Source organism: Salmo salar, chromosome ssa16 (genome assembly GCF_905237065.1).
Source record: "Salmo salar chromosome ssa16, Ssal_v3.1, whole genome shotgun sequence".
Taxonomy (NCBI): Eukaryota; Metazoa; Chordata; class Actinopteri; order Salmoniformes; family Salmonidae; genus Salmo; species Salmo salar.
The window spans coordinates 12,793,439-12,865,527 of record NC_059457.1 but is presented as its reverse complement, the minus strand read 5'-3'; the positions used below and the strand labels follow the sequence as shown (position 1 = coordinate 12,865,527).

At 41.3% G+C, this 72,089-nt stretch overlaps 2 protein-coding genes and 1 pseudogene across 7 annotated transcripts; 2 read left to right on the top strand and 1 right to left on the bottom strand.

Moving 5' to 3' along the window:
- The first annotated feature begins 3,311 nt into the window (after positions 1-3,311).
- LOC106573220 (phosphatidylinositol N-acetylglucosaminyltransferase subunit Y-like) lies at positions 3,312-3,867 on the top strand (annotated as a pseudogene).
- A 15,639-nt stretch (positions 3,868-19,506) lies between these two features.
- On the top strand, positions 19,507-38,563 carry LOC106573214 (BTB/POZ domain-containing protein 10). 5 transcript variants are annotated; one of them, XM_014148050.2, is made up of 9 exons: positions 19,507-19,702; positions 21,117-21,252; positions 30,308-30,516; positions 30,957-31,266; positions 31,365-31,467; positions 34,760-34,880; positions 36,728-36,925; positions 37,308-37,418; positions 37,821-38,563. In XM_014148050.2, exons 2-9 carry the CDS (start codon positions 21,176-21,178, stop codon positions 38,123-38,125), a joined length of 1,434 nt encoding a protein of 477 aa, XP_014003525.1. In that variant the 5' UTR covers positions 19,507-19,702; positions 21,117-21,175; the 3' UTR covers positions 38,126-38,563. The 5 variants fall into 5 exon arrangements, with proteins under 5 accessions (XP_014003525.1, XP_014003527.1, XP_045552931.1 ...); XM_045696975.1 differs by lacking the exon at positions 19,507-19,702 and adding an exon at positions 19,787-19,975; XM_014148051.2 differs by lacking the exon at positions 19,507-19,702 and adding an exon at positions 20,209-20,292.
- A 644-nt stretch (positions 38,564-39,207) lies between these two features.
- LOC106573213 (aryl hydrocarbon receptor nuclear translocator-like protein 1) lies at positions 39,208-67,300 on the bottom strand. 2 transcript variants are annotated; one of them, XM_014148046.2, is made up of 18 exons: positions 67,167-67,300; positions 48,534-48,586; positions 48,273-48,420; positions 47,954-47,974; positions 47,475-47,513; positions 47,033-47,190; positions 46,849-46,928; positions 46,664-46,756; positions 46,425-46,542; positions 46,015-46,164; positions 41,977-42,223; positions 41,436-41,542; positions 41,182-41,332; positions 40,902-40,993; positions 40,501-40,609; positions 40,114-40,201; positions 39,799-39,892; positions 39,208-39,683 (listed from the first exon to the last, which is right to left on the bottom strand). In XM_014148046.2, exons 2-18 carry the CDS (start codon positions 48,544-48,546, stop codon positions 39,526-39,528), a joined length of 1,866 nt encoding a protein of 621 aa, XP_014003521.2. In that variant the 5' UTR covers positions 48,547-48,586; positions 67,167-67,300; the 3' UTR covers positions 39,208-39,525. The 2 variants fall into 2 exon arrangements, with proteins under 2 accessions (XP_014003521.2, XP_014003523.2); XM_014148048.2 differs by lacking the exon at positions 67,167-67,300 and adding an exon at positions 65,507-65,525.
- Positions 67,301-72,089: the final 4,789 nt, after the last annotated feature.

Below are 72,089 nucleotides of genomic sequence, written 5' to 3'. Positions count from 1 at the left end.
GAAATTATCGATTTTCATAGATTTATCGTGGTGACAGTGTTTCCTAGCCTCAGTGCAGTGGGCAGCTGGGAGGAGGTGCTCTTATTCTCCATGGACTTCACAGTGTCCCAAAACATTTTGGAATTAGTGCTACAGGATGCAAATTTCTGTTTGAAAAAGCTAGCCTTAGCTTTCCTAACGGACTGTGTATATTGGTTCCTGACTTCCCTGAAAAGTTGCATATCGCGGGGGCTACTCAATGTTAATTCAGTACGCCACAGGATGTTTTTGTGCTGGTCAAGGGCAGTCAAGTCTGGGGTGACTAGCCAAGGGCTATATCTGTTCTTAGTTCTACATTTTTTGAATGGGGCATGCTTATTTAAGATGCTTTTAAAGAGCAACCAGGCATCCTCTACTGACGGGATGGGGTCAATATCCTTCCAGAATACCCAGGCTAGGTCGATTAGAAAGGCCTGCTCGCTGACGTGTTTTATGGAGCTTTTGACAGTGATGAGTGGTGGTCGTTTGACCATGGACCCATTACGGACGCAGGCAATGAGGCAGTGATCGCTGAGATCCTGTTTGAAGACAGCAGAGGTGTATTTAGAGGGCATTTAGAGGGCAAGTTGGTCTAGCTTAGATTGTAGGGCGGCCGGGGTGTTAAGCATATCCCAGTTTAGGTCACCTAACAGTACAAACTCTGAAGATAGATCCGGGGCAATCAATTCACATATGTTGTCCAGGGCAAAGCTGGGGCTGAAGGGGGTCTATAACAAGCGGCAATGGTGAGAGACTTATTTCTGGAAAGGTGGATTTTTAAAAGTGGAAGCTTGAATTGTTTGGCCACAGACCTGGATAGTATGACAGAACTCTGCAGTAGATTGCAACTCTGCCCCCGTTGGCAGTTCTATCTTGTCAGAAAATGTTGTCGTTGGGGATGGAAATGTCAGAATTTTTGGTGGCCTTCCTAAGCCAGGATTCAGACATGGCTAGGACATCAGGGTTGGCGTGGTGGAATAGATTCAGGGCATAATGTACAGACAAGGGTATGGTAGGATGTGAGTACAGGAGGTAAACCTAGGCATTGAGTTACGATGAGAGCGGTAGTGTCTCTGGAGGCACCAGTTAAGCCAGGTGAGGTCTCTGCATGTGTGGGGGGTGGGACAAAAGAGCTAAGGCATGTGGGGCGGGGCTGGGGGCTCTACAATGAAATAAAACAATAATAACTAACCTAAACAGCAGTAGACAAGGCATATTGACATTATGCAGAGGCATGTGTAGCCGAGTGATCATAGGGTCCAATGAGCAGCAATAGGTGGGTCAGGGAGCCGTTTGGTAGTCGCTACTACGCTAGGCGAGCTGGAGACACGGCGATTCAGAAACCTAGCGGGCCGGGGCTAGCAGATGTGTCTACGGCGACATTGCAACGGAAAAACCTGTTGAAACCCCCTTGGACGATTACGTCGGCAGACCAGTCGTGATGGATAGGCGGGGCTCCGTGTCGGCAAAAAGGGTCCAGGCTAATTGGCAAAAGAGGTATTGTAGCCCAAGTATTAGCTGGTAGACCTCTTCGGCTAGCCGGGAGATGGGCCTAGCTCGAGGCTAGCTCAAGGCTAACTGGCGCTTGCTTCAGGACAGAGGCGTTAGCCAGGAGTAGCCACTCAGGTTGCAGCTAGCTAGCTGCAATGATCCGGTGTACTGGTCCAGAGCTTGCAGTAAGAATCCGTTGATGTGATAGAGAAAAAGCAGTCCAATATGCTGTGGGTTGATATTGCGCTGTAAAGACTGGCAGGTATTGCCCGAGCAGAAGCTGGCTGGTGGCCTTGTTAAGGTGAAGACCGCTAGCAGTGGCTAAATGCCTACAAGCTAGTAGCTAGTTAGCTGACTACCTCTGATGGGGGTTCCGGTTCTGAAGTATAAAAATAGCAGATCCGTGCCACATTGGGTGAGGCGGGTTGCAGGAAAGTATATTCAGGATGTAAAGAGTGATTAAAATATATACTAAATATATACGGAAAAAGCAAGAAACTACTATTTACACGGGACAAGACAAAACAAGTCCGACTGCTACGCCATCTTGGATATCATCTGTGTGACTGTCAAAGCTGCATTTGAACAATAAAGCCTGTGATGATGTATTTATTTATTTATTTGCATGAAACATGGTGTCTTCTTGACTCTTTTCCATATCATGTATAATGAGATATTGTGGGATATTAATCACACAGTATAGTTGGGCAGTGTGATAAGTAAAATCTTTCGTTAGTTCGTGCTGCCATCTCGTGGTTAGTAAACATGGTGTCTACTTGACTCATTTCCATATCATGTATAAGGAAATGTTGTGGGATATTAATCACGCAATATAATTAGGCAGTGTGATAAGTAAAATCTTTCGTTAGTTCGTGCTGCCATCTCGTGGTTAGTAAAATACCTGTCAAACGTCAACGTCGTAATGTTCTATATTATCATGTATCAGTAGTGAATAATAATTCATATTGTTGACAATTTGACACTGTCTCTGAAAATATGCTTTTTAATATTTTCACAATTTGCTGTTGAAAGTCTCAAATGGGCAGTTGTATTTCTAGAGGACGGAACAGATTAATCAAATACCGGGGTTGCTGAGGACTGCATTTGTGGATGCACTACAGTAAACTATTACTTGTGTTCTTCCTACTTCGCTTGAACTGTTGGATATTTCGTTCACAACATCACTAAAGGGCTCATCTACGGGCTACTTCAGTCATGTTTCAGAATGCTTTAAGAAGATTATCTAATGAAACTCTACGTTTTCAAACGTCTGTCAAATATGTGCATTTTTTACGGGGCGTAAGACCTCTGCCTGTGTCTGCAAGGCATTTGGCAGATGTGAAGGACACACTACCCTTTGACACTTCCTTGCTCGAGTTTCTGGTTTGTCCACTATCCAAAAAGCAATTGAGGTGAGTTATTATACAAAGCCAATTCAATACTAATGTACTTTATCCAACGACAGTATTGTTTTGCCATGGCTTAACTGAGACAGAAACAACACACCTTTTTTTTCAGCCAGCGTTAGCTACGCATCAGCTAGATAGCCAGCCAACAAGCTAGCTAATTGTTGTACTCTTCACTCTCAGGTACGAGGAAAAGACCAATGAACTCATCAACGAGGAGCTTGGAATCGCATACCCAATCATTGATGGAATTCCAAACATGATCCCCACAGATGCTAGATTGATTAAAAACGATCCTGAAACACCAGTGGAACCAGCACAAAGGCATGAAACACCAAAGACATAAGATATTGGCCCTGAACAGTGTATAAAATAACTTGTAAGCCAAAAGTCGAGATGTTTTCTCTGTCTACCCTTACAGTACTGGTTCCCATAGTCTCCCTATTTTGACTTTTCTATTCTGTGGCAGTAGATGAGAATTTGACAGGGTTGCACCAACACTAACAGTGTGTTTCTACAGTCTTTTGTAACCAGTAACCATTCCTGTCTATGTATTTTTCAATCTATGGAAATGGATGGGAATCAAGCTGTTCAGGCACAACTAGTGTACATTTTACATGAATACCTTTACAGCAGAATGATGTTAAATAAAGGTTTTAGATTATTGGTACTGAAGTGGATATCATGGATGTTTTGGAATGTTGCGTTGCATATTATCGCTACCAAAACCAACAAATGATTCTGTAAGTAATAAATGGAATGACATTCAATGACAAATTAATCAACTTTATTTGATGAGTGACATGCAATTTCTTCCATAAAATTCAATACATTTGAATGTTTTTAATGGAACTTAACCTTTTGGAGAGGAAACCTATGAGCAAGAGCATCTATCAACAAACAAATGTATTCTTGTGGATTACGAGCACTAATAAAATGTGATTGAATTTTACATCTTAGTTGAACCTTTGGGTCCCCTCTAAAGGAAAGTGTGGGTGTGAAGAACTTCACTTATTACTTTGTTTTCCCACTACTGGACTGTGTTAGCTTCATCAAGGGAGAATATGGTCTCGGAGACTGCCCCTCGTCCTTCATCTTAAAGAAGGATTCATACAGTCTTAACCCGACTCTTGCACCACCAGAATGAGTCATTCTACTTACTGGATGTTGTGTCTGACTTCTGGCCAAGTGGGAGGCTGGTTTCCTTGTCATTAACCTTTCTAGGTGAGGATGGGCAATGTAGGCCAGTCTTTGCTCTCATCCTTTTAGCCAGACAGGTCGGTAGGTTGCTCTGAGCACTCGGCAGCTCCACACAACTGGTGAAAGCTGAGGAATGTGGAGATCTCTGAGATAAAGAAGTACTCTCTTTGAGTGGCTGCCTGATATGTAGACTTCCAGAACAGTGGCTCCTCTTTTGGCTTTAGAGGTGACTTGGTATGTCTGGGCACTGTTGTGGCGATAGCTTTACCAGTGCCTCCAGTGAGTGATCTGAAGATGGTACTATAAATTTCTTCTGAGTTATGAACAGATTCTCACTGTTGGCATCGTCAGCAGTCATTTGAGAGTTTCTTTTGTCCCTCCATACTCTGTCCCATTTTATTGTCCCTCTCCCACTGATAAGTCCCAGGAAAGTGTATCTCATTGTCACCCTAAGTGCTTTCCCAGGGAAATGTTCTTCTTGTGCTTACCTTTGGACTTTTTGGTTGAATTTTTTTCTTCAATCCCAGGCTCTTTCACCTCTGGGTTTAGTCCTTTTTTAGATGTTTGTCTTTTTTAATTATTATTTTTTTGTCTCCTGGGTAAATCCAAAAATGTGTCAGATTCTGTGTGCTCCATCTCCGGTCTTTCAGACATCTCCCTCTGGAAAAAAGAACTATTTCTTGAGAAAATGATCATCGTGCCATTTTTACATCAAAACATAATTATACAATTTAATTTCTATTACATAGACCTAACTCCCATGTATATAGTCTGGGGGTCAGGGTTGGGGTCAATTCCTTTTCAAGTCAATTCAGAAAGTAAACTAAATAACAATTCCACATTTTTCTCATTGAAAAGCGTTGAAGAAATGTGTAATTTCAGTGTACTTCCTGAATTGACTGGAATTTAAATGGAATTGACCCCAGACCTGCTGGAGGTAGCCTCTCACAATAGATTTGTACAGTTGAAATCGGAAGTTTACATACACTTAGGTTGGAGTCATTAAAACTCATTTTTCAAACACTCTTGTTAACAAACTATCTCATTGTAGAGTTAGTTAGGACATCTATTTTGTGCATGACACAAGTAATTTTTCCAACAATTGTTTACTGATTATTTCACTTATAATTCACTGTATCACAATTCCAGTGGGTCAGAAGTTTACATACATTAAGTTGACTGTGCCTTTAAACAGCTTGGAAAATTCCAGAAAATGATGTCATGGCTTTAGAATCTTCTGAAAGGCTAATTGACATCATTTGAGTCAATTGAAGGTGTACCTGTGGATGTATTTCATGGCCTACCTTGAAGACCTCAGAAAAAAATTGTAGACCTCCACAAGTCTGATTCATCCTTGGGAGCAATTTCCAAACGCCTGAAGGTACCACGTTCGTCTGTACAAACAATAGTAAGCAAGTATAAACACCATGGGACCACGCAGCTGTCATACCGCTCAGGAAGGAAACACGTTCTGTCTCCTAGAGATGAATGTACTTTGGTGCGAAAAGTGCAAATCAATCCCAGAACAACAGCAAAGGACCTTGTGAAGATGCTGGAGGAAACAGGTACAAAAGTATCTATATCCACAGTAAAATTAGTCCTATATCAACATAATCTGAAAGGCCGCTCAGCAAGAAGCCACTGCTCCAAAACCACCATAAAAAAGCCAGACCACGGTTTGCAACTGCACATGGGGACAAAGATCGTACTTTTTGGACATAATGACCATAGTTATGTTTGGAGGAAAAAGGGGGAGGCCGGCAAGCCGCAGAACACCATCCCAACTGTGAAGCACGGGGGTGGCAGCATCATGTTATGGGGTGCTTTGCTGCAGGAGGGACTGGTGCACTTCACAAAACAGATGGCATCCTGAGGAAGGAAGATTATGTGGATATATTGAAGCAACATCTCAAGACATTAGTCAGGAAGTTCAAGCTTGGTCGCAAATAGGTCAAATGGACAATGACCCCAAGCATACTTCCAAAGTTGTGGCAAAATGGCTTAAGGACAAGGTTTTGGAGTGGCCATCACAAAGCCCTGACCTCAATCCTATAGACAATTTGTGGGCAGAACTGAAAAAGCATGTGCGAGCAAGGAGGCCTACAAACCTGACTCAGTTACACCCGCTCTGTCAGGAGGAATGGGCCAAAATTCACCCAACTTATTGTGGGAAGCCTGTGGAAGGCTACACAAAATGTTTGACCCAAGTTAAACAATTTAAATGCAATGTTACCAAATACTCATTGAGTGTATGTAAACTTCTGACCCACTGGGAATGTGATGAAAGAAATAAAAGCTGAAATAAATCATTCTCTCTACTATTATTCTGACATTTCACATTCTTAAAATAAAGTGGTGATCCTAACTGACCTAAAACAGGGATTTTTTACTGGGATTAAATGTCAGGAATTGTGAAAAACTGAGTTTAAAAGTATTTGGCTAAGGTGTATGTAAACTTCCGACTTCAACTGTATATGCATTTAAGCTGTTTATCAAATTAGAATTCTCTGACTTTATTATAGCAATAATGTATTTGATTCTTACCAGATATTAAAGACACCTTCTATTCCTCCAATGTTGGCGAGCTGTTACTAGTATTCTTCTTTAAACCATGAAACCCAGCACCTGTATTAAACATTGAAGATTTTTTGTAATCATGATGGAACTTGTTACAGTTGCCTAGTACTTAGAAAATAGTAGCCTTAACTTCGAAAATATTGCCGGCTTTGATCTTCACAAAGTAAGGAGACAGACTACAACGACACAATGAGCTGTTTAGGCAATACAAATATACTGTTTAGGCTATAAAAATATAGGCTACCAAATATTCCGGAATATGGAAAACTGAGATTATGATTTTTGAAATCTATACCAATTAACATTTTCAGAAATTATATTAATCATGGCAATGAATTACCTCCATAAGTGATCCTCCGGCCCCAACACTTCAATTGTCAGACTCCCACCATCCTACCTGAAACTTCAACGAGAGCGCCTCTTTCTAGTGCTCAGGCTGTTTCATTTGACAAGGATACTTACTGGCTGATCTCGACACACCTACTGTATGCGAATCTTGCCCAATGCTCACCTGCACATTTGGCTATAGGGTAATTCACCGAGAATATTAGGTTTCAAGAATAATATTGGCCAATCTAAAGTGTCAAACTGATTCTATTTAAGGTGGTTTGTCTCAGGAGCAGTGCGTGGGTAAAATCACTGGGGAAGCCAAGCACCCTCCCCCAACCAACCACACCGTTGTTTTAACACAAAACCTGACAGCAACCTCTGTCCTTTGAAGACCGCAAAGCATATAGCATGTAACAGACAGTTACATGACCTACAGCATGGTCAAGGAAGTTAATGTTACTGACACTAAACACTTTCTGGACCACTAAACAACTATTGATTTAGAACCACAGAGAGTTGCTGCAAGTCACAAAGAAAACAGGAGCTTAGTCTAATACAGTGACAACTAAAATATACCAAAAACGATTTGGTCCAATCAACATAAGCTAAATATGATGAGGCTGTCCGTGGTTCTGATTTCTGTATGTGCGTGCGCGTTCATGCAAGTAGAAAAACATGTTGACACACCCTACTTGTAGAGAAACTCCAATGCCATCCTCATCTCTTTCATGTTGACGAAACGGTCTATCACTCTGTCATAAAGTACACGCTTTTATTTTTTGTTGTCCTAGGCAACCGGGCTAAAATTCTTTCTCGCTAGCCTAATTTCAATTCATGGGCAACGTTAGCTAGTTAACATTAGCTTTCTACATCTAGCTACATATTGAACTTCCATTCTCTCAGGCCAGGGGCACAACAATGTATGAATTAATGGTTGGATCAGGATCGCCTTTAAAATCATTGGCCAGTACGGAGAATTAAGTAAATCCACAAGTCCAAATCCCTATCTCCATCCATGGCTAATTTAGGAAAGGGACAATTTTAGATAGCTAGCTAGCCACCGGAGGGCAACAACACAACGATATGCAACAATTCAAGTTGTTCTGTCAATGACATACGCTCTCAATGTGATTTGATAGAAGAGATGCCAAATCCAAGCTGGCTTCCCTTGACACTTTATTTTGGTGTGCCAGGACCATTCACCGTTGAGCTCGCTCAGTTTAGCTCAATGTCAATCAGATAGATGGCCTACACGAAGAAAGGCAGAGGGGCGCTGTTTCGCTCGCTCTGACGCTTACTCCTGTGATATACATTCAGCCTCTTGTGAATTGAATGAAAATTATGAAACACAGACACGAAAGATCAATTATTGAATGTTTTTTTGTTTTTTCTTGGTAATTGTTTTGGGCCTTGGCATCCATGACTACACACCACTGGTCTGTATATAAATGTGTTTGGAACTAGTAGGCCTACCATAAGAAATCTCAGCTTGGCATTACGATGACATGGTATGAAGTTACAGCTAAAATTCTTAATCCATGTCTAAACCCTGTAATAACGAAGATGTCAATATACAGTGCATTCTGTAACATTTTGTTATGTTACAGCCTTATTCTAAAATGGATTACATTTTTTAAAATCCTCATCAATCTACACACAATAGCCCATAATGCCAAAGCTTAAACAGGTTTTTAGAAATTGGCAAATGTATAATAAAAAATATAAATAAATACCTTATTTATATAAGTATTCAGACCCTTTGCTATGAGACTTGAAATTGAGCTCAGGTGCATCCTGTTTCCATTGATCATCCTTGAGATGTTTTTACAACTTGATTGGAGTCCACCTGTGGTAAATTCAATTGATTGGACATGATTTTGAAAGGCACACACCTGTCTATATAAGGTCCCACAGTTGACAGTGCATGTCAGAGCAAAAATCAAGCCATGAGGTCGAAGGAATTGTCCATAGAGCTCAGAGACAGGATTGTGTCGAGGCACAGATCTGGGGAAGGGTACCAACACATTTCTGCAGCATTTAAGGTCCCCAAGAACACAGTGGCCTCAGTCAGCAGTTTGGAACCACCAAGACTCTTCCTAGAGCTGGCCACCCAGCCAAACTGAACAATCAGGAGGAGAAGGGCCTTGGCCAGGGAGGTGACCAAGAACCCGATGGTCACACTGACAGAGCTCCAGAGTTCCTCTGTGGAGATGGGAGAACCTTTTAGATGGACAACCAGATAGCTAGCTGTAGCACTCCACGAACCAGGCCGTTATGGTAGAGTGGCCAGATGGAAACCACTCCTCAGTAAAAAGCACATGACAGCCTGCTTGGAGTTTGGCAAAACGCAGGACTCTCAGACCTTGAGAAACAAGATTCTCTGGTCTGAATGCCAAGTGTCATGTCTGGAGGAAACCAGGCACCGCTCATCACCTGGCCAATACCATCCCTACGGTGAGGCATGGTGGTGGCAGCATCATGCTGTTGGGATGTTTTCAGAGGCAGGGACTGGGAGACAAGTCAGGATCGAGAGATTGATGAACGGAGCAAAGTACACAGAGATCCTTGATGAAAACCTGCTCCAGAGCGCTCAGGACTTTAGACTGGGGCAAAGGTTCACCTTCCAACAGGACAACGACCCTAAGCACACAGCCAAGACAACGCAGGAGTGGCTTCGTGACAAGTCTCTGAATGTCCTTGAGTGGCCCAGCCAGAATCTCTGGAGAGACCTGAAAATAGCTGTGCAGCGACACTCCCCATCCAACCTGACAGAGCTTGAGAGGATCTGCAGAGAAGAATGGGAGAAACTCCCCAAGTACAGGTGTGCCAAGCTTGTAGCGTCACCCCCAAGAAGACTTGATGCTGTAATTGCTGCCAAAGGTGCTTCAAAAAGTACTGATTAAAGGGTCTGATTACTTATGTAAATGTGACATTTCAGTTTTTATTTTTTTTATACATTTGAAAACATTTCTACAAACCAGTTTTTGCTTTGTCATTAAGTAGTATTGTGTGTAGATTGATGAGGGGGAAAAATGATGTAATCCATTTTAGAATAAGGCTGTAACGTAACAAAATGTGGAAAAAGTCAAGGGGTCTGAATACTTGCCGAATGCACTGCAGATCTCAATGAAGATTTCATAATAAGTTAATACAATTTCCAAATACTAAATCACCCTACAAATTGATATGGTCAGTGTACTGTATAGGCAACCTTTCCAGTTTCCCTTCAGTGTTCTGCAGGGTGTTAAATACAGATGTAACCTTTTTGCACCAATTCAGTCCTTTATGAGTCACCAGTCTAGCTTCCATCAAGTCTCATAGCATAGTGTCAGTCACCTTCAAATCCTACTGTGCTTACTGTTTTCACAAGCTGAGAGGGTAATGTCTTGCTCACAATAATGGGAGGACTCCTTTCTCTTTTTATTGTGGGAAAAAAGTTTCCCTTTACTATTGTCTGTGGCCTTGATGATGTCAGTCAACAAAAGCCATGATCAAGGGTGATTGAGAATATTGTCTGTGAAAATAGAACGCGCTCTTTGTATGATCAGATTGATACACTAATAGTCCAGTGTTGTTCGGTGCAAAGCTTAGTCATTGAGAACTGCTTTTGGTTGTTATTCAGGAAATTCCTCTTTCCGGTGACAACTTGGTGCCTGTGACGTAGTTATTAGAGAGCCATGGGGAAAAAAGCAGGTGCAATAACATTACATCCACTATGCTATTTTGTTTAGCATCATTTGTCTAATGATGCTGTATTAAACCATACATTTACCATACATGTTTTATTACAATGGAAGTACGGTAAATAATGAAGGTTCTTGAGTTTGCTCCACATTTGTGTTTTGAAAAGGATCCAAGTTCAGTGGAGCAAATATTCTGAAACTGTTGCCTCGTATCCTGCTTTCCCAAATTAGAACACAGACAATAGCGTAGCTTACACTGTGACTTTCTACCACCTGGTCACACATGGGAACATCTCTGCAATATAACATGGAAGGAAAGTATTTATATCTGAAACTAACATAGTTGTTGAAGTGTTAATTGGTGCGTAGATTAGATAATAGGCAGCGATGGCTCCAGTTTTACACTAGTGTGGGCGGATGACACCGACGTCCGGTTGGCTGACCCGCTAGCGAGAATTTGTTGGTGGTGTTTGGGTGATTTAAAGGCCCTGTTTCTGTCATCACAACACGTAGGCTACGGTGTCTGACCATTGACTGCCATTAACAAGTAGTAGACATGAAGAGTGCCACCATTGTATGAATGGCAATACATGTAATTGTGTTTTTAAGTTATCCATAACCTCCTGTTTGATCTAGGTATTGCAATGGCAAAATGAACCTGACTGTTTTTATTAGTTAGGACTGCCATAGCATTGTCCGAAAATAACATTCCATATCTTCTTGAATGTTAAGACATATTCTTATCGATAGGATTGCTGTTGATTTTATGCTACTGTTTAGAAATGTTTGTGTATTTTTCATATTATATCTAGATCAACAACATGGGATTTCATTTTCTGACATTGACGTTGTTATTCACATTTACAGTGGCTGCGGCTGTTTTGAATCGGATGTATTTGACATATTTAGACACTGCACATATGATTGGTTGACTAATGTGTGGATGACTTCCAGATAGAGACTCTCATCTGTTTTCCACTCTTGATGCTCCATTCGTCTGACCGCTACATTACTTCTGCCTGTAAATGTTCAACACACCCAAGGGATTCTCTTTATCTGTGGAGGTACAATGAAGAATGTGTCAAAACCATGGGCTTTGCTTATTTTTGGAAGCAAACTTTACCCCTTAAGTGTTAAAACACAGCATATAGCTACAGCCTTTTTCACCAGTCCAGCAATGGTTCCGGATATGGAATAATATAATTCATAGTATCAGATCCTCCAAACAAGTGGGCCCCTGCTATAAATAAAATAATGTGCTAATATGCTAGCTTGTTAATGCTATAGCACATAATGTGACCAGACTGTTTGTCTTACTGTCTTAGTAGTAGTAGTAGTAACCAGGCTATTTATTGTGGTGCTCATGAGCCATTACCAAGGTAGTGGTGAAATATGCAGCGGATGCTACAGCTCTACCTAGATCCCTGAATTACAGGGAAGGTCAGGGCTGCATTATTGTCAGATGCCTTCCATCATTTCATTTGTTCCACGTGCCCACGCTGTCTCGGTCTATGGGTCAGTCGATGACCTTCCATGACTAACTTAGGACAGGGACAATTACAAAAAACGAGATGAAACAGTGAGAAATGTTTGACATCATTCAATGAGTCTTCAGAATCAAAATCATGCATTGGCTTGCCCTGCGAACACATCTGGTGAGACTGTTGTGTTGCCGTGGGAATCCCGTGGGTACAAAGGTAGGCCAGCGGGATCTTTCTGCAACTTATATCAGGTGTGAAGGTGCTGACTGCTGAGGAAGTGCTTGTAATGGTGCGGCCACTACCTGTTCTCTGCGTAACACTTGGCATGAAAGCCCTCAACCCGTGACCGGCTGCAAACGGAACCGTGAGACGCACGTGCTTCCCTGGGATAGCCTTTGAAAATGCACACGCTTCTGTTGTCGTACACGCATAGATCATTCAGACATGTGAGAGTGAAGTGTGTGGCGAACAGCTTCACAGTTGTGATGAATTGGGATGAGGCCTTTAATAGACGGCACCACAGAGACCCAGAGTTCCAGTGCACAGTACTGTACTATATCTCATACAATAATGCCATGCCTTTCCTCCAAGATGTGCGGACCGGCCCAGTCGATTTCTTCAGGGTCATGTACTGACGTTCTAAATGAACAAATGCCGGCTTCCCCTCAGCTGTTGGACCCAAACCCCAGTCTGAGTCAAAGGAAGTGGAAATGTTCAATGTCTAATGTTGTGCTTAGAATAACGTTTTTCCTTCTCAGTCACGCGTGAATCCTGCTGAAACACAGAAAGTCTCTGCCGTCATTCAGATATCTACACAGCATGCTGTTGTTTTCATTTCAGATGGCTTCCACAGATAAGGTCTTGAATATTTCGGCTTTTTTACTGCTAGTATGATTGGCTTATTGGTCAATTCCAACCGACACAGTGTCAATGAGTCAGGCATACAAGATTTGTTTTGGTGGCTCTGAAGTAACTTGAAAACGTGTTATTTTATCTTGCTTTATTAATGTAATCAAGTTGCATGCGTCTTCAAAGCTGGTGGGAAAGGTCTGGTCAAAAGAGAATTGATATGAAAACACGTGTATGAAAATACCCCTAACAGAAGAAATCCAGATATATATGACCGTCATAAGCCATCAATTATATTTCTATGTGTGATATGAAACCTTTCTCCCCCACCATGAAGGTGAGAAACCGCAAGCATCCTCTAATGTGTAAAGTTATCCACATGCTACTGCACACAACAAAATACTTTTGGGGGCTGCTTTACATGCTTCAAAGCGTGTGCAGAATAGAGTTAGTACTAGAGAGCACCGGATCCGAGAAGGTGATGGATTGCAGACCATCAACCAAAGTCGATGCTGGCTTGCCATGAGTTACAGTGATGCCCATCATAGTGCACTGCCACTTGGACACATCTGGGGTGGAAAAAAGGTCAGCCTTAACTAGAGCAAGACGAATGTGGTGTCTGTAGTGTCAGAGATAGCTGACAGTATTTTCACGTTGAAAGATTCTCCTGGTTACACTTTTGCCTTGCACCGCAAATCCTAAAGGTAGGCTATACTAATCAACATACAGTTAAAAAATGACCATTTCGCGTTTTGTCATACCGGTGCATTCCATGTATACATTCTCATATAGATCACTCCCTGTGGTATCAAGATCATCTCATGTCAATACATACGGTTAAGTACGGTATGATTTCGGTTGGAGCTATGATGCAAATCTTTCAAAACATGCATCTACAGATCTATAGACCATCTATAGATCCTTTAAAATTAAAACAATATAAATCATGAAGTGTAATTTTAACTAACCCATAATGCACTATTTTGATGACTTATGAGGAGTATCTCTGTGGTGTTATGCATTAAGTCTGGCTCCTCCAGCTTTTCTTATAGTCTATGAAACCAAAAGGAAACCTATGAATAGTACTGCTACACTAATTACTGATTTTATTTACTGTATTGATTGAATTATTAATAAGTAAGCACCTGCTAGTCATGATTGTCATTGTCATTATTGTATGGGTAGATGTCGTTAGCAATACCTTCTATTTAATCCCGGTATAATTTCCATGCACCCCAATGCTGTCACATACCACCGGTGACATTGCTTGCATTGAACCAACATGAGGTAATGAGAACTACATGGTTTAGGATCTCATGCTAAGTTCAAAGGTCATTTTGTTTGGTGGGTGTCATCTAAACATGCCTGCTGCGGTCCATAATAGTATCAAGAGAAACCAGTAAGAGGGCAACATCTTTAACGTGCATGTCAGCTTGGCCATCAATCTCGTTGAACTGGTATGTAAACAACTTTAATTGCCCACCACCTGGGAAGTTTGTTTTATAGAATGATTAGATAGTAAATCCAAAACGTGCATTGTGCAAATTGAGTTTCAGTCTCGGAGCATCATTATCAATAATAGCAGTTCAGGACACTGATTTGGTCAACAGTAAAGTCACTTACTAAAATGGATATGCCAATCTAATAAAGGGATTAGAATTTTCTTAAAGGGATGAGTGCATTGAACTTGCTTGAGACATGTGCAACTATGCATGAACCAACGTGCACCAGAGTGCATCAAAGTGCACCTTCAAACATATTCCAGAACTTTCCAACGCCCAAGCTGCATTGTTTCTCCCCCATAGTGAATATCAAATATTATGTTCTTTGCCCAGAAGCACCTGAAAGTTGCTTATGTCCTCACATAACGCCAAGGACTGCCTGCTCTCTGTCAGCAAGTTATTTTGGGGGGCATGCATGCCTGCAGCCTTGACAGAAACCCTAACCAGTCCACGAGGGAAGATCTATAGGTCGGACCTGTTTGGTTCCTCTCTGGGATGTATTCTCTGTGTCATGACATAGCCATTCCTCTTCCACATTTAGAAAGATTCCCTCATGGTTACCTAATGTGCAATTGCCCGCCCAGCGCCCATAAAAGTAGGACAGGGTCGCTCGTGTCCCAAGGATCATCCTAAACACCTGTAGCTACAGCAGGATATCTCGACTCCGGGGCATCAGAAAGGGAGAGATTTGACGTATGGCTATAATGACTTATGGCTATTATATTATTATATTATTGGCGTAACATGTGTCAATAGAGCTGATGTGTGACTCATCAGTTGGATAGATGAAGACCAATGGGGTTTCTTCTGTCCACACATCTGGAAGATGGAGGGGGTCTAGAGTTGATATTAGTTAGGGAGTTGACACTGCACATAAATTACTGGACAGACAGAGTGGGTGTGGGGGGTCTTCTTAAAATGTTTCTGCAGGTTTGGAATGCATTTGATCGACTGACCATTGAAGATTATTTTTCAACCACTCATGAATTATTGGTATTATTTTATCATGACTTACAAAAAATGTGACATATAAGGCAATGATGTTGAATCAATGAGGTGTGTAGGCTTACATTTGAGGGAACTTGCATTACAAAAATGTTAAAAATCTATATAGCATGAATCATTTTATTAGGCTTTATGGTTTATGTTTCCGTCTGAGCCGTATTTGAATCTTAAACACTGCAACGATGTGTCTGAGTTAAGACAGGAATTAGGGGAGACTGGGGTTGGTTGTTTCAAGGGTTGGTTGTCACAGTACTAATTACTTCCAATCTAATTGGCGCTGTGTACTAATTTTACGGTTAATATGTGTGAATTCTTTGAAAGAGCTCATCCACCTGGTCAATTCATGTCAGCATGATAAAACATTGAGGTGAGGGGAATGTATGTTTTTCATAGGTGAAAGTAAAAAATATATTGGTCTTTTCTTTGTAAATGTTTGAATTATGGGAGTATCCATGAAAAATTATCCCACTGGGCACACACTGGTCGAATCATCGTTGTTTCCACATCATTTCAATGAATTAACATGGAATAGATATTGAATTGATGTCTGTGCCAAGTGGGATGTTTGTTGAAAAGAGGAAAGGGAGAGGTATAGTGTGGTCACATGAAATGTCAGGTGGGTTGTCACTACCAAACATTGCCACTGCCGGTATACAATAAATCCCAAGTCATTTTGTGCTTGTGCTATAAAGAGCACCCTTTGTTGCCTCTCTCTCACAAACATATTTTTTTCTGTCACACACCAACACATGCGTACACACAAATTTACTCAAAATGTAATTCTCAAGGCATAAAATGCTGAATTTTGTTAGGAATATTGTTCGATCAAAGAAAGGATTGACTTTTTTAAAGATTGTTTGCTATATTGCTTTATTTCCTGTTACAAAAGGAATAAGTTACCAGAAAACATTGTGACAAACAATCCCATACTGTGTGACATCCAACCCTGTGATGAGGCTGGTTGGCACAGTGTGTTTGATGGCTTATAACTCCATGTTGGAATAAGATATGAGGATAAAAGGTTCCCCATTTCAACCCAAGACCTTGCTCTTTCTCAAAAAAACTATTGTAAGATTGTGCTGAGAAATACATGTGGGTAAAAAGTGTTGCAACCAACCCTGGTCTCCCGTACTAGATGTCCCACTGTGAAAATATGTTGCACACAGAGCCGCCAACTACACATTTCAAACTTTCTAAAACATAGCACTTTGGATGATCAACCAAGTAGGTTGGTATTTTCCCGTCACATTTCACTCATTACCATTGGGCCCACTGAAAGATTCTCTGACGTCATTGTCGGAGTGAGAAGGAAAAAAAGCGATTCAAAGTGAGTGATAGTTGTTGGTATCCCAGGGAAACTTGATAATTCCCTATAGTCATAAATGTGTCTACTGTTAATTTCTCATTTGAGTCTTGGCAGAAAAAAATCAAGAGATGCCGACATCCATCTATTTAAACTCATGAGGACTGAAATACAAGTATTACATAATATTGATAATCTATACAATAAATATATAAATATATAAAATATATACACAATTTGACAAGTCATATAGGCCTACAATAAATATAAAATATATACTTAATACAATATATGTATAGTCTACTTTATAAGCTATACAATATAAATATATACTTTAGGCTGTACACAATTTGACAAGCCTACTAAGCCAATTTAATATAAAAATGTATACTAGGTATCCACCCAAAAGTTGCAATAGGCCTATGTCAGTAACGAAACACTAACACTGAAAGTCTGATCCATGAAGTCTATTATAAATATTTGCTATTGAAAATGTGTTATCCCCAGTAGCGCAAAGTTTCAAAAGCAGCGCAATTAATTATCCCATAGCAAAGGTGCTGAAAGCCTGGAGTTGCGGAGGTGTTTTCATGCGCATGCCTATCCCCATCAAGGCAAGGGATGACATCAGCACTAATAATGAAGGCGGCTCATCAATGGGCAGAGGGCTATAAAAGGAACTTTGGGAGACTTACCCTAATCATAACAGATAGGCTGATCTACAAACCGGGTTTACACCTCTGCACCACACATCACAACTTTCCAGAGAGAAGCCTATCGCACAAGAGGCAAGTTGAACTTCATCAACTTTGTCATTATTTTGTGTGCATGACATCCTATGTTCAAAGTTTAATTCTATAGCCTATTTAACTTTATTTGTAGTAAAAGTGGTTGCTTATCAAACACATGTAGTCGTATTTAACTTTATTTGAAGTGAAAAATGTTAGCTTATCAAACACAAATGTATTACAGGTATGGGTTTATGTTCTAAACTATTTTCTTACTTTGACAGGTTATCAAAATGTTTCCCATCAGAGGTTTGGACGTAAAAGTGGTACTCATATCACTCTGCATTTTATACTATTCAACGCAATCTGAAGGACGACCAGTGATGTAGGATTGAACCCTATATGAACTGGAAATAACTTTATGGAATAACTTTATATTATATACTATATGATATTGTATTGTAATATGATTGGATATGACATGATACTATATTATAGCCTACTTGCAAATGATAATAATGTCCTGTTTAAAATAAGACATATAACTTAGAATTGATTGTTTCTTACAGAAAGAGGTCCATTAGTGAAGTACAACTAATGCACAACCTTGGGGAACACAAGCACGTGCAGGAGAGGCAAGACTGGCTCCAAATGAAGCTGAGGGACATCCATACAGCCTCGCTTCGAAATGCAGAGAGGGGGGAGAAAGTTAGAACCAGAAGGCTTCTTCCCGAGGATCTCCTGGATTTGGAGGAGTTAACGCCAAACGAAGTTGAATACATTTTAAACATTTTGGAGAAGCTACTCAACGCTCAGTGAAATTAGATGTTTGCAGTCTGGACTGTAGGCTACCACGTTTGACACTTCATTCTATTTCATGACTTTTATAGTTTTTCTGTTTTATTTAAACAACTCTTATTTATGTATAGGGCATGCGATTTTAAAATGGTATTGGAGAAATCAAGTTGTGAGGAGGCTAAGCTTCCATAGTTTTAGCTTAAAGCACTTGTATTTATTATTAAGTAGTTCAAGCTATTTATTTATCCTAACCAAATAAAAAGGAAGGGCAAATACTGTTTAGGACCAAAACATTGTTTTTATTATCTGAAAAAAGTAAGCGTTATACAATTGTTTATTAACTTGATGATGATTGTATTTTCATGTTCTATACGTGCCATGGTATTTCTATATGTGGTGTAAAACTGTGGTAGTATGTATAAATTACTAGTAAATAGTGTAACTTGTGCATGGATACTTATATGCAGTAGGCCTAATTGGGATAGGGATCATTACAGTTGATGAGCTATAGCATAAATGTTAAATATTTATGCACTTTAACTGTAGAATGTAGCCACTTATATGTTTTATATCAACCATCTCCAAAGTGCCGCAATGTAATTGTTTGTTGTAAATAAAATAGCATTATCACAATAGATATATACTGTATGTTTCGCAATAAACAATTAAGTTAATCTTCCATTTTTATTTGCATCTACTGGCTTTTTAAACTGCTGAATAGCCCACGGAACGTTGATATGCCTACAAGTTAGCCTACTAATTTATGAATTTATATTTCTACTTAATGTATCAAACCTGATGTTTCTGAAATTGGAAGGTTACTGTATCATTACCACTTACGTATTAATATGTATTTACACCTCAGACGGGAGGTGATTGGTTGCTGATGTTAGCTCAATAATTTAGCGCCTCAATGGTTGTTCACAGGGGTCAATGTACACGGAAGCTGCATATTCGCTCATCATAATTAGTAGCCTATATGAAAATAAACATTGATATATAACCATTATATACACATATAACAATTAATACAAATATTTAATTTCCTAAATGTTTTGGGGGTTGATGGGTTTTTTAGACTGCAGATTGCGCAGCGCCTAGCAATTTCGACCCTCGTGAACAAGCCGAGGTTATATAGTCTCGCGATCTATCACCTTAGTTGCTCAACAGTCAAAACAAGGGATTACAGTTTGGCCTCTTTTAGTGGCTGTCCGGGGAAAATGGCTGTCACTATTACTGTAATCAGTCGGTCACCAATCTAGCAAAAAAGATTTATTAGGAATTTGTTTACTTTCGCTTTCGGATAAAACTCAGACAACAATGAATCCCAAGAGGTAAGGAGCGTCATGCTATAGTTAGCGGGCTACTTCAGGCAGTGAGGTAACGAGATTTAGCTAGCGTGGGCGTAATTTTATCCTGCCAACTAACGTTAACGCTAGTTACAAGTTTACTGGTTAAACCTGTTCGATAGCGAGCTAGCAGTTTATGTTTGTCTAAACTGTCTTCATTGCTTGCTAGCATGAGTCATAACCTAGCGGTCAAACACGGAAATTGTTCCAATTGTTTTTTTTCATTCATTTGGGGATTTTAGAACCACTTCAAACAAGGTCTGTTTTTTTTTTCATGTAACGTTACCTATAGTATGTTTTCCCTGGCGTGACGTTTTGATAACCGTATAACTCTATCTCAGACAAGGTGACTTATCAATAAATTCTGCTTTATTTACACTCAGATTCGAACATTCTAATTAGCATCAAAGTAGACATATAAGACTATAGCCCTTGATCATGACTCTTAGTTCCATACACATGAGTCATTGGTTGAAGGCGTCTTGTAGGGGGGGTGTTTGTTAAGCGCCACGACGCCCGGTCTGAACATTAACACGCAGCGCTTTCGGTGCTGTTTTGGAAGCATAAAGACCTTGGTGAGATTTTTTTTTAAAGTTTAAATTGATACGTACCTTTTAATTTTTAATTTTTTTATAGGGTTAGTGTTCCCAACGGCCATATTTCCATGTTACATCGCTTGTTTACGGAGAACAGACAGAAGGACTGAGTGTACTAACGTTACCTGTGTCAATTAGCTATATTCTTGCGTCTCTGAACACCTATGTGTAAACAGAAGACAAACGCCACACATTTGTTGTCACTGAAAAATACTGCCGGCTGTAACTGTATTTTGTATTTGTGAAATTATTTTGATGCGATATGAAAGTAGAGTGATCTATGTTTCCAGAACCGTACCGCGAGTCCATCTATTCACGTTTAGATGGAGTATTTGGCTGTTCTGGCTCCCAGAACCAATTTGCCCTTTAAACAGAACATGTAACATTATTTTCCTTTCGTCGAATATTGGGCTAGCAAGACTACAAATCCCTGCAAGCTCCTGCACTTAATAGCTGACACATCTAAGAGGTTCAGTCTAGCCAGCTAGTCATGTCACATCAATGTTTTCAGTTACCCATTTGGCAAGTAACTTAGCTACCTCGACTCAAGTTATTCCATGTCTAGCTAACTAACTTGGCTAGCTAACAAACAATGGGCCCATCTAGCTAGCTTGGTGGTGGTACTACTACTGTAGCAAGCTTGTTATTTTTAGTGAAGTCTAATTTGGCTAGATGGAGAGTAAGTTTGTTACATTTCCCAATAGAAGGCTTTTGATGTTATCTTGCGTTCCATTTTAAATTATGTTTAAATTTCTTCAACTAATGTGAAGAGGACAACAAACGTGTATGTTTTGTATTAACAGGACTTCATGAGTGCTGATGGTGGAGATTCCCTATTGACACCTCTAACTACTTACCTGTGATGGCTGAATGTCCACATTTAGATGACAACTCAAGCGACACTGAGAACTGGGAAAGTAATCTTCACAGACACTCAAGGTGATAAACTAGCACTCATTAGGGAAGAGTACTGTTTTGCTTCTTACAAAAATAATTGTAGAACAAGGACATCACTTTAGAAAGACTTCTGAATGTGCCTGATTGTTCAGATTGTTCAGCATTCAAGACAACTGTCCAGTACCATTTTATATACAGTGCCTTCAGAATGTATTCACACCCCTTGACTTTTTCCACATTTAGTTGTTACGGCCTGAATTTAACATTTATTACACTTTTACAAATTAATTAAGAATGAAAAACTCAAATGTCTTGAGTCAATAAGTATTCAACCTTTTTGTTATGACAAGCCTAAATAAGTTCAGGATTAAATATTTGAGTACTGAGTCACATAAATTGCAAGGACTCACTCTGTGTGCAATAATAGTGTTTCAATTTAATTAATTTTTTATTTACAATGTTGGCCTACCAGGGAACAGTGGGTTAACTGTCTTGTTCAGAGGCAGAACGACAGATTTTACACTGTCAGCTCAGGGATTCGATACAGCAACCTTTGGCCCAACGCTCTGCCACCCCAGTTTAACATAATTTTTGGATGAAAACCTAATAGCTGTACCACACATACAATTTTCTGTAAGGTCCCTCAGTCGAGCAGTGCATTTCAAACAGATTCAACCACAAAGACCAGGGAGGTTCTCCAATGCCTCAGTAAAAATACCCAATGCCTGGGTAAAAATAGAAAAAAAAGCCGACATTAAATATCCCTTTGAGCATGGTGAAGTTATTAATTCCACTTTGAATGGTGTATCAATACACCCAGTCACTACAAAGATACAGGCATCCTTCCTAACTGTTTCCGGAGAGGAAGGAGTTTAAAAGCTTGTGATGGGAGAAAACTGAGCATGGCTCAGTTACTCCACAATACTAACTTAATTGACAGAATGAAAAGGAAGCCTGTACAGAATACAAATATTCCAAAACCTACATCTTGTTTGCAACAATGCACTAAAGTAATACTGCAAAGAACGTGACGAAGCAATTCACTTTTTGTCCTGAATACATAGTGTTTGGGTCAAATACAACACATTACTGAGTACCACTCCCTGACTGCATCAGGTTATGAGTATGCTTGTAATCGTTAAGGGCTGGGGAGTTTTTCTGGATAAAAAAATCAACCGAATGGAGCTAAGCACAGGCGACTCTTGCTCGACGCCCGAAACACATTGAAACGGCTGTGCATACGTACACACCACCTCATTATTGCAGTCCTACTAAGACTAATATTGCGTTCTAGAGAGGCCTGGCATGAGCATAAAGCATTGTATTTGCTTATCAACTTAGCCTATAAAAGGCTTATTTTGTTTGAATGTAGATGTGTAGGAGCTAGAATATTTCTGCTGTGCGCCGCTTTGACAGGTCCCATGTGGCACACTCTACGCTGATAAGTCTATTCTTTGCTGTGTTATATAGCCCTATTGGATGAAACTAATATTACTAGAGACGTTGGTTAAGTAATTATCCAAGCATGTGCATTATTCCAGATGACGAGTCACAGTTTCCAAACTGCCCCATGGTAATTTTATATTTTTATGCGAGACACCTGGAGGTTTTTATTTGAGATGTGACGATATTTGGCTGCCAAATGTATAGGTGTTCCCATAATATTTAAAAATTGAGGAAGTGTCATTATTTTACTTATCCATGGTAGACGTCCTTCCTAACAAAAATGATCCCCCCCCCCCTTCTGATTTGAGCTGCTGAACAGTATTTGCGCTTGATGCTTTTATGGCTCAGTGAACTTGCCATTGACAAAACGTTTAGCGGGGATGCCCTGCTTTAAGATCTATTGCCTAGGACATCAACAGCCAGCTGGGGTTTCATTTTAAATAAGCTGTAGGTACAATAGGCCTACTTTTTATTGCACATTTAGGCCTAATTAAACTGACTAATTTGGCAATATTCAACTTCAATTCACTGGCACTACGTAAAATAGGTTAGACATACTCAGTGATAGCTTAGTATATACTTTAAGTGAACTTACTAGGCATTGCAAGACAAGATATTGCGATGTAGATGACCAATATGTAGATGACCAATATAAAGCCTATGTGCACGGTTCCGACTGTCTGCCGCCACCTCCTCTTGCTGGCTTGCCTGCTCTTTCTTTTCTCAAAGAAAGGTATGTTCAGTCTTTGGCCTGTTGTGTGTAGAATAGCTCAGCCTACTCATTGATAGCCTCTACTTTTAGTGAATTCACGAGCCATTGCGAGATGCAGCACTGCCAACAGTTCCTAAATTGACATAATCTAAAAGGCTGCTCAGCAAGGAAGAAGCCACTGCTCCAAAACCGGCATTAAAAAAAAGCCAGACTACGGTTTGCAACTGCACATGGGGACAAATATCGTACTTTTTGGAGAAATGTCCTCTGGTCTGATGAAAATAATAGAACTGTTTGGCCATAATGACCATTGTTATATTTGGAGGAAAAAGGGGGATGTTTGCAAGCCGTAGAACACCATCCCAACCGTGAAGCACGGGGTGGCAGCATTATGTGTGTTGGTGCTTTGCTGCAAGAGGGACTGGTGTGCTTCACAAAATAGATGGCATCATGAGGAAGGGAAATTATGTGGATATATTGAAGCAAAATCTCAAGCCAACAGTCAGGAAGTTAAAGCTTGGTTGCAAATGGGTCTTCCAAATGAACAATGACCCCAAGCATAGTTCCAAAGTTGTGGCGAAATGGCTTAAGGACATCAAAGTCAAGGTATTGGAGTGGCCATCACAAAGCCCTGACTTCAATCCTATAGAAAATTTGTGGGCAGAACTGAAAAAGTATGTGCGAGCAAGGAGGCCTACAAACCTGACTCAGTTACACCAGCTCTGTCAGGAGGACTGAGCCACAATTCACCCAACTTATTGTGGGAATCTTGTGGAAGGCTACCCAAAACATTTGACCCAAGTTAAACAATTTAAAGGCAATGCTACCAAATATTAATTGAGTGTATGTAAACTTCTGACCCACTGGGAATGTGATGAAAGAAATACAAGCTGAAATAAATCATTCTCTCTACTATTATTCTGAAATGTCACATTCTTAAAATAAAGTGGTGATCCTAACTGACCTAAGACAGGGAATTTTTGCTATGGTTAAATGTCAGGAATTGTGAAACTGAGTTTAAATGTAGTTGGCGAAGGTGTATGTAAACTTCCGACTTCAACTGTATTCCTGGCTGTGCCCCCCCCCCCCCTTCCTCCCTGCCTCACTAGCTTTCTCTTTCTTTGCTGTGAAAGATGAAGAAAACATTTTTTTTTTAATTAGCCTATGTCAACTACTCCTCTCCTCCATTGCATAAATATGTAATCTTAGGCTTTGAGTCGATTGTTTCAGGTGATAATAAAACATGTTTTGATTAGTTTTTCCTAAACTTGTTTCTTCAACTTTATAGCAAGTCAAGCTAGTTTGTACTGCAGCTAGCTAGCTAAACGCTAGGCTAGGTTGAAGATACCGTTGTAGCTAGCGACCTCCACCTAAAATTATGATAAAGAAAACGTCATTACCATCAAACTTGAAACGGAAGGCAATACTCATGTAATACACATTGGTTGCTAAGCCAATTATATTATTTAACACTATTAAAATAGTACTCACTTATAGGAATGGGTAATTGTTTACAAGTTGCTAGCTATCCCATAAAGCCATTACTGAAAACCACAAATCTTTTTAATCCAGTTTGAATTCGGGCTGTAACACATGTGAAATAAGTCAAATGTGTTTTGTTTCAGGAATTTACTTGCATTCTGGAAATATTACAAGTATCTATGAATGTGTACATTTCTGTATTGTGTCAGAGCCCATGTTTCTCAAGTAGATGCGTATCGAATCGTCTTGAAAGGGAAAGATACACAATAGGGGATTTAAAATACGTCATTCTGTTACCAAGTCGGTAACAGAATGAATGCAACTGAATTGGCTAAAATGGGAATTAATAGTAGTCACAAAGCACAGCTCAAGGTGTCCTATCATAGCTGACACCCCATTCTTTCTGCAGACATCTTTGAATCTTCATTTGGAGTAGATATTTAAGAGTTTTTGGAAAACGTGGTCACAAACTGAGGGAGATTGTACCGTCATTCTGTTACTAAAATGTACATCTACACTGTTCTTTGAGTAAATGGGTAGTTGATGTGCCACAGCTTTTTTTTCTCGCTCCAATGTGTCAAAAACACTTATTTTAATTTGTGAAAAGTTTAATGTATGGTTAAGAAGATACTGCTCATTTTGGATCATCTGCAGACACATACAATGAATAAACATTTTATACATCATTTTTGCGCTAAACTAGGGGTTAGTGTTAGAGATTAGGGTTAAAGTTACATTTAGGAGTTAGGTTTAAGGGTTAGCTAAAAAAGGTCAAGGTTAGGGGAAGGGTTCGAAAAAATGCATAGTAGCTAAAAAGTATTAAGTATTCGAACTCGCAGCTAGAAGTTTGCGTTAAACGCCCAACCGACCAACCACCCTACTTTTGTTTTTTCCCTTTTTCCCTGTCTTACGTAACCATACCAAACGTAACATCATACTCATTTGGGTATCCCGGATTTACTTTTACTATGTTGTATCTAGTAGACCAGGATCACCACAGACAACGTTTCAAATGAGAGCTTTTTAGGGTGTGGCTACTCTGTCTTTTTGACACACTCAGATGCATATTGTGGACTGTTAATCATGTCATACACTTCCTTAAAGTGGTTGTTCAGGCTTTTGGCAATGAAGCCCTTTGTCTACCTTCCCCAGAGTCAGATTAACTTGTGGATACTATTTGTGTCTCTGCGTCCAGTATGAAGGAAGTTAGTGGTTTTCCATGGAAGATGACAAGGGGAAATTACATTTTGGAAGCCATTCATTTTCAATGGAGGGAAGCGAAGTGGTCGTGGGACCATTGGGTGACGTGAAGAAGCTGAACTTATACCATAAGGCTATTGACCAATCGAAACTCAGTATATATTTTCTATCCCTTACTGGATTGGCCGTTACCTCTCACTATCTAGCCTGCTTGCTAGCACCCACATGGGGGTGAAGCTAGCATGGCTATCCGAATTATCACGTTCAAAGGAACCCACTGTTGGAGGTAGTTTTGCGAGCCAATGCTAATTAACCTTAGCCACCTAGCTAGAATTCGTAACATATCATACAATTTGTAACATGAAATGGGTGATGGATATCCACAAATTAATACGTACCATATGAAATGTAACGCATACTATACTGAACAAAAACATTAAAACAACAATTTCAATGATTTTACTGAGTTTACAATTCATACAAGGAAATCAGTCAATTGAAATAAGTGAATTGGGCCCTAATCTATGGATTTCACGTGACTGGGCAGGGGCGTGGGCATAGGCCCACCCACTGGGGAGCCAGGCCCAGCCAATCAGTGTTTTTCCCCACAAAAGGTCTTTGTTATAGACAGAAATACTCAGTTTCATCAGCTGTCCGGGGGGCTGGCCTCAGACAATCCCACAGGTGAAGAAGTCAGATGTGGAGATCCTGGGCTGGCGTGGTTACACGTGGTCTGCAGTTGTGAGGCCGGTTGGATGTACTGACAAATTCTCTAAAAGATGTTGGAGGCAGTTTATGGTAGAGAAATTAACATTTAAATTCTCTGGCAACAGCTCTGGTGGACATTGCTGCAGTCAGCATGCCAATTGCACACTCCCTCAACTTGAGACATCTGTGGCATTGTGCTATGTGACACAACTACACATTTTTAGTGGCCTTTTTTCACCAGCACAAGGTGCACCTGTGTAATGATCATGCTGTTTTAATTAATCTTAATATGCCACACCTGTCAGGTGGATGGATTATTTTGTCAAAGGAGAAATGGTCACTAACAGGGATGTAAACTAATTTGTAGAATACATTTGAGAAATAAGCTTTTAGTGCGTATGGAACATTTCTGGTATTTTTTATTTCCGCTCATGAAATATGGGGCCAACACTAAAGTTTTTATATTTTTGTTCTGAATAAATTGAGTTTCCTGTATTTACGCACATAATCATACAATAAGCTCTGAGACCAGGTTGCTGTAGTTGTAATCCTACCTCTGGATGGACTTCTCACTCCTGTGATTCTCAACCAAAGTCCTTATCTGGGGAATCAATAATTTATATGAATCTCTAGCAAATTAAATTAATATTAATATCAACAAACCGAACACATTTTTACCACATATTGGCATTGTAATCTAGAGCAAAGTAAAATCCAGAGGTCAATTGGTGCTCTGTCATGTTCATCATTCGCAAATCAGCAATTTTATTTAATCAGCCAAGCAATTCTGCTGAAGACAATCGTGTCGAGTCGGAAAAGGCTATATAAGGACACGCCTGACGCCCAAACCGAAATGTCATTTTTGAATTCATCACAATGAGGTTAAGGTAAGGGTCCGTTTTAGGTTTTTGCTAGTCGGTTTAAGCGTAACCTGTGTCCTTAGTCTTCCCCTGTCGAGTCAGGCAATATCAGGACAGTAGACTGGGAGGTCGCACTACGTCAGAAGGGCTGCTCTGTGAGTCTGATTCAGTGTCGTGTAAAAAGCGCACAGCCATTCATTTCTACGGGTCTCCCTGTCTGAACCGAATGACTGGTCCTCGCTTTTTTTTCTTCTTCCAATTGGGGCGATAATTTTACAGCTAGCAAGTTGAACAGTCTACGGAATAATGCTGAAGTTCGAATGTAATGCCCAAGGATGCTAAACCGGCTGGCAAGGCTGCATTGTTCGGAGGAGCCCAAGTCCTTTGTGCTTTCATTCCTCAGCTCGTCCCGTGCTGCTTTGTCTTTAATTTGCCGTGCGATACAAACGGGTAGGTTTGCGAAGCATCCTATCCATTGCATTTATTATAGCAAATGTTGATTACCTATGTTTTTGTAAATATTTATTTCAATGGTCGGCTTTTTTGTGGCCGGCTTTTTTTGTGTGGCTTTCCCACGCATTCTTATGAATGGCAAGAGGAAAAGAACCAAGACTACGCGTGTCTTTTTAAAATGAATGTGTCCTTTCATGGGGTTTGCTGATCAGGACGCATAATAGGGTTTACCTTTTGGAGGGTTAAACCCCCGACACTAGCGTGCATTCTCTCTGTTTTAATATCATAGGGAAAGTGTCAGCAGTGCTCTAAATTATTGATGGGACCCTTCTCTTTAAGTAACGGGACTCAATGCCGCAGACGCTTATTTATAACACCAGTTCATCTGTGCTTTGTCTCCATGATCACAGTCATAGTAATCGTCTTAAAATGACTAAACTTCACATTTAAACATTGCAATTTGCATTTGATCATTTCGTGAAAATCAATGCCTTTTCCAAGAGGTTATGTGAGGTAATAGCAGCAGCCATTGAGTTGATATGTGGATGGATATAGCTTTGCAATTCTGCCTGCATGAAAGATGAGCTCTATCGCTTTCGCTGACCCTTTGTTTGTTAATCCTGCCAGACTTGCCTTATTCATGCACTGGGGGAAGATTTGTTATATACATATATCTATTTTTTAAATCTGGTCACCAAACTTTTCCTGTTTTGACATTCTATTTTATATTCAGAATTGCAGTTATGCTAAAGGAACCAACATATTGTAGAATAGAAAGAGGGATTGATACTGATTCATGTTTGAAAAAGGCTCCATATCTAGTGCTGATTCTACATTCAAGCTCTTAATCACATTCCCCAACCTGATGAGAATCATTACTCTCTATTGAAGAGTCTCTTTTTGAGATTTCATATGAGCCTGTAGAGCAATTGTATGCTCCATGTCAAGAACTGTCTTTCGATAATAAGAGCCTTTTTCAATACGTTTTATGAAGTCCACAAGTCATGTGAGGACACAAGGGATGTACATTTAGTCCTGTCATTGTTGTTTTTATTTACATGGCTGAAGGTCTCATAGCAGTACCGAATGCAATGCAGGTGCAGTAACGAGGACAAGCTGCACAAAGATCAGGGGACGCACAAAGATCAGGGGACCCCACATACTGTTGAGCAGGTCTGCCTGTCCCTGACCTGCATACAATATGATTAGAACTTACCATTTCTGGACCAGTCAGTAGCATCCATTCAGCTGCTGTCGAAATGTAGACAATTATTTGTTTCAATAAGCGTAAACACTATGAACAAGATATTTCATAATATTACAATCAGCCCAATCTTTCCACATCTTTAAAAACATTTTTTTTTACGACATTGTCTGCTGAAATGAAGTTGTCCACGTGTAGTGGAATGACTTAGATTTTTCCTACTCAGTCAGTGAGCCATCTCTCTCACTCTCTGGGACTTCATCAGTGGAGGTGGCGCCTCAGTCAGACATTGTTAACGGTTGACTGGGTTGAATATTTCTATCGGGAGCTAGAAGGTGGATGGATGTCTTCCATTTGAGGAGCTATAAGGGCAGCTTCTCTAGAGCTTTCCCGTCTTTGAGAGTTCCTCTTTTGTGCTGCTCTCTCCAGGCCATTCACTTTAGCCTCATCATATTTGATAATCACTTCCCTCGGGAGGGACGCACTCTTTATTAGGGAGACCTGCTGCATGGCATGCTGGTCAGACTAGACAGACCAGACCGTGTTAGAGCTTTCAGAGGTAAAGTGGCTGCCGCAGATAACATAACAGCTCTCGTGGATGCTTTCGGCTTCCCTGCCTGTCTAAATGAGATGACCAGTTTCTCTACAGATAGGCTCTTTTGCGATGGATAATAGTGCTATTATCCTGTGGAAGTATTTTTTAAAATGATTTCAAGAAGGTGTGTTTGGTACTTCATGGTACTTTAATATTTCATATTTTACCAATGCCAGTCCAAGACGAGTAATAGTCCTATTTATGTGGTCTTTCACTCCCTAATGGGTTTCTGAAAGTATAGGGATGCAGACAGCAAGCAGTAGTGTTGCATTGGCCATCTTTCTACAGCAGTCTGCGCTGCTATTTTTTCTCTCACAGAGGGTTCATATGAGTTTACTGCAGGCTTTTTACCCACTTCTCTGCAGAGAAGCATACAAAATACTCCCTTTCCCCCTCTGTACTCGTGTGTCTGACTGTGGGTGGTGTGCTCCTCTCAGTGCCCAGCCCCTCGTCCCAGTCCCTCAACTAGAGGCCGACCTGGTCAACATGAACCTGCATGGCGCCAGCGGAGGCCTCGAACGCTGCAGGGACAGTGATCGCCGGAGGTCTAGCGACCGCTCCCGAGACTCCTCCCACGAGAGGGGCGAGGCTCAGCTGACCCCTTGCATCAGGAACGTCACCTCGCCCACCCGACAGCACAACAGCGGTGAGTACTCCATTACTGCTTTGAGACCACACAGGGTGCTTGACGCAACACTGGCATAACAAGGCTTTCTCATGCCTCCGGTACAGCTGTGAGATTGAGTCCCTTTCTAACTACATAAAAGCAGTGACTAAATCAGAGCTCTCAGAAATGTGGTTTCATCGTGTTGAAATCGCCTTAAAGCCTCACCCAGAGGCGGAGCCAGGTAGTCATACTACTCCTACTCAGTCTGTACCCACTCAGGGAATTAAGCCAATAAATGAACTGAATTATGTTTAAATTGCTACAGTAAGAGTTGAATAGTAGAGTCTTGAAAGGAAAGCATTTTGACTCTGGCAAAAGCTTTCAATTACTTGACCAGCGTTAACAATGTCCCTTTTCATCCAGTGTGATGAGACAGTTGGCACCTTAATTACGGATCTCTGCCTGTCTGTGTCTCCCAGATCGTGAGCGGTGCGAGGGTGGTTCTTCCTCCAGGTCGTCGAGTCCTCGGCCCCCCAGGGCCTTAATCTCCGTGGGGCCCAGCTGCATCGCAGCGAGCAGGAGCAGCCTTTTCAATACTGAGACCCACTGTAAGAGTCTGGGCCATGGACACGTGCACGGTCCCTGTGACCACCTCTACGTCTATGAGAACGCAAAGGAGGGGACGCGCACATTACGGACCGCCGAGAGGGTCACTCTGATAGTGGACAACACCCGCTTCCTGGTGGACCCGGCCATCTTCACCGCCCAGCCCAACACCATGCTGGGAAGGTATAAAGCATAATATTGTATCGCCACAAATTAAAGTGGCATCTTAACGGGATATTAAAACAAATTAATTTCAAACCGGATGTTTTCTTCTTTCATAGAATGTTTGGATCCGGGAGAGAATACAATTTCACTAGGCCCAATGACAAAGGAGAGTTTGAGGTGGCAGATGGAATCAGCTCAACGGTTTTTAGAGCCATCCTGGTAAGACATCTGACTTTATAATGAGATCTCATTCACGTCTGATAATGTCATCGTTTTTCACCTAATGTACCCAGAGACAGGTTGGTATTGACGAAGTGAAGGATTACGCTGCTGTGTCATTAATCTTCATGACTGGAATGGGAAAGGCATTCTCTCACAGATTTAATATCCATCCCCTATTTATTTTATTAGGAAGAATAGGCACTCAGGTCAGAACACTATCTTTCTAAAACAAAGACCTTGATTATGGCACCAAATTGAAGGGATACTTTGGGATTTTGACGAGATCTACTTCCCCATAGTCAGTTGAACTCGTGGATACCATATTTATGTCTGTGTCCAGTATGAAGGACATTAAGCGGTACACTACATGACCAAAAGTATGTGGACATCTGCTTGTTGAACATTTCATTTCAAAATCATGGGTATTAATATTGGGTTGGTCCCTCCTTTGCTGCTATAACAGCCTCCACTCTTTTGGGAAGGCTTTCCACTAGATGTTGGAACATTTCTGCGGGGACTTGGTTCCATTCAGCCACAGAAGCATTAGTGATGTTTGGCGATTAGGCCTGGTTTGCAGTCGGTATTCCAATTCATCCCAAAGGTGTTCGATGAAGTTGAGGTCAGGGCTCTGCAGACTAGTCAAGTTCTTCCACACTGATCTCGACAAACCATTTCTGTATGGACCTCGCTTTGTGCATGGGGCATTGTCATGCTGAAACAGGAAAGGGCCTTCCTCAAACCGTTGCCACAAAGTTGGAAGCATAGAATCGTCTAGAATGACATTGTATGCTATAGCGTTAAGATTTCCTTTCACTGGAACTAAGGGGCCTAGCCCGAACCATACAAAATGGTCCCAGACTATTATTCCTCCTCCACCGAACTTTACAGTTGGCGCTATGCATTGGGGAAGGTAGCGTTCTCCTGGCATCTGCCAAACCCAGATTTATCCGTTGGACTGCCAGATGGTGAATTGTGATTCACCACTCCAGAGAACGCGTTTCCACTGCTCCAGAGTCCAGTGGCGGTGAGCTTTACACCACTCCAGCCGACACTTGGCATTGCGCGTGATGATCTTAGACTTGTGTGCGGCTGCTCGGCCATGGAAACCCATTTCATGAAGATGCCGATAAACAGTTCTTGTGCTGACGTTGCTTCCAGAGGCAGTTTGGAACTCTGTAGTGAGTGTTGCAACCGAGGACAGGCGCTTCAGCACTCGGCTGCCCCGTTCTGTGTGCCTGTGTGGACTACCACTTCGCGGCTGAGCTGTTGTTGCTCCTAGACGTTTCCACTTCACAATAACAGCACTTATAAACTCAGCAAAAAAAGAAACGTCCTCTCACTGTCAACCTCGTTTATTTTCAGCAAACTTAACGTGTAAATATTTGTATGAACATAAGATTCAACAACTGAGACAAGCTGAACAAGTTCCACAGACATGTGACTAACAGAAATTGTATGTGTCCCTGAACAAAGGGGGGGGTCAAAAGTAAGTCAATGCAGCTGGTGGCCACACCAGATTCTAAGTACTGCAGTGCATCTCCTCCTTATGGACTGCACCAGATTTGCCAGTTCTTGCTGTGAGATGTTACCCCACTCTTCCACCAAGGCACTTGCAAGTTCCCAGACATTTCTGGGGGGAAATGGCCCTCACCCTCCGATCCAACAGGTCCCAGACGTGCTCAATGGGATTGAGATCCGGTCTCTTCGCTGGCCATGGCAGAAGCAGAACACTGACATTCCTGTCTTGCAGGAAATCACGAGCAGTATGGCTGGTGGCATTGTCATGCTGGAGGGTCATGTCAGGATGAGCCTGCAGGAAGGGTACCACATGAGGGAGGAGGTTGTCTTCCCTTTAATGCACAGCGTTGAGATTCCCTGCAATGACAACAGGTTCAGTCCAATGATGCTGTGACACTGGGGCGGTGTCGATCCCGCTCCAGAGTACAATCCTCGGTGTAACGCTCATTCCTTCGATGATAAACGCGAATCCGACCATCACGGGACTCGTCAGTGAAGAGCACTTTTTGCCAGTCGTGTGTGTGTGTGTGTGTGTGTGTGTGTGAGCCAATGCTAACTAGCGTTAGCGCAATGACTGGAAGTCATGCTAGCAGATACCAATAGACTTCCAGTCATTGCGCTAATGCTAGTTAGCAATTCCGCTGGTGATAGTTATCAACTTCCTTCAAACTGCACTCAGACACATATTATCCATAACTTCATCTGACTCTGGGGAAGTAGATAAAGGGCCTCATTGCCAAAATTCTGAAGTATCCCTTTAATGTATTTATTAAATCCCATTGTGGAGTTATGGCCACAGATTTTGGAGTGGCCGTATGTATAGGGGTCAATACATAGTTTTTTTTAGCACATTATTGCGGTATCTTTCCTTATTATTCAAACACTTGTAGTGCGTTTTGTATGCAGTTACTGTCAAGTGATATGTTGACAAGTACGCTCGTTTCCAAACATCTCCGCGGTTATCCATCTGACATTGTGTATTTTTGGGGAAGTGTGGAAATGCGGGGCAGATTATCTGTGCGGTGTTACGTAAGGCAGATTTTCAGGGATCAGAGCTACTAATACTGCACAACATGCTCGTGCTTTCATTTTTGTGTCCGTTCGCCCCGGCATTCCACTTAAGTCCAGAGACACAGGGCAGGAGAACAACCAGGTAATTGCATCTGTTTTTGTGTGTATCATGAGGTTTCTGGGCTTTATTTCAGTATCAGGGGCAGCTCTCTGTGTGCCTCAGAGGTAGTACTGTGTTCTAGCATGACAGAGTAGCAATTTCACATCTGTATGCTTCTTTGTATCGGAGAGAGAAATGCTAATGTAGATGGTCAGGACTCGGATATGCTGCAAGCACTTCTGTTTGATTTCAAGGCTTACCTTGGATTTTCAGTATTGAATGTCTCGTAGTAGTGATCTGTTCTGTGATTGTGAAGAGCTCTTCTATCAAAGGCGAGACCATAATAGCAGGGAGAGAAAAAAAACATGGTTGGCAGCATTGGCATTTAGGGCACAGAGCAAGCTAACAGCCGTTTCCGATGCTGTCTTGTGAATAGCTGCGTGTCGCTGTTGCTGCCTCAATACCTTTTCTTTTCATCGTTATACTTGAACTCTGTCAATATTCCACTGGCTGTAAATAGCTCTGTGGGGGGGGGGAGGAGAGGGAGTGACGTCGCTGCCATTTGCTGTTGTCGGAAGGCTCTGTTCTGTGTGTGCGCAGACCAGCCTCAGTAATGGCTGCCCGTTTTGTTTTTCCCTGTGTGACTTTTTTAAATGGCAGGATTACTACAAATCTGGGATAATCTGCTGTCCTGATGGGATCCCCATTCCTGAGCTGAGAGAAGCATGTGACTACCTCTGCATCTCCTTTGACTACAGCACCATCAAGTGTAGAGACCTCAGTGAGTGTGTATATATTGTATGATGCCCTCTTTCCCCCTCATTGCTGTAAGTTGATAATGGGTTATTACATTTTAGGCGGAATATTCCTGTGTAATATTTCATGCCATATCATTCTGTATTAACTGCAATATTTAGCCTGTGTTGTGAGGTTGTTGATATGATGCACAGCTCTGAAACCAGGTCAATATTAGCCTACAGATTTGATGCAAGTCAGATGATCGCAGGTTTCCACAATGTGGGTCACTGACTGCTGTAGCCATTGATTGACATTGTTTGAAATGTGGATGAGTGCCTAGTTTTGTTGGCTTGCTGCAAGTGAGCCAGTGTGTGTGTGTGTGTGTGAGAACATGTACGGTGTATTCAGAGCCCTTCCCTTTCTATGTTACGTTACAGCCGTATTCCAAAATGTATTAATAGAATTGATCAATCTACACACAATACCGCATAATGAGAAATCTAAAACGGTTATTTGATTTTTTTTGCAAATAAAAAAAGTTTTATTTGCATAATTATTCAGACCCTTTGCTACGAGACTCGAAATTGCGCTCAGGTGCATCCTGTTTCATTGATCATCCTGGAGATGTTCCTACAACTTGGAGTCCACCTGTGGTAAATTCAATTGATTGGACATAATTTGGAAAGGCACACACCTGTCTATGTAGGGTCTCACAGTTGACAGTGCATGTCAGCGCAAAAACCAAGCCATGAGGTCGAAGGAATTGTCCGTAGAGCTCCGAGACAGGATTGTGTCGAAGGCACAGATCTGGTAAAGGGTACCAAAACATTTATGCAGCATTGAAGGTACCCAAGAACACAGTGCCCTCTGTTCTTAAATGGAAGAAGGTTGGAACCACCAAGACTCTCCCTACAGCTGGCTGCCTGGCCAAACTGAGCAATCCGGGGGATAAGGGCCTTGGTCAGAACCCAATGGTCACTCTGACAGAGCTCCTGTGTGGAGATGGGAGAACCTTCCAGAAGGACAACCATCTCTGCAGTACTCCACCAATCAGGCCTTTATGGTAGAGTGGCCAGAAGGAAGCCACTCATCAGTAAAAGGCACATGACAGCCCGCTTGGAGTTTGTCAAAGGAACCTAAAGGACTCAGACCATGAGAAACAAGATTCTCTGGTCTGATGAAAGGAAGATTGAACTCTTTGGCCTGAATGCCAAGTGTCACGTCTGGAGGAAACCTGGCACTATCCCTACGGTGAAGCATGGTGGTGGCAGCATCATGCTGTGGGGATGTTTTTCAGCAGCAGTGACTGAGAGACTAGTCAAGATTGAGGGAAAGATGAACAGAGCAAAGTGAAGAGATCCTTGACGAAAACCTGCTCAGGACCTCAGACTGTGAAGGGTTCACCTTCCAACAGGACAACGACCCTAAGCACACAGACAAGACAACACAGGAGTGGCTTCGGGACAAGTCTCTGAATGTCCGTGAGTGGTCCAGCCAGAGCCTGGACTTGAACCCAATCGAACATCTCTGGAGAGACCTGAAAGTAGCTGTGCAGCGACGCTCCCCATCCAACCTGCCAGAGCTTGAGAGGATCTGCGGAGAAGAATGGGAGAAACTCCCCAAATACAGGTGTGCCAAGCTTGTAGAGTCATACTCAAGGCAGTAATCGCTGCGCTTTTTTCATTATGGGGTCGTGTGTGTAGATGGATGAGACATTTTTAAATAAAGCTTTTACGTAACAATGTGGGAACGGTAAAGGGGTCTGCATACTTTCCGAACACAGTTTACATTTCAGCGCGATAACTGGAGTGCGATCATCACATCACACATGTCCCGTGATGCACTTTTCATGACCTTGTCCCACTGACACCACCCACTCCTATCTTCTAGGTGCACTCATGCACGAGCTGTCTAATGATGGGGCGAGGCATCAGTTTGAGTTCTACTTGGAGGAGATGGTGGTGCCGCTGATGGTCGCCAGCGCCCAGAATGGAGAGAGGGAGTGTCACGTGGTGGTCCTGACTGACGATGATGTGGTGGACTGGGATGAGGAGTACCCTCCGCAGATGGGAGAGGAGTATTCACAGAGTGAGTCAGGTCAATCGCATCACTGGCTCTGTTGATATAGTATATGTGGAATACTGTAGTACAAGCAAGCCATTTCAACAATCATCCATGAGTGGTTTATATCCTTGTGTAAAGAATTACCCTTGGCTATTTTTACTGGTATGAGGTGTATCCCTAATGTTAAAGGCCCAGTGTCAGTTCTGGACAAGAAGTTACTTACTGTAATGTTTTTTCCTTACAATGGTCAAAAATAAACAAGTTTCATCAGCTGTTAGATGATCCAAAACCCTGGAAATACAGAATGAGTGCACTAGGCCTTTAAACCCAACACTTAATAGTTATGTATTGCTGAATGCCTGTGTGGTTTTACTTATATGTATGACATTTACATTTTTCTTTACAGTTATATACAGCACAAAACTGTACAGATTCTTCAAGTACATAGAGAATCGAGATGTTGCCAAATCAGTATTAAAAGACAGAGGACTTAAGAAAATCAGACTTGGAATTGAAGGTATGCTGGATCATCACTGAATTTCCTTCTTCCACATGTCAATCAAGAAGTTTGCTTTCATGTCTTTACAATTTGATAACACTAAGCAAGTTCTTAAACCTGCATAGTAATCCTGGAATTACCAGAATCACTCATATTATTACTATTATGCAATCCTTTATAGGTCTTATTGCTACATTACAGCATGTGTTAATGTTACAAGAAGAGTAATAACCGTTATTATACAGGTATAAAAACAACTCAATATCGCCTGAAGGGTTACCTCCATTGGGTAAAAAAAAAAGACTACAGTTTATGTATAAATATACTTATAATGCATGTATTTAATAGAAGGTATTTCGATTAAGTGTTTGAACAGAAAACATACAACTCCCATACGAAAATGTATTTTTACCCTCCCAGGTTACCCCACCTACAAGGAGAAGGTGAAGAAGCGTCCCGGTGGCCGGCCAGAGGTCATCTACAACTATGTGCAGCGGCCCTTCATCCGCATGTCCTGGGAGAAGGAGGAGGGCAAGAGCCGCCATGTTGACTTCCAGTGTGTGAAGAGCAAGTCCATCACAAACCTAGCAGCCGCCGCTGCAGACATTCCCCAGGACCAGCTGGTCAACATGCACCCTGGCCCTCAGGTGGACGAACTGGACATCCAGCCTCAGCCAAGCTACCACTACGAGCCAGACCCAGATGCCCCCTCACCGGCTGTCTGAGACTGGGCCCCCCTCAGAGCACTGTAGTGACGAGCGAGTTTGACAGCAGAAACCAAATTTGCCTTTGCACTTCTTCTGCAGCCTTAAGGCAACAAAAAAAACCTGGTGTATATATTGTCAACAGCCTGGGAAGGAGTAGCAAAGCACACAGTAAACAATTGCCTCCTTGCACTGTTTGTATTTTAACTGACCAAAGGAGATCGTTTTTTAATCAAGAATATTTGAAGTAAGATTGAATCACAAACTTGTCTGTGGGTGTGGTGGTGCTGCTGTGAACAGTACTGTAGTTCCTAAAGGGTTTGGTTTTATCCACTTCTGCTTGCTCTCCCTGTTGATGTGGTGTGGGTGAGACTGTTACTACAGTAGTCTACCACCAGAGCACCGGGGGAGCCTCACTGTGATGCTTTGGCCTCAATAAAGATTTTTATTTAATATTCACTTTCATGACTCCATTTGCTTTTTCCTTATCACATTGCTGTATGTTTGCATGTGCTGGAAAGGACCCAAGCTAAGCTTACATGTTCATTTACTCCTTAGTCAATATGGTACAACAATGAATCTATTCCAGTTGGAGAGAGAGCAAGCATAACATTTGCTCCGGCTCAGTCATCAAGCAGCTAGTGGTAACCGCTTACTGGGTCTGAAGGGACCAGTACTGCATGAGCTGAACATTTGTTTTCCAAAAATGCTCAGTGGAATTCCATACCACAGCTATGGGCTGTTAAGCACAACTCAGATTTCCTGGATTTAGCCACGAACCTCCGAGGTCTCTTAATACTGGTTACCCATGGTCGTCGGGCTTTAACTAGCAAATTGCCTCAAATCCTTGTGCTGATGTCAGCTTAGTTGTTTCTCCTCACCACATTAGCAATGCAGTCTCCTGTTATCTCTAGCTGACATTTTCTGCCACTGGATGGCAACATGATAAAAATATCCCAGCGCTGCACCAATAGGGTAAATCTTCTGAAATGTGACATTGCTTCCATTACATGCAATACCCTGAATGACACCCTCAGATTCATCAAGTGGGATTGTTTAGAACATTTTAAATATGGATACTACTTATTAACACACTGCATCTGTTAAGCTCAAATACTTTATTTTACTGCTGATACCATACACTCATTATGTACTGTAGTGTAAAAGCATCTAAAGACATGTTTTCAATATAGAAATCCCTGGTAGGATAATGCAGGAAAATATACATTGAAAACGTCAATGGAAGAGTGCCCATCAGCAGGCAAGGGAGGGCCTGTATGCAGACAGGTACACTTTGAGGGGTCCTGCTCCAATGAGTCCTACAGTAGCTGTAGTTGGCTTGCATGGGTCCTGTTGATATGACTGCATGGTCAATTCAGGGTTCTGTGGGCCTTAGGCCAACAGCCCTGCTAGGGCTGTCCTCACAAGGGCCAGGGTAAGTCACTGAAGTCTACAGGGCCACCGAGGCCTGCGTCAGCCTCCAGGAGACTCATGATCACAGCCATGGCTGCCTCGTCGTTACTGGGGCTGCTAGAGCCTGGTTCATCCATGATGTCAATGCTGAGGTGCGAGTTGTCACCTAGAGGAGTGTTGAAGGAAAATGCTGTGGTTTTTCACCAGAAATATATCACGTTTACTTGAAATGGGCAGGGATTCAGTGTTTGAAATTCTTAGAACATGTTACAGCTACTTACTCATAATAGACTGGTTGGAGTATGGGTATCCAATGGTGTCGGGTCCTCCTCGTAGCGTCCCTGCCGACGGAAGGTCTGGCGTTCCATTTTGAATCTGCCAGAACAAATAGGTCAGTGGTGGTCTACATAGAAGATCATCTTTCAACCACAGGACACAGGCCTAACTAAGTAAGCAACAGACAATCCTGGATCAAGCACAAGATCCAACCAATTAAAAATCAGTGCCAGACAGTGCTATTTGGAAAAAAAGAAAAATCCATCAATGACATTTCAACCATCCCAATGTTCTTTATCGTGTGGCTCCCGCAGACTCACTCTCTTGCCCCCTGGAGAGCAGTCTGGAGGAGGGGTGCTGATGTTCAGGGGGCTGGAGCCACAGCTGGAGGGGGTCGAGCCTCGGGTCCTGGCAGAGAGCAGAACAGACAGCGCCATCAGACTAGGGCTCTGAGACACTGTGAACAATTCAGCTGATGAACCTTCAGCTCCAGGTAATTCATCATAACTGAACAGACTCATTTCCAAAGCCCGTCACTTTCTTGATAAAGGGTGCATAAATATCTGAGATCAGAGAATTCGCCCGCGAAGGGATGTGTACAGAAAAGTAAATCACCAAACAAGACAGGCTTCATGGTCTGGGTGTTATTCTTTTGGTTCTACAGCTATTAACAACCTGTCATCCATTTTCTGCCTTCACTCTCTCACCTCTGAGTCTCCATCACCTCCTCTGCGATCATGCGACCGATCTTACCGGCACCTGCACGTGTTCCCCCGGGGATGCCTGGCACCGTCTGAAGGGCCCGTCTCCCTCCACCTGCAATCAAACATATCAATCACACTGACTGCTCCTAGACTGACTGAGATCATTGCATTTTCACATTTGATCCAACGCTCCTATAGTCTTGTTACGAGATCGCAGATGTTTTGTCATTTCGTACACGTAGATACAGTACGTTTAATCAAAGAAAGCTATTCATTATAGCGTGTATCTTTGCGTACAGAGAGAATCAGCTGACAAATCTCAGATCTTGTTCCAAAGCCCTAAAGGAAGCCCCTCTGATATGTAGAAAAGCATGCCTTCTTTCGGATCATTCAATAAATGTCACCTTCTGATGTCAGCACACTGTCCATAGAGGCGAGAGTGGGAGAGACGGCAGACTGAGGATAGCTGGAGTCTGCACCATCCAGCATACTGCACCTAGAGATGGGATCACACAGCAACATCAGGACCAGTTTCAAGTACAAAAACAGAACAGCCACCGAATACGTACTGCCAGTTAGCTCTAAAACGATCAATGGAGCCCCAATGATATATGAACATTTAAGAGTATTTTTTCCAATGTAACCTTCGCCATAAATAGGGCGGTAGAGAGAAGGGTGACTTACGAGACCACTGTGTTTGTGGAGACGATGTACTCCACCTCTTTGGTCCAGGGATTCATGAAACTGAACCAGCGGCTTCGCAGAGTGATGAAGGAGCCATCTTTAATCTTGAACTTATAACAGTTTGTGTTGATCTTTTCTCTCATCTGAAGCACTGTGAAACAAGATGTAAGATCACAGAACAAAATGTGGTGACTAAATATAGTAAGATGTAAATCACAAATTAATGTTGTCACGCCAGACAGTTGATCCAATACCTTGTCTGTGACATTCTGCCAGGTGGCCAATATCATCCTGATGGAAATACTCGTAGAAAGAGGTGCCAAGAAGCTCCTGGGGTAAGTATGCAAGAATGGCTGTGGCCCTGAATAGAAAGGAAAGAGAGTTTCTAATCTGTGCTGTTCTTTGTTTTTGAGAAGAGATCACTGAAGAGCCTTTAAATGGCATCGGAGCATTTCCTATGAACATTAATCAGTTCACGGACATTTTATGATAGTTTAAATTACCGCCATGAGTAATAATGGCCTGTGAGGTGTCAAGCTGTGAGCAGGAGATTCATTCATAAAATATACGGAGGCTGAACCTGCCTTGACAAGCCTATGTACGTAGGATAATCTTGGGTGAAGGGTGGTTGAAGAGGAGAAATTTACTGACGATTTGTTGCCTCTTCACGTATTAGTTTAAACCATACTTCTAGAATGTGTGTTTTCTTGGCCAACTTGATGAACAACCAGCTCACATCTAATCATAAACCAACAGTGTCATAGTTAAATGAAGTTATAAGCTCCATCATCGTACCTCTGGTCAACAAAGACAAACTTCCCATCGATGGAGTGGCGGGAGACGTAGTCGGTGGGTTTGACGCGGATGTCCTCGTGGGAGGGCTGGGGGACGATGTGGGGATGCAGCCGGCCGATGGCCACCAGGCAGCTGAGGTTACAGCCCTCATTGTCGGGTTCGTTGTCATTGTCCAGGCCCATCTTGCTGGGCGGCCAGCTCTTCAGGTAGCCAGTACTGTGGATCGTGCAGAAGCTCTTGCGGTCGGCTATAGGTAGAAAAATAAACATTGTAAATATATTTCCTCCCATACAATGGTTATCTGTTTACGGGTGGTCCATGACTTTAAGTCAAGTCTAAATGACTGATTTAATGAGAAAACCACAAGCTAAGCAAACAAGTAAAACCAGCCATCTGAAATCAGTGGTCAATCAAGGGGAGAACAACGTTTTCCTAGATAAAATATTCATAAGCACTGAAATATTCAACGTGGGCGTCGCTGGACATTTGCATTCTGTTTTGCATAACCTGCACAGTTTTGCTTACTAAATGGTTTAAAATCGCAGCACATTTTAAAAAGAGATTGAAAGAGGTTTTGTATACTTTTAAGCCAGTAGTTCTGAAAGTACCACTCAAGAGCACTAAAAGGGTGCCCGAAAACTGTGCACAATGTCATCACGTCATGTTGTCTTTAGTGTTTTGATGATTTTACACTACATAATGGTTTTCCTTGTTGGATATCCCCATTGACAACTGTATCAAATAGTATGTAATGAATACATGGTAGGAGTGTATTGTACCAGCAGTAAAATATTTGTCAAATTAAAGTATTCTCCAAGACCTTGAGCTTAACAGATGCAGTGTGTTAATGATGCTAATGAATTTCGACTCCCAGGGTGCAATGCTCCACCCAGGGCTACTGGCTGGCTACTGCTAGAAAGCCCAGACAAACGCAAAGTAGTCTAAATATATTGTGGTCATAGCTAAGTTATGAATGCATTTCACATTACTTTTGGGTTGTTATCATATTATAATGCTCACATGAACGTCATGCTGAATATATGTTTGTGTCATTGTCACTCAATTATTCCAATTTAGTTGCTAGAAGATTAACGTAGCTTTTTTAAAAAAATGTTTTGGAACTAAACCGCCCTTGCACTGCACTGCTTTGTAACACCTTTTGCCTAGTGGTTTCGGTGGGCTGGTCCTAATCATCTGCTCTGTAACAAAATATTCCCATAGTTCGCTTCTGGAGCCAGTTTTGTCATCAAGCTGTGGGCGTCAAGGTATGATGTTTTAGTTAGAAGAAGCCATACTGTTGCCACTATCTCTCTTGCTTGCTTCTCAAAAGTGTCTCGCGCTGTGTCAGCTGCATGCGTAAGTGGCCTGGCTAGCTTACAAACAGTGGTGGAAAAAGTACCCAATTGTTATACTTGAGTAAAAGTAAAGATGCCTTAATAGAAAATGACTCAAGTAAACGTGAAAGTCACCCAGTATAAATAATTTCAAATTGCTTATATTAATACATTTTTTAAATACATTTACGGAAAGCCAGGGGCATGCTCCAACACTTACACAGAATTTAGAGACTAAGCATGTGTTTAGTGATTCCGCCAGATCAGAGGCAGTAGGGATGACCAGGGATGTTCTCTTGATACAGTGAGGGAAAAATGTATTTGATCCCCTGCTGATTTTGTACGTTTGCCCACTGACAAAGAAATGATCAGTCTATCATTTTAATGGTAGGTTTATTTGAACAGTGAGAGACAGAATAACGACAAAAAAATCCAGAATGTCAAAAGTGTTATAAATTTATTTGCATTTTAATGAGGAAAATAAGTATTTGACCACTCTGCAAAACATTACTTGGTGGCAAAACCCTTGTTGGCAATCAGAGGTCAGACGTTTCTTGTAGTTGGCTACCAGGTTTGCACACATCTCAGGAGGGATTTTGTCCCACTCCTCTTTGCAGATCTTCTCCAAGTCATTAAGGTTTCGAGGCTGACGTTTGGCAACTCGAACCTTCAGCTCCCTCCACAGATTTCCGATGGGATTAAGGTCTGGAGACTGGCTAGGCCACTCCAGGACCTTAATGAGCTTCTTCTAGAGCCACTCCTTTGTTGCCTTGGCCGTGTGTTTTGGGTCATTGTCATGCTGGAATACCCATCCACGACCCATTTTCAATGCCCTGGCTGAGGGAAGGAGGTTCTCACCCAAGATTTGACAGTACATGGCCCCATCCATCGTCCCTTTGATGCGGTAAAGTTGTCCTGTCCCCTTAGCAGAAAAACACCCCCAAAGCATAATGTTTCCACCTTCATGTTTGACGGTGGGGATGGTGTCCTTGGGGTCATAGGCAGCATTCCTCCTCCTCCAAACACGGCGAGTTGAGTTGATGCCAAAGAGCTCCATTTTAGTCTCATCTGACCACAACACTTTCACCAAGTTGTCCTCTGAATCATTCAGATGTTCATTGGCAAACTTCAGACGGGCATGTATGTGCTTTCTTGAGCAGGGGGACCTTGCGGGCGCTGCAGGATTTCAGTCCTTCACGGCGTAGTGTGTTACCAATTGTTTTGTTGGTGACTATGGTCCCAGCTGCCTTGAGATCATTAACAAGATCCTCCCGTGTAGTTCTGGGCTGATTCCTCACTGTTCTCATGATCATTGCAACTCCACGAGGTGAGACCTTGCATGGAGCCCCAGGCCGAGGGAGATTGACAGTTATTTTGTGTTTCTTCCATTTGCGAATAATCTGATTGATTGATTGCTTCTGTGGACAGGTGTCTTTTATACAGGTAACAAGCTGAGATTAGGAGCACTCCCTTTAAGTGTGCTCCTACTCTCAGCTCGTTACCTGTATAAAAGACACCTGGGAGCCATAAATCTTTCTGATTGAGAGGGGGTCAAATACTTATTTCCCTCATTAAAATGCAAATAAATGTAACATTTTTGACATGCATTTTTCTGGATTTTTTTGTAGTTATTCTGTCTCTCACTGTTCAAATAAACCTACCATTAAAATGATAGACTGATCATTTCTTTGTCAGTGGGCAAACGTACAAAATCAGCAGGGGATCAAATACATTTTTCCCTCACTGTAAATGTGTGAATTAGACTATTATCCTGTCCTGCTAAGCATTCAAAATGTAACAAGTACTTTTGGGTGTCAGGGAAAATGTATGGAGTAAAAAGTACATCATTTTCTTTAGGAATGTTGTGAAGTAAAAGTTGTAAAAAATACAAATAGTAAAGTAAAGTACAGATACCCCCAAAAAGTACTTAAGTAGTACTTTAAAGTATTTTTACGGCGCTGCTTACAACTGCCCCCTTGAGAAGATTCCAACAAATTACTAGATAGACTCGATCCTCTCAATCCGTATGTGATGTGAGACTTTTGACAGAAATACCAAAAATTATATTACCGAACCGTTTCATGTTCTAGTATAAAAAAAGTACCGACGTTTCAGTACAGGGCGCAACACTATACTAACACAGTACACCAGTGACACCATTTAGGAGATACAGGTTGTGAGCATAGTGTTTCTTATCTGGCTGACAATGAATTATCTTCTAATGCATGTCTGGCTACAATTCCATCTTCAGTGCACATCATTTTCTGCTTGGTTTCCAGAGATATGCATTGAAAGAGAAATTAAACTACTACCGATGTCTAATAGATCTAACTATCCCTGCTCCACGTGACAGGAACAAGCGCTCAGATCTTGTGCACTAAAAGATGCCAGGTTAGAATGCAATATTTTTTTGCCTTTCTCGGCTGGGAGAGAACTGCAGATGGTTTAGTTAGCATGTATAAGCCATACATTGAGGTTTAAAAAAAAAAAGTAACGAGTTAGTTTTCAAACCTCGATAGTTTCACTTGAAGTTCTAAAATAAGCATATTGTTTATTAGCCAAGCCACTTGGTACATAGAGAAGCATACATCCTGTACTCTAATTGTAATGCTAGTATGATGCTAATGATCTGTGATGCCAGGTTTATGAGTACCGAAATAAAGGCATCAGGGAAGGAGGCTGGCCTAGATCTTGAGATGGGTACCTTTCTTTTTGGAGCAGGTGGAGGGGAAGTCCTTGTCCTCTGTTTTGATATAGGGCCGGTTACACTTCATTCGGCAGAAGAACGAGCGTCTGGCCCCGGAGCACAGTCGAGATAGCCCAGGGGTGATGTCTGTCTTAACTGGTAGACCGGCTGAGGGAGAACAATTACATCTGCTGAACATTGTGAGCTAATCATTCCCAATAACTTGTATATAATGTTAGAAGCATTATAATCTTATATGCCATGATGTTTATATACTTAATATTGCAGGTAAACTGCCAGGTAATTGGCATACAGTATTTAATGAGACATAATGCTGTATTGACTTTTTCACCCCGTGTCAGACTACTTTCCTGACTTGACCTGCCCTTATGAGGACAGGGTCTGACATGACAGGAGGGAGAGTTTACTTTTGGCATCGATGAGTCGCTCCCGGGGTGCTGTATCCGATGACGACAGTTGCTCCTTGACTTTGGCGATGTCTTTAGGATGCAGGTAATCAAACAGACTCTGGCCAATTAGGTCATTCTGAGGAAAGGGAGATTGACTTTGGAAATGAGCATTTGTGAGCTCAGATTTGGTCTGGTATAGATAGTACAACATGAATTACAGTATAACAGTAGGACATTTGACAGGAATGGAGACGTGCCTGGCAATAGTTGAGGATCTTGTAAACTGACTCCGAGACAAAAAGGATCTTCCCACGATCACATCCAACAACAAACAGAAAGCCGTCAGCAGCCTAAAGGAAGACACACAAAACATTGAGGCTTGTGTCGTCAGGCTCACCGAGAGAGCAACTTAGCAAAGAGGAGTTAGAGGGCATGAACCTACCCTCAATATTAAGTGCTTCAGTTCATCATCGGACAGGAAAGACGGCTTGTAGTTCGCCTCTGTGTAAGGGTTTGCTGCTCCTGTAGAAAAACACAAAAAAATTGTCATTGAATTCTCAAGTCACAACTTCTCCCTCCTCTTTGATGTCAAGTGATAATTTGCCTGCCGTCTGTCTCCATCGCACCTCTTAATGTCTTCATATGCTGGACAGCCATGCGTAGGACCGTGAGTTTGTCCAGCTTGCGGGACATAGCGTTGCAGGTAGGGACTAGTGCCGCCAGGTCGTCTATGAAGCTGTTCATCTTGTCCCTGCGCCGCTTCTCAATCTGACTGTGTGCCTCCCTATTGGCAGTGTAGCAGTAAGCAAACAGAACAACTCCTAGTCCTTCTGTCACACAGTGCAATCTATAGACTACATAAAGTGCCTATTCGTCGATGGGACAAGGCTTTCTCTGTCTCTAATAAAATAAAATAAAAATGAGCATTCAATTCACCCTGCAAGAGAGATTAGATTATATTTGATCCTGGAGTTCAACCGCTTGCCAGGTCACTAGAAACACCATGCGTAGCTGCCGACAGAGACTTTTAAAAGTGAACCATGAGGATTCAAGAATGAGTCTGGGTACCTGGCATTTTTTATCCGGCCCTGGTGATCACCACACTCCCTGGAAGAAGGGGGAAAAAGGAGACACATTTTAGTGGAAACTGTCTTGCACCAATCACACACACAACATGGGTCCTGTTACAATAACCCATTCACCACTGGTCCACATAGGTTATGTAAATGGTACAAGTCCATACACAGCGCTATACTATCTCAACATCTATGCCTCCCCTGTACAATATAGAACCAGTTACATGTAATTAATATAATAAATAAGCCTCACTGTTGGGTAATTCATGCCTTTTGCGGCAAAAATTCTCAACTAAGTTTATCCTTGTCTGTATCCATACTTCTATCGCTGTGGCAGTTAATCGGATGCCATCATCAACCATTCCTAGCAATAGTTCTGTCTACAAGTCCTATTTCCAAACCTTTAAAATTCAAAGTATTTATCCAAAAAAGCTAACTGCAACCAAAGGTAAAAAATGAAACCATACTTACTCGAAAGAAAATCCATCAATTCTGCAAAGAAAATAATGCGTTAATCATTCCGTTGTCAGATGAATGTGGATCAATAACAGATTGCAGGAAAACTACTGAGCGGACATACAAATTAGTCAATGTAGCACAATGCCCTAAAATATTTATTTTTGCAGATTGCCTGCTATAATTCTGAGAAAATGTGCAAAGTAAGTAGGTTGGGTTAATTATGAATTCATAGCTTTAGAATTCAGTGAACCCATCATCTCCAGCACTGACTGTGGTGGGAGACAGTGCACAGGGACTGAGTGGGCCACAGTGTCATGATGGGGATGCTTACTGGTAGTCGGAGGTGCTGCCCTTTCTCTTGCGGGTGTAGTCCATGCCTGGGGTGTTGACGGAGCTGCTGATCAGGTCGCTGGAGCTGGGGGACATGAACTCATTCATTGTAGAGGTAATGTCCATTCTTTGGTCTGCCATTAGATAATCTGAAACAGAAATATTAGAGTTACTAACTTGTACTATTTTTGAGGAAGGATCATTCAAATGGAATTCAAGAAAATTGCCGGACAAAGCAAGGCACAAAAGGGGTCTCGCTCACCACAAATGTTCATTACAGCTTCTGGAATTTCCTTCCATCCATTTGCAATTGCTCTGGATGAAAAAAAGTGTATACCGTAAGACTTTAATAGCTTAACATTGGCACATATTTCAGCAAATAAATGCCTGTTTCAAATAAAACGCCGGGTCTAAATGAATTGTTTACGAGGTTACCATGGACACGTCTGATGTTCCCACAGTCATATGCATTAAAAACGTTATTTTATTCTGTCATCATTGCTAGCCATAGTGCCACTAAATAGAAAACATAAAATTCATGGTGCTGAAGCGCAAAATCTGGGGTGTATGATAGGAAACCTAGTCTTTGCAAGTTTGATCTGGGATGGATTTGTTATTACACTTTACAAAAATATAAAAATGCAACTTTTACTGGGGACGGGGGGGGGTGACGGGGACATGAACCACCACATGCAGAAATGCCCCCCCCCCAAGTTTAATCATTGCATTGTGCTACAAAGTACACCAGCATCGTTGTACACTTTAGGACCATGCAGACGCCTCAGAGCGGTCAGGTAGGCTGTTTGGTGGCTTCAGCCACAGGTGAGGGATTTGTGTGTGTGTTGTGCTTTTTCTCTGAGTTGTAAAAGCAAGCAGAGCAGAAACTGGCTACTCTTTATTTGACTGATGTAGCTGGCAAGGTAAATGCTGTTTGACTTACAGAAAAAAGCATTTATTCCCAGTGCTGAGCTAGCTAGTAGTGTAACTGACATGTAACGTTAGCTAGCGTTTCATCCCCTCGATTGAAGTTCTGTCTGAAGTGAATGAGCGAACTAGCTAGCTAGTAGCTACCACAGCCAGTTCAGCTCTAGCCATCTGTCAGGTAGCAGTGTCTAACAGCTGTTGTGTGGCCTTTGTTTGTCCCGTTTTAAAATAAGTAAATTAACTTGGCTCGTTTTTGCCAGTTGATGTACCATTAGAGCTAGTCAAAAGTTGGCTAACGTTAGATGTTATTTTTGCCCTAATAAAAGTCAGTATAGCAATGTAACGTTATTGATCTGTCAGTTTCCCAAGCTAATTCCCTACTTTTCACACTGACACGGTATAAAAACAGCTCCAAAGGCTTCACTGTCATGGTGCAGTCAGTACACAACACTACAGTATGTTCATCATGTCTTAGCAGGATCAGGTGGTGACAGGTGTCCCAGCAGGGTCAGATAGCCAGGGAAGACCAGTCTAGTCAATGGAGCCCAGGTGAATTTTGCAGTATATTATAACAATCAGTGAATGGATACAAAGTTCCATCTTGAGTTGATGGGTAGGCTAGAGTCTGAGATCTGGGAATAATGGTAATTTCAGTAAATGAACCATTGACTGTTCTTGGATAATATAATGTATAAATCTAACCCAAGGTAATTCTTTGTCATACCTCATCTGAGCAGGATCAGATGGTGACAGGGGTCTCAGCAGGTCAGGCAACCAGGTAAAACCAGTCTGTGATGGCACTGAGGTGAACTTTCGCATATACAACACTTTATTCTATCTGTGCAACAAACACTGAACAAGCCAGAAGCTTCAAAGAATGAAAAACCTCTAAAGTCAAACTGTATCAATGGCTTTTCCCAATGACACAAAACATGTAAAACCAACAGTGTGCCGTACTGTTGGTTGTCACTCTGGTCTTGGCCTAACACACCTGAAACCAAAGAAAGTTTAACTAAGATCCAAAAGCTGAGTGGGATGTGTTCGTCATGGTAGTATCTTGTAGAAGTGTTTAGAAATATATTCAGGCCTAAAATATACTTTTTGGTCCACCAGCCACTGTGGCAGGTGGATTTAAAAATCTACCAGCCATTCAGATTTTTTTTACCAGCCCCCAAAGAAATTTCCTGCAAAAACACACAACAAATAAATAGATGAGCATGCTTTGTAATGTTTTTAAAACAATAAGTGTGTTACTAGAGGTAATGTAGTATATTGTTTAAGTTCATTAAAATTTTGTGACCTCAGTCTTTTAGCCAAAATATCAGACGAGACAACATTTTCACCTGCCCCTTTAAGGGCGGAAGGTTACCATGGTAACATGACTTGAGTCATGTTTGTGCCTAAGGGATTGAGTCTGACTAGTAGTAACGGCCTTCTCTTCCCTAGCAGTTGAATCTCAAACATTGAAAAACAACCAAGCTTGTGAACAAAACAATGTAAATAGCCAAGAAACACAAGGACAGTCTCACTCCAGCAGAATTTTGTTTAAAGTAAATTTGATAAACTTTTATGCCTGTGCGCAGAACTTAAAAAAAAAATGAATCTTTCACTCAGATCTTCAAGCCCCCAGCCAGGGTTGCAGCGCGAGGTGGGATAGGCTCCATAGGATTCGTAGTTCTTTGACTTTGTGTGATTAATTTACCAGCTATGAAACAAAAACGGCAAAAACTTTGAAACAGCTATAAAATGTGATCATACTTGACTATTTTTATTCACAAAGGCGAGTGAAATGCTTGCACTGTGGAGCCGTGAACACCAGCCAACGTGACTAGTGAAATAGACATCTTACCCACCAATGTCAAAATCGAATGTGACAGGTTAATTTTAGGCCCTGAACATATAACATTCTTATTTACAATAAACGTTACCCCAAAAATGGTCTTATTAGATTGTGTAGAAATGCAGGAAATGAGCTTTACATGCCCCAAAGATTCTGAGGAAGGACCCCCAGATTCCCCGCCAGGTTATGACCCCTCCGAACTTCTAAAACCAAAGTTGCACCCCTGAAACACAAACAACTTCAAAGATTTTGCTGAGTTACAGTTCATAAGGAAACTCAGTCAATTGAAATAAATTCATTAGGCTCGAACCATGGGATTTCACATGACTGGGTATACAGATATGCATCTGCTGGTCACCGGTACCTTAAAAAAAATGAAAACAAGGTAGGTGCGTGGATCAGAAAACCAGTCAGTATCTGGTGTGACCACCCTTTGCCTCATGAAGGGCGACATCTCCTTCGCATAGTTTATTTTTTACCCCCTTTTCTCCCCAATTTCGAGATATCCAATTCGAACTTAGTCTTGTCCGTAGGGGAGTTGCAGTGATGGGACTCGGGAGAGGCAAAGGTCGAGAACAATGCTTCACAGAGTTGATCAGGCTGTTGATTGTGGAATGTTGTCCCATTCCTCTTCAATGGCTGTGCGAAGGTGCTGGTTATTGGCGGGAACTGGAACACGCTGTCGTACACGTCAATCCAAAGCATCCTAAACATGCTCAATGGGTGACATGTCTGGTGAGTATTTGGACTATGGAACAACTGGGATTGTCAGCTTCCTGGAATTGTGTACAGAACCTTGCAACATGGGGCCGTGCATTACCATGCTGAAACATGAGGTGATTGCGGTGGATGAATGGCACGACAATTGGCCTCAGGATCATGTCACAGTATCTCTGTGCATTCAAATTGTCATCAATAAAATGCAATTGTATTTGTTGTCCGTAGCTTATGCCTGCCAAACCATAACCCCACTATCACCATGGGGCATTCTGTTCACAACGTTGACATCAGCAAACCGCTTGCCCACACGACACCAACACCCGGTACAGTTGAAACCGGGATTAATCCGTGAAAAGCACTTCTCCAGCATGCTATTGAAGGTGAGCATTTGCTCACTGAAGTCGGTTATGACACTTAAGGACGACGAAGTTCCCTGAGACTGTTTGACAGTTTGTGTAGAAATCCTTCGGTTGTGCAAACCTAGATTCATCAGCTGTCCGGGTAGCTGGTCTCAGATGATCCCGCAGGTGAAGAAGCCAGATGTGGAGTTCCTGGGCTGGCGTGGTTACACTTGGTCTGCGGTTGTGAGGCCGGTTGGAATTACTGCCAAATTCTCTTAAATCGACATTGGAGGTGGCTTATGGTAGAGAAATGAACATTCAATTCTCTGGCAACAGCTCTGGTGGACATTTCTGCAGTCAGCATGCCAATTGCACTCTCCACTAAAACTTGAGACATCTGTGGCATTGTGTTGTGTGACAAAACTGCACATTTTAGAGTGGCCTTTTATTGTTCCTGGCACAAGGTGCACCTGTGTAATGATCATGCAGTTTAATCAGCTTCTTGATATGCCACACCCGTCAGGTGGATGGATTATCTTGGCAAAGGAGAAATGCTCACTAACAGGGATGTAAACAAATTTGAGAGAAATAAGCTTTCTGTGCGCATCTAACATTTCTGGGATCTTTTATTTCAGCTCATGAAACATGGGACCAACACGTTATATTTTTGTTCAGTGTATAATGTTTATAGTGGTCATAACAGTCAAACAGTGTGGGAGTCTTCTACATTTTATTGAGCAAAAGCTGTGTGCATTAGGGAAATAGACACCTGGCTCTAATAGAATCCGGTCTCTAATAAGCGTTGGTTGTGTTAACTGATTAAAGTAAATAAATGCACGGGCTATTAATTTAAGCTTTACGGTATGTTAATTCTAAATCATAACACTCATCTTTTTACATTTCATCGCTTCAAACAATTAAGTCTGCCGTCCGTGAGAATAAAGAGTGAATTTTACACTGCACACACACACACACACACACACACAGCTACAGACTAGACTGGTTGCCAGGATACCTCAAGAAGAAAATGCCATCTAGGACATGTTTGGATTACTAATGGATCTCAGAGGGTAAAGAATGGACAGTGAAGGACCATTGTCTGACGGCATCAAAATAAATCCAACGGTGGTCGCCTTTTTATCAAAACGGGCCTACAGTGCGTTCTGCATCCTAACAAACCTCAAATGTACATCATACCTCACCTAAACTGACCCACCTAGCACCTTTCAACACATCAGTGGCACTTATGCAACAGTAGCAAAGTGTTGAGTCAGTATATAAAAGCAAACAGAGGCCTGGCCAAAGCTCATCTCTGCTTCTGTCCTCAACCAGGGGAGTGCTCTAATCACACCACAGGGCTATTGACCCATTAACCTACCTACGAGGCTGCCTCAATCAGGTATCTTAAGGACAACGTGTGCTTGTGTGTAATCTTCTCATCACCGTCTGTCAGGTGATCTAAGGATGACTCGTTGGGTGGCGAGTCATCCTCTGCTAGTGAGTGTTATCTTAGTTTGAGATGGGGTGGGGGGGTGGGGAGAGATGCCTCCTGGTTGGTTGGTCTGGTATTCCTTCTCTGAGACACTGAGCTAGGTGCTCTACCTGTACAGAGGACTGTCAGATGTGGTCCGACTACGGCAGTAATCCTAACATCCTAGACCAAGGTTACACATCAAAGAAACACATGCAATACTATGTTGGAAAATCAAGGACAGTAACATAGAAGCATTTTCACAGTAAAAAACTAAATGCCCCCATTTCAAATTAAAATCACATAGGCTAAATATCGATATTAAGCCTATCATTAAATCAGAAGTGCTGCAATGTTATAACAGAGCATAGGCATACTGTTGATGTAGAATAATATTCTGTTAATCTTCCATACTATTCATGGGCCTTTTTGTTTAGAGGCTTCCGGCTTGTGAAAGTTATTCCCTCCTGGCCTGAAAAAGCAAAGCACTTCTTGTTATTGTCTTTTCTGTGGGAGTGGGACAAAGCCCCGGGAAAACCACTGTCATGATCAGCACAACGCAAAGCACAAAACGGTCAGCTTCTCCCGGCGTAATTTCCCTCCTTTACTTGATTAAAACATGGTTTCTGAGGAGATGATCACAATAAGGCTCCCAGCGCAGCTGAGGACAGTGGTTTACTGTACAGCAGTTCCATTCCAAAGCTTTTTCCATGGCTTATGGATTTACAACCAACATTCTTGACAGATATCTTAGAAATGATCCATCGTGTCAGGAACACTTCAATAAAACTTGTGAGCATATTCAATATCCAAAAAGGCAGTTTGGAGCATTACTTGAATGTAACGTTACCAAATAAAGCACTGGCATTCAGACAACGATCAAGATCTAGGAAATATTGGACTCTGCCTATGTACAACTCACTGGAAACAGACAGACTTCAGGGAGCCAAAAACCCGCCTCCCAAAGTTGTGTCACAAAGCAGCATTGTTGGGTTGGTTCAGTACACTAGCTAGCAGCCATAGCCCACATAGAAAAGAATGTGACAGAAACACTGGCTTGACGTGCAGTGTGAAAGAGGAAATATATAATCCCGTTCAACTGCGTGTATAACCCATGACCTGTGCGATGGGGCGGCCGGTAGCCTAGAGGTTAAGAGCATTGGGCCAGAAACCGAAAGGTTCAAATCCTCGAGCCGACTAGGTGAAGAATCTGTCGATGTGCCCTTGAGCAAGGCACTTAACCCTAATTTCTCCTGTAAATTGCTTTGGATAAGAGCGTCTGCTCTATGTAAATAGTTTGATTTAAATGTTTACATGCTTCGCAAGAAGAACAATTTCCCTAATAATCCTGTTTACATGGACATCTGAAATCCTGATGGGATACATGCAGAAAAATAACCAATCAAAATAAACGTTCTACCACAGCGACCATGTTATTTTTGGGAAGTCTAATTCTGATTTCGGGCATATAAAGTTTGTCTGTGAACATTTCTATGATGGATACTTTTCCCCAAAACTCACGTCACACGTTAGGGAGGCTTGCACTGCTGGCACATGCCAAATCAAATACACTGCTCAAACTCCGATTAAGCTGGTTTACATGTCCCAGGGTTTCCTTTAGGAAAATATGACTGGGAAAATTCTATTTTAACGGCCATTTCATAAATTAACCCGACCCATATGCATTGGGTGCATAAGCCATTAAGGCGTCCACCTACGGTGCTCAGAATGACAGAAATCACATTTAGATTATGGTAATGGTCTTAACAGAACATGAAACTCATGTAATGAAGCAGCCAATAAAACATAATTTTCTAATATTTGTCAAAATGCAATTCGCAGGAAAACACCATTCTAAACAGCGCACCTGATAACGGTTCCATATGAGATTAAAACAAACATCGAAGGGGGGGGGGAATCTAAAGATGCAACAACTAGGCTGGGTTGCTAATATGACTAGGATTGTGCCTTTGGCTTCTGGACAATAAAATAAAGTTGATATGAAAACCAATAGAACAGGAGAGATTGTCAAAGACCACAATGGGTGACATTCAACAGTGAGTGCAGCACAAAGAAAACCATCTCAACTGGATCACTGTACAGATGACAGTAGGAGCATCTGCTCTGAGATAACATACATAAAATACTCAGATTTACATTTACATTTAAGTCATTTAGCAGACGCTCTTATCCAGAGCGACTTACAAAATGGTGCATTCACCTTATGATATCCAGTGGAACAACCACTTTACAATAGTGCATCTAAATCTTTTAAGGGGGGGGGTTAGAAGGATTACTTTATCCTATCCTAGGTATTCCTTAAAGAGGTGGGGTTTCAGGTGTCTCCGGAAGGTGGTGATTGACTCCGCTGTCCTGGCGTCGTGAGGGAGCTTGTTCCACCATTGGGGTGCCAGAGCAGCGAACAGTTTTGACTGGGCTGAGCGGGAACTGTGCTTCCTCAGAGGTAGGGGGGCCAGCAGGCCAGTGGTGGATGAACGCAGTGCCCTTGTTTGGGTGTAGGGCCTGATCAGAGCCTGAAGGTATGGAGGTGCCGTTCCCTTCACAGCTCCGTAGGCAATCACCATGGTCTTGTAGCGGATGCGAGCTTCAACTGGAAGCCAGTGGAGAGAGCGGGGTGACGTGAGAGAACTTGGGAAGGTTGAACACCAGACGGGCTGCGGCGTTCTGGATGAGTTGTAGGGGTTTAATGGCACAGGCAGGGAGCCCAGCCAACAGCGAGTTGCAGTAATCCAGACGGGAGATGACAAGTGCCTGGATTAGGACCTGCGCCGCTTCCTGTGTGAGGCAGGGTCGTGTCAGATGACACATCCAATTCTGATTACATGATTCAGTTTACAGTGGACAAGTTTGACCTTGGTACAAGGAGAACATCCTGGATCTGAATGCCACCAAGACCAAAGACCTTAGAATAGACTTTAGGAAGCAATCAGCTCTGAAAGAAATCACCATTGGTGACCAGAGCATAGGTGGAGTACAAGTACCTCGGTACAATAGTTGACAATAAGATGAACATTGGAGCCAACAGTGGGCGAGTGTTATATAAATGTCAGTCAAGACTGTACTTCCTGCGTTTTCTTAGAAGGCTGAATGTCAAATCTGTTTTACAATCCTTTTACAGATGTTTTAATGAACCTGCCTTAACATTTTGTGTAGTTGCCTGGTTTGGTTCCTTCACATGGGCAAGTCAGAAAACTCTAGAGAGTGGGGTCAGTGGTAAGATTGTAGGGAGAAAGCAAAAGGCTCTGAGACATTTACAAAGAGCACACACGTAAGAGTGATTAAGAAATAATTTTGGATCTTACACAGCCACTGAACAGCCAATATACAATGAGTGCACAAAACATTAGGAACACCTGCTCTTTCCATGACAGACTGAACCAGGTGAATCCAGGCTATTATCCCTTATTGATGTCACCTGATAAATTCACTTCAATCAGTGTAGATGAAGGGAGAAGCCCCTGCCTTGACACAATGTGTGTATGTGTACCATTTAGAGGGTGCAAGACAAGACAATGGACAAGACAAAACGTGGTATGGTAGTATGTGCCAGGTGCACCAGTTTTAGTGTGTCAAAAAATAAAAAGCTGCTGGGTTTTTCACACTCAGTTCTGTGTGTGTCTAGAATGGTCCACCACCCAAAGGACATCCAGCCAACTTGACACAACTGTGGGTAGGGCTGGGCGGTACACTGTATTTTACTATAAACGGTATTGAGGCACGGACTGGTTTGGGTTTTTACTTTATCTTCTATAACGGTATTTGAATGTTTGGTTTGTTAAATGTGATATGTCGTGTGTAATGTTAATTTTTATAGTTTATATATACCGCCAGTCGAGTCCTCCCTCGATGACAACGATGTTTCCACTTTGCATAATAAGCTTTCTATAATTACACTATTAGTTTGTTTCTTACATCTGCAAACAGCTAGTTTGTCTTTTCTTAGCAAGTTAGCTAAATTGTGTTAGCTGCTAATGGTAATCGCTAGTAAGCTGGCTAGCTTACAAGGCCTCGTTTTCTTTGCCCATATCGTGCAGCCCTAACATGGCAGTGTGGAAATTGCATCAAATGAGTGCAGGAAATGCAGAAATGTATGGAAAGGCAGGAGGTTTTAGGTTAAAGTTAAATTGAACAGTATGAAACAATCAGTATGGAAAAAGACCCATTAAACTGAGAATGTATGTGTTGCTGCCATAGGGTCACACACTACTCAAAGCAAATTTAGAACTTTTATTATTCAAGAACATAAAATATTGTCAAAAATGTGATATAATTTTGGCCAGCCCTGTGGAATGTATTGGAGTCAACATGGGGGGGAATTCTACTAAGCTAACATTTGGAATTGTTTTAAGACGGTCCTACCATGGATCATTTAGCTATTTGATTTTGAATTTTAGGACCCCTTTAGGTATCAAAATGTTTGATTTGGCCTTTACTACTATATCCCATAGGAATGGATTGGATAACATTCATAAATGGCAAAAGACATTACTTATTTTTTGACTAATGTTTTAAAGTGTCTGTCTTAGATCTAGGACATATAAGAAAGCTAAGGAAATAGTTTTGTTTTTTTGGACCCCTTATTTTTGTTGACACAAAACTACCTCCATATTTCCATAAATTAGTATGGGTTACCATCAGGCGAGTCCCGTGACATTTGTAGGGGTCGTAGAGAAAAACGGAGAACACCATCGTGTTCATGAGTCTCATCTTTCCAGAATGGTCATATTAGTTTAGGCCAAACCGTTCGGACGCTACAGACATTTTCGTGATGTCTCATGGTCTGACAAACACCGCTGTAGCTCGACCACCTTCCACCGCAGATGCGGAAGGCTGACATAGGCGGATTGAGACGCAGCCCATGCAAAAAAAAACACTCTAGCTTAAAACTGACAGATTTTGACAGGATGTTTTAATTATGTTACTTAGATTGATTCACGGGTGCATCACGACTTACGGAGTAATAGTTTTGTACTAGTGTCAGTGCGGCGTTTAAGTGAACATTTATTTGTGTGATTTACCTTGTATAGACCATGGTTGACAAATTTTAGAACTGTTGAATCTTGGCCCCTGACCACTTCCTGTTGCGCTGCGTTTTTAATTGTAGTGACCGCCGTCAACAAGTTGTAGCTAGCTTGCCTTCCCCTCCCCCTTTTCTGCATCCCAACTGTGTAGTAATTTGCATTCCGACACGTGAAAGGCAGCAATACGCCACAAAGCCTCGAGTCTGCCGGAAAGCTACAACAAGAAGAAGTTTAGCTAGCTAGCCATCTTTAGCTACTAGGGATAGCTAAGGGTTGAGTGCTGTGTTGGGGTTCGTTGAAACAGGACAATGTGTGTGGAATAACATTTTTGTAACATGCACTTGACATGTTGAGTTCTCTGGGGCAGTTAGCTAGCCGGATGTAGTGGGGCCTCACGTTCTAAAGGGTTTTGTTATTGTTTACATGACAAAAATGGTCTATAGCACAGCTCTTTAATGAAATCGATTTGTGACTTTAATTAGGCAAGTCAGTTAAGAACAAATAATGGATCTTAAAGGAAATCAATCTACAAAACGATCACCCTCAATCACTTAAGGAGATCACGAAGATCATGGAAACATTAGAATTAGTGGTATATGGAGGTTGAAAAACACTGACCTAGTGAGATATACATGGAGGAGCCTTAATCAAGCTAGCCGTCTCCATTACTTCCTAGTCTCGTTCTGCTGGCATCAAAAGTTTAAAGAGGTATTAATAGGAGAACGAATGCGATCGGACCACCATCTAATTGGCCTCCATATAGCTCTTACAGAATTTCCACGTGGACGGGGATATTGGAAATTTAATCAAAGCCTATTGGATGACAATTTGTTCTTAACCAAGACAAAATAATTCACTTTTGCACAACATAGGTACAGCAGATCCCCTTATTGAATGGGACACATTCAAATGTACATAGAGGCAGGTCACCCCATGACATGTACACACTCCTAGTCCCCAGTTAAGACTCCTCATACAGCGGCTGGGTCCTACCAAGTCTACCAAGGCCATTCAATACAATACTCATCATTAAAACAAAAGCAGTTTAGATCAAAAGAGATTAGACTAATAAAAAAGAGGAAGTAAAAGCACAGGTAATGGAACTGTACAATAGAGGAACAAAATAGGTTAGAGGAAAAACAAAAATAAATGGAGGTACTTATTCAAGAACGATCAAGTGTAATGTATTACAAAAATAAAGCGAATTGGATGGAAAATTGTGAAAAATGCACAACATTTTGTGAATCTTCAACACAGAAATTCTACCAAAAATAATTTATTCATGATTCACCAAATTATATTTTAAAAGAGGAAGCAAAATATTAAGCATACGTTTTCTTTTCAGTCTCCTCAATTTCCCCTGAATGTTAACTGTAAGGATTTCTTTCCTAATAAAATGTAAAATTAACAACATTTACAGAAAGACCTGTGAAGGCCAATTTACAGAAGAGGAACTTTGAGGAAATAAAATATTTTCAGTCTGGAAAAACACCAGAGCTTGACGGTATACTAGTAGAGGTACAGTTGAAGTCGGAAGTTTACATACACTTAGGTTGGAGTCATTAAAACTCGTTTTTCAACCACTCCACAAATTTCTTGTTAACAAATTATAGTCTTGGCAAGTCGGTTAAGACATCTACTTTGTGCATGACAAGTCATTTTTACAACAATTGTTTACAGACAGATTATTTCACTCATAACTCACTGTATCACAATTCCAGTGGTTTAGAAGTTTACATACACTAAGTTGACTGTGCCTTTAAACAGCTTGGAAAATTCCAGAAAAGGATGTCATGGCTTTAGAAGCTTCTGATAGGCTAATTGACATCATTTGAGTCAATTGGAGGTGTACCTGTGGATGTATTTCAAGGCCTACCTTCAAACTCAGTGCCTCGTTGCTTGACATCATGGGAAAATCAAAAAAATCAGCCAAGACCTCAGAAAGAAAAAAAAAATTGTACTCCTCCACAAGTCTGGTTCATCCTTGGGAGCAATTTCCAAATGCCTAAACGGTACCACGTTCATCTGTACAAACAGTAGTATGCAAGTATAAACTAGAGGTCGACCGATTAATCAGGGCCGATTTCAAGTTTTCATAACAATCGGTAATCGGTATTTTTGGACACTGATTTGCCGATTTTTACACCTTTATTTAACTAGGCAAGTCAGTTAAGAACACATTCTTATTTTCAATGACGGCCTAGGAACGGTGGGTTAACTGCCTTGTTCAGGGGCAGAACGACAGATTTTTACCTTGTCAGCGCGGGGATTTGTTTTTGCAACCTTCCGGTTACTAGTCTAACGCTCTAACCACCTGCCTTACATTGCACTCCACGAGGAGCCTGCATGGCATGCTGACTACCTGTTACGCGAATAAATGTTTTGTTTTCGAAATTATAGTTTCCGGATTCTACCATTTTAATGACCAAAGGCTCGTATTTGTGTGTTATGTTATAATTAAGTATGATTTGATAGAGCAGTCTGACTGAGCGATGGTAGGCACCAGCAGGCTCATAAGCATTCATTCAAACAGCACTTTCGTGCGTTTGCCAGCAGCTCTTCGCAAAGGCTTTAAGTCATAAACAGCTCAATGCTTGAAGCAATCAACTCCCGAGATTAGGCTGGTGTAACCGACGTGAAATGGCTAGCTAGTTAGCGGGGTGCGCGCTAATAGCGTTTCAAACGTCACTCGCTCTGAGACTTGGAGTAGTTGTTCCCCTTGCTCTGCATGGGCAACGCTGCTTCGAGGGTGGCTGTTGTCGATGTGTTCCTGGTTCGAGCCCAGGTAGGAGCGAGGAGAGGGACGGAAGCTATACTGTTACACTGGAAATACTAAAGTGCCTATAAGAACATCCAATAGTCAAAGGTATATGAAATACAAATCGTATAGACAGAAATAGTCCTATAATAACTACAACCTAAAACTTCTTACCTGGGAATATTGAAGACTCATGTTAAAAGGAACCACCAACTTTCATATGTTCTCATGTTCGGAGCAAGGAACTTAAACGTTAGCTTTCTTACATGACACATATTGCACTTTTACTTTCTTCTCCAACACTTTGTTCTGCATTATTTAAACCAAATTGAACATGTTTCATTATTTATTTGAGGCTAAATTGATTTTGATGTATTTTATTAAGTTAAAATAAGTGTTCATTCAGTATTGTTGTAATTGTCATTATTACCAAAAAAATAAAAACCGGCTGATTAATCGGTATCAGCTTTTTTTGGTCCTCCAATAATCGGTATCAGCGTAGAAAAAGCATAAATCGGTCGACCTCTAGTATAAACACCATGGGACCACGCAGCTGTCATACCGCTCAGGAAGGAGACGCGTTCTGTCTCCTAGAGATAAACGTACTTTGGTGCAAAAAGTGCAAAATCATTCCCAGAACAACAGCAAAGGACCTTGTGAAGATGCTGGAGGAAACGGGTACAAAAGTAAAACGAGTCCTATATCGGCATAACCTGAAAGGTCGCTCAGCAAGGAAGAAACCACTGCTCCAAAACCACCATAAAAAAGCCAGACTATGGTTTGCAACTGCACATGGGGACAAAGATAGTACTTTTTGGAGAAATGTCCTCTGGTCTGATTAAACAAAAATAGAACTGTTTGGCCATCGTTATGTTGACCATCGTTATGTTTGGAGGAAAAAGAGGGAGGCTTGCAAGCCGAAGAACACCATCCCAACAGCGAAGCACGGGGGTGGCAGCATCATGTTGTGGTGGTGCTTTGCTGCAGGAGGGGCTGGTGCACTTCACAAAATAGATGGCATCATGTGGAAAGAATATGATGTGGATATATTGAGGCAACATCTCAAGACATCAGTCAGGAAGTTAAAACTTGGTCGCAAATGGGTCTTCCAAACGGACAATGACCCCAAGCATACTTCCAAAGTTGTGGAAAATGGCTTAAGGACAACAAAGTCAAGGTATTGGAGTGGCCATCAAAGCCCTGACCTCAACCCTATAGCAAATTTGTGGGCAGAACTGAAAAACCATGTGCGAGCAAGGAGGCCCACAAACCTGACTCAGTTACACCAGCTCTGTCAGGATGAATGGGCCAAAATTCACCCAACATATTGTGAGAAGCTTGTGGAAGGCTACCCAAAACATTTGACCCAAGTTAAACAATTTAAAGGCAATGCTACCAAATACTAATTGAGTGCATGTAAACTTCTGACCCACTGGGAATGTGATGAAAGAAATACAAAATGAAAAATCATTCTCTCTACTATTATTCTGACATTTCACATTCTTAAATTAAAGTGGTGATCCTAACTGACCTAAGACAGCGATTTTTACTAGGATTAAATGTCAGGAATTTTGAAAAACTGAGTTTAAATGTATTTGGCTAAGGTGTATGTAAACCTCCGACTTCAACTGTATATCAGACCTTTTTTTGATGTACTCAAAGATCCATTATTACCATTTTTCAATTACTCCTATACAAATGGTAGACTTTCAGGTACTCAACAAGATCTGATTTCATTACTACTAAAACAGGACCCAGGTAGTAAGTATAAAGATTCAGTCAATTAAAAAAAAAAAAACTGGAGACCTCTAACACTTCAATGTTGTGATACTAAATAATCCTGGCGAAATGCATAGCACATAGAATAAAAAAAGGTTTTACCAGATATTGTTCATCCAGGTTTTTTTTTTTTTACACGGACGATATATTGGAGATAATATACGACAATTACTTGAAACTCAACATTATGAAACATCGAAGATACTAGGCCTGGTCTTCATAGCACATTTTGAAAATGCGTTTGATAAAGTACGACTAGAATTTATATATAAATGCCTGGATTACTTTAATTTTGGTGAATATCTTATACAATGGGTTAAAGTTATGTATAGCAGCCCCAGATGTAAAATAGTAAATAATGGTTACTTCTCAGAAAGTATTGAGATTTTAAGGAGTAAAACAAGGCTGTCCACTGTCTCCATATCTATTTATTATGGCGATTGAAATGCTAGCTATTAATATTACATCCAACAAGAACATCAAGGGGTTAGAAATCCAGGGGATAAAAACTAGTGTCAATGTATGCCGATGACGCTAGTTTTTTTTTTTCTTAAGTCCCCAATCTGGATCCCTGCACTGTCTCATTGAAGATCTACATCACTTTTCTAGCCTCTCTGTATTAAAACCTAATTATGACAAGTGTACCATATTACATATTGGATTGTTAAATTTATTTTTATTGTCTTTACACTACCTTGTAGTTTACCAATAAAATAGGTGGACGGTGAAGTAGACATACTTGGTATTCACAGCTAAAAATAAATGAATTTACCACAATTAATTTCAATAGAAAGTTAGCAAAAATAGATACGATTCTGCAACTATGGAGAGGTAAATACTTGTCTATTTATGGAAACATTACGTTGATTAACTCTTTGGTCCTATCACAGTTTGTTTACTTATTAATGGCACTGCCTATTCCAGATGACTCTTTTTAAATCATAAGTGCTAAAAATATTTCACTTTATTTGGAATGCCAAGCCAGACAAAATTAAACGTGCCTATTTATATAATGAATATGAGTTTGGGGACTAAAATGATTAAATATTAAAGCTTTAAACCTCTCACAAAGCTTCACTCATACATAAGTTATACTTAAACCCAAAATGGTTCTCCAGTAGATTATTAAGAAACGCTCATCCTTTGTTCAAAAAAATTCCTTTATACAGATTACAACTTCTCATTTCCGACTAATTGAAAATTAGCCATACAAAGCTAGTTACAATTTCAGTTGTATCCTCCAGAAAAGATAGAACAAATATTATGGTTAAACTCAAATATACTGATTAATAAAAAAAATCTTTATGGAATATAATTATATTTATTAATGATATTATGAATAGAAACGGAGGAGTTATGTCACATATGCATTTATCAAAAATATATGGGAATATCTGCTCAATGCGAATTTACAACCAACTGATTGCAGCACTACCACAAAAATGGAGGAGGCAAGTAGAAAAGGGAGAAGGTAGGGAACTTGTTTGCCTGCCATATATTAAAGATACAAATTGGCTGGAAGGAACTGGCATAAATATACCAGTTTCATTTTAGAACAAAAATGTTGACAGCTGCGCCATAGAAGTTGCAAAATAAATGGGAAGAGATGTTTGATGTATGCATTCCATGGCATATGGTTTATGAACTGGTACAAAAAAAACTACATTTGATTCAACACTTAATTTTTCAATTTAAATTATTATATACAATTCTTGCCACCAACTGAATGATAGTAGCTATATATATATATATATATATATATATATATATATATATGGGGCATACAACAATCTCAGCTCTGTAGATTTTGCTGTGAAGAAACAGAATCAATAGATCATTTATTCTGGTATTGCCCCTTTGTAGCGTGTTTCTGGTCACAGGTTTAGGAATGGTAAAAATGTTTAAAAAAAACAAACAAAATGCACTTAAAATGAACCTTACAAATAGCAGTGTTGGGCGATCTGGAAAGCCATAGTCAAATAATAGTCATAGGAAAGGTTTTCATCTTTAGCTCACAATCTGTGGATACTATACGATTAGAAAGGTTCAAAAACTATGTAAAACATCACAGTACAATTGAAAAATATATGGCACATGGAAACCAAACGAGGGTGATCTATGGTGATAGGTGGGATGGGCTGAGAGTTGGGATTAAAGAGTTTGTTTGGTAATGTATTATTTTTATGTGACCGCTTTATATAAAAGTACCATGTATGTAAAATGTGTATGTATATGCAAAATGTATGTATGTGTAGCAGAAAAGCTGTAAAAAAAAATGAAGATATTTTTCCTCCAAAGAGGTGAAGAGGGGTTAAAAAAAAACATATATAATATATATCTTATTTACAATAACGGCCTACCCGAGCCAAACCCTAAACCGCACGATGCTTGGCCAATTGTGTGCCGCCGTATGGGACTCCCAATCACGGCCGGTTGTGATACAGCCTGGAATCGAACCAGGGTCTGTAGTGAAGCCTCTAGCACTGAGATGCAGTGTCTTAGATCGCTGCGCCACTCGGGAGCCCCTAAAGAGATATATACCTTCTAAGAATTTGTATCTGTCATGTGTAAATGTTGCTGTTTATGTTCACTATATAGCTTTATCTTATCCGACTTGCCAAAATAAAGTAATTAAATTCAAATCTGCTGGCTGTGGTTAATCCCTACCAGAAACACGTTAACACCTTTCTTTCTTAGATTCCGTTCCTTTCCTCTCTACTGGCTGTGGTTAATCCCTACCACAACCTATACATGTGAACAACTCCTTTTCTTTCTCCAAATTTCTTTCCTTGCTTAATTTCCAAGCTCCCCTTCTTTCCCTCATCTAACTTTATTTTCATCTCTAATGACTGTGGTTAAAGATATTCTCTGGTACTTTTGTATACTTTTTAGCCAGTAGTTCTGAAAGTGTGCCAAAAGTGGTTCCCAAAAATTGGAAAGGGAGCAAGGAATGGGTATAGGAGCTAGGAAATGAAATAACAAGGAAAGGGAAATAAGGACGAGGCAAGGAAAAAGAGGTATGGAAAGAAAGGAAGCTAAGAAAGGAGGAATGAAAGCTAGGAAAGGAGGAAGGAAAGGGCACAAGGAAAATTACCTAGGAAATAAAAAGGAAAAGAACAAGAAACAGGAAGTAGGAAAGGAAGTTAGGAAAAGAGGAAACAAAGGGAGAGAGGAAAGGAATCTAGGAAAGAAAAGCAGGAGTCCACAAGTATGTGGTAGCGATTAACCATGGCCAGTAGAGGAAAGGAAGTTAGCAAAGGAATCTATGACATGAGTGAGGAAAGGAAATAAGGAAAGGAATCTAGGAAATAAAAAGGAGAAATTCACCAGGGTTGGGGTCAATTCAATTTGTCATTTAGCAGACACTCTTATCCAATGCGATTTACAGTAGTGAGTGCGTACATTTTCACACTTTTTTTCCTGTGCTGGTCCGCCATGGGAAACGAACCAACATCCCTTCCGTTGCAAGGTTCATGGTTTACCAACTGAGTCACATGGGTCAGTTCCATTTAAATTCAGTAAGTACACTAGAATTCAAATTCTCTTCAATTCTTTTCATTTAGGAACATTTTGAATTTGGTTAACTTTTTGAGTTGACTGGAAATGAAATGGAATTCACCCAACCATGGCATTCACATGTATGTGGTCGAGATTAACCACGGCAAGTAGAGAGGAAATTAAGAAGGAAAGGAATCTAGGAAAGAAAATGAGTTCACGTGTATGTGGTAACCACTGCCAGTAGCTGGCGATAGTATTGGTTTTAGTGACAGGCTTGTTTTAGTCACAGCCTACTGCTGCGGGGCTGCAGCACGATTACGTTACTATTGTATTAGGCTAACTAACTAGGTTGCTAACATTACCTAATGCCCCTCTAGAAAATCAGTATGACCAGGAAAAACAAGTCGTTGTTGTGCTAGCTAGCAACGTTAGTGGATAGAGGTAGCTATCTAACCAACTAGCCATTTGTCATCACGATATATTGATATATCTTATTAAGATAAGAAAACATGACGTACTTACATTAGATAAATTAGCTATGCCATCTCCATTCAATGATAGAACCCTCTGTTACAAAAACTGTGATATACGGTACTCAGTCTGTGACCTACTTTCTCCCCTCTGTCATGACTGCCGCACTACTAACCTAGTTTTTCTAAACCAATTGTATAGGAGGACTACACCATGTCCTTTTTCTCACCAATCACAAAACGTTTGAGAACAGGAAAAGATGATGGACATACTGATTGTCTAATCACAGAGGGCGCATTTGACATTGCAGCCGACTTTAAACATTGGGCGCGTTTGAGAGAATCACATTGTTAAGCCGTTGACCATCGTTGGTCACCGCCTTTCAACGTGTGTTGTATTATGGTGTAAAACAAATATCCGACTTTCACCTAGAAGTCGCATGCATGAACTTTACAAAAACATGTGATCAAAGGTCATTAAGTTTTGACTGCAGTCGACTGCAAGTTTCTGCAGTTGCTCTTCATCAACTTCATCCTTCATCCCACCTGCATTGTGGGAGGCTCTATTGTCAACCAATCATTAGGGTGTTTCTGTTTGACCCACGCTAACTGAATGTCACCAAAGACAAATGAAAGCGGAATCAACTTTGCCATGATTCATGAATATAGTGTATAAATGTATGTGATATTTGATAGTACAATATACACACACATAATTTCCAGTTTGTGACATGGGAGTTGAATGTTTATTTTGACATTACAAAGAAAAACTTGTTTTTATAGGGCTTGGGGGCAGTATTGACACGGCTGGATAAAAAACGTACCTGATTTAATCTGGTTACCAATCCTGCCCAGTAACTAGAATATGCATATAATTATTGGCTTTGGATAGAAAACACTCCAAAGTTTCTAAAACTGTTTGAATGGTGTCTGTGAGTATAACAGAACTCAAATGGCAGGTCAAAATCTGAGAAGATTCTGTACAGGAAGTACCCTGTCTGACCATTTCTTGGCCTTCTTTGCTATCTCTATCCATTACAAAGGATCTCTGCTGTTACGTGACACTTCCTATGGCTGCCATGGGCTCTCAGAAGGCGGCAAAAAGCTGAATCGTGGCTTTGCAGGCTCTGGCTGAAAAAAAGTAGCGCGTTTGGGTAGTGGCTGGTTACAGTACTGTGAGACTCAGGCGCGTGCCCGCGTCGACCGAATGCTTTGTTTTCTTTCCTCTGTTTACCTAAACGGAGATTCCCGGTCGGAATATTATCGCTTTTTTACGAGAAAAATGGCATAAAAATTGATTTTAAACAGCGGTTGACATGCTTCGAAGTACGGTAATGGAATATTTAGAATTTTTTGTCACGAATTGCGCCATGCTCGTGACCCTGATTTACCATTTCGGATAGTGTCTGGAACGCACGAACAAAACGCCGCTATTTGGATATAAAGATGGATTATTTTGGACCAAACCAACATTTGTTATTGAAGTAGCAGTCCTGGGAGTGCATTCTGACGAAGACAACAAAGGTAATCAAACTTTTGTAATAGTAAATCTGACTTTGGTCAGGGCTAAACTCGGTGGGTGTCTAAATGGCTAGCCGTGATGGCTGGGCTATCTACTGAGAATATTGCAAAATGTGCTTTCACCGAAAAGCTATTTTAAAATCGGACACCTCGATTGCACAAAGGAGTTCTGTATCTATAATTCTTAAAATAATTGTTATGTTTTTTGTGAACGTTTATCGTGAGTAATTTAGTAAATTGTTAGTAAATTCCCCGGAAGTTTGTGGTGGGTATGCTAGTTCTGAACGTCACATGCTAATGTAAAAAGCTGGTTTTTGATATAAATATGAACTTGATTGAACAAAACATGCATGCATTGTATAACATAATGTCCTAGGTGTGTCATCTGATGACGATCATCAAAGGTTAGTGCTGCATTTAGCTGTCTTCTGGGTTTTTGTGACATTATATGCTAGCTTGAAAAATGGGTGTCTGATTATTTCTGGCTGGGTACTCTGCTGACATAATCTAATGTTTTTCTTTCGTTGTAAAGCCTTTTTGAAATCGGACAGTGTGGTTAGATTAACGAGAGTCTTGTCTTTAAAATGCTGTAAAATAGTCATATGTTTGAGAAATTGAAGTAATAGCATTTCTAAGGTATTTGAAAATCGCGCCACGGGATTCAACTGGCTGTTGCGTAGGTGGGACGAATTCGTCCTGCCTAGCCCAGAGAGGATAAACAATGGCAACACTGCCATGTTGCATTGAGTCTTGCTGTTGGAAAACCACAAAAGTGTCTGACCTTTGGTTGTCCCAGATGCTCCTCCCCCGACTTTACTCCTCCACCTTCAGCTGCAGTCAGTTGCTTTCGCCTTACCACTCAAATACGCCCTGTTTCTCTGCCCAGGGTTTGCTGATGCCTGCCAGATCTTACACCTGGATCAGACTGTGTCATTGCATCATGCTCCATAATAAATTCTGCAGTAAAACTTTTTTCATTATGTAATCGAAAATGTTTGCTGGATATAGAGTACCAGTCTAAAGTTTGGACACACCTACTCATTCAAGGGTTTTTCTTAATTTTTTATTCTACATTGTAGAATAATAGTGAAGACATCACACCAAAACTATGAAATAGCAGATATGTAGTAACCCAAAAAGTGTTAAACAAATCAAATATATTTTAGATTCATCAAAGTAGCCACCCTTTGCCTTGATGACAGCTTTGCACACTCTTGGCATTCTCTCAACCAGCTTCACCTGGAATGCTTTTTCAACAGTCTTGAAGGAGTTCCCACATATGCTGAGCACTTGTTGGCTTCTTTTGCTTCACTCTGCGGTGTTGCTGCCATGCTATGTTGTTGTCTTAGGTCTCTCTTTATGTAGTGTTGTGGTGTCTCTCTTGTCATGATGTGTGTTTTGTCATATCTTTTTATATAATTCAACATTTTTAATCCCATCCCCGTCCCCGCAGGAGGTCTTTTGCCTTTTGGTAGGCCGTCATTGTAAGTAAGAATTTGTTTTTCAAATCAAATCAAATCAAAATAAAATGTTATTGGTCACATACACATGATTAACAGATGTTATTGCGGGTGCTTCTAGCTCCGTCAGTGCAGTAATATCTAACATGTAATATCTAACAAATTACGCAACATATACCCAATACACACATCTAAGTAGGAATGAATTAAGACTATATACATATGGACGAGCAATGTCAGAGCGGAACGGACTAAGATACAGTAGAATAGTATAGAATACAGTATATACATATGAGTTGAGTACTGCAAGATATGTAAACATTATTAAGTGACTGAGATACCGTAGAATAGTGTAGAATAAAGTATACACATATGAGATGAGTAATGCCAGATATGTAAACATTATTAAAGTGACTAGTGTTCCATTCCTTAAAGTGGCCAGTGATTTCTAGTCTCTGCCTATAGGCAGCAGCCTCTAATGTGCTAGTGATGGCTGTTTAACAGTCTGATGGCCTTGAGATAGAAGCTGTTTTTCAGTCTCTCGGTCCCAGCTTTGATGCACCTGTACTGACCTCGGCTTTTGGATGATAGCGGGGTGAACAGTTAGTGGCTCGGGTGGTTGATGTCCTTGATGATCTTTTTGGCCTTCCTGTAACATCGGGTGCTGTAGGTGTCTTGGAGGGCGGGTAGTTTGCCCCTCGTAACGCTTTGGGCAGACCGCACCACCGTCTGGAGAGCCTTGCATTTGCGGGTGGTGCGGTTGCCGTACCAGGCGGAGATACAGCCCGACAGGATGCTTTCAATTGTGGATCTGTAAAAGTTTGTGAGGGTTTTAGGTGACAAGCCAAATTTCTTTAGCCTCCTGAGGTTGAAGAGGCTCTGTTGCGCCTTCTTCACCACATTGTCTGTGTGGGTGGTCCATTTCAGTTTGTCAGTGATGTGTATGCTGAGGAACTTGGAGCTTTCCACCTTCTCCACTGTGGTCCCGTCGATGTAGATAGGGGAATGCATCCTCTGCTGTTTCCTGAAGTCCACGATCATCTCCTTTGTTTTGTTGACGTTGAGTCAACAAAACTGACTTGCCTAGTTAAATAAAAAATGTAAATCTATAAAAATCCCAGACCCTCTCAATTGGGTTGAGGTCGGGGTGATTTTGGAGGCCAGGTCATCTGATGCAGCACTCCATCACTCTCCTTCTTGGTCAAATAGCTTTTACACAGTCTAGAGGTGTGTTTTTGGATCATTGTCCTGTTGAAAAACGAATGATAGTCCGACTAAGCGCAAACCAGATGGGATGGCGTATTACTGCAGAATGCTGTGGTAGCCATGCTGGTTAAGTGTTCCTTGAATTCAAATAAATCACGACAGGGTTACCAACAAAGCACCATCAAAACCTTCACACTTCCGCTATGCTTCAAGGTGGGAACCACACATGCGGAGATGATCTGTTCACCTACTCTGCATCTCACAAAGATACGGTTGTTGGAACCAAAAATCTCAAATTTGGACTCATCAGACCAAGGACAGATTTCCACCGGTCTAATGTCCATTGCTTGTGTTTCTTGGCCCTAGCAAGTCTCTTCTTATTATTGGTATCCTTTAGTAGTGGTTTCTTTGCAGCGATCTGACCATGAAGACCTGATTCACTGAGTCTCCTTAGAACAGTTGATGTTGAGATACTGTCTGTTACTTGAATTCTGTGATGCACTTTTTTTGGCTGCAATCTGAGGTGCAGTTACAGTAACTCTAATGAACTTATCCTCTGCAGCAATGGTAACTCTGGGTCTTCCCTGTGGCGGTCCTCATGAGAGCCAGTTTCATCATAGCACATGAAGGTTTTTGTGACTGCACTTAAAGAAACTTTCTAAGTTCTTGAAATGTTCTGGATTGACTGACATTCCTGTCTTAAAGTAATGATGGACTGTCACTTCTCTTTGCTTATTTGAGGTGTTCTTGCCATAATATGGACTTGGTCTTTTAGCAAATAGTGCTAT

Excerpts from the sequence above, each read along its gene's own strand:
- LOC106573214 (XM_014148049.2), top strand. The coding sequence starts at position 27,944 with ATGCCCAAGGATGCTAAACCGGCTGGCAAGGCTGCATTGTTCGGAGGA. Across the intron at positions 28,069-30,307 it reads TTGCCGTGCGATACAAACGG|TGCCCAGCCCCTCGTCCCAG; the intron begins GTAGGTTTGCGA and ends TGCTCCTCTCAG. Across the intron at positions 31,267-31,364 it reads CCCAACACCATGCTGGGAAG|AATGTTTGGATCCGGGAGAG; the intron begins GTATAAAGCATA and ends CTTCTTTCATAG.
- LOC106573213 (XM_014148046.2), bottom strand. Across the intron at positions 46,165-46,424 it reads GCGACTCATCGATGCCAAAA|CCGGTCTACCAGTTAAGACA; the intron begins GTAAACTCTCCC and ends GTTCTCCCTCAG. Across the intron at positions 39,684-39,798 it reads CTCCAACCAGTCTATTATGA|GTGACAACTCGCACCTCAGC; the intron begins GTAAGTAGCTGT and ends ACACTCCTCTAG.